Source organism: Rutidosis leptorrhynchoides, chromosome 1, assembly GCF_046630445.1.
Source record: "Rutidosis leptorrhynchoides isolate AG116_Rl617_1_P2 chromosome 1, CSIRO_AGI_Rlap_v1, whole genome shotgun sequence".
Classification (NCBI taxonomy): Eukaryota; Viridiplantae; Streptophyta; class Magnoliopsida; order Asterales; family Asteraceae; genus Rutidosis; species Rutidosis leptorrhynchoides.
The window spans coordinates 695,499,026-695,571,114 of record NC_092333.1 but is presented as its reverse complement, the minus strand read 5'-3'; the positions used below and the strand labels follow the sequence as shown (position 1 = coordinate 695,571,114).

The following is a 72,089-nucleotide window of genomic DNA, read 5'->3' as shown; positions in this document are numbered from 1 at the left end:
GTAAAGAATAAACCTTTTCACACACAATTCCTTGCACAAGCCAGCATTTGAATCATTATATAACTCTCAACTATGTAGAGAAGATTAGCTAACAGATAGGAGTTAGCTGTCTTTATATCATCTGCAAATATTTTGTTGTTGATAAATCATGAGCACCGTTGTTTTTGAAATGCTGTTTATATGCTTCAAAAGTATTCATTCTACTTTGTCAGAAACCGAGTACAGTAAGTGATTAAAGGACCAATAAGAAATTGAAGACTTCAATAGTGTTTATGCTAATAGAAAACGATACCGGAAAAAGTAACAATCAACAACAACAGCAAGAAGAACGATCTAATTACTTCATGAACAACCGCCACTGAACTTTGTGATAACTGATAACAGATATAGAGTTTCATAAAAACCAACAGAAGCCTATTTTCTAAAATTTAAAGAACCTCTAAGATACCAGCCATTCTGATAGTCATTGTTATCGGAACCTGTCAAAGCAACACCAAACGGTCCGTTGCTGGTTTTAATATCTAAAAACGACTCAGTTTGGAACATTCAACAATAACAACAAAAAGACCTTACAATGGGTACACAACAAAACACGAACATCTAATGAGTTCAAACGGCACGGTTTGACATTAAATGCCGAAAGATTTGGGTATCAAATTAGCATTGAAATCACATTAACTAATTAAAATTTCATTTTTGACCAAAATATAAATTTGACATTGACATAATTATAAAATACAAAGATAAATTCAAAAACAGCAAAACCTTCTTGATGTGAATAAATGATAACGCAAAAGATTATTCATCAATTTCTGGTGAACAAGCTCTTCAAGGAACTGCAAGTATCCAAAGTCAATCCTTGAAAAGTACAAACAGTAAACGGAATACCATATTAGATCACAAAAACGTTAACTCAAAATTAATATCAAAGTGGTATAAAGATAAGTTCATATTAAGGAAAGTCATATGACAAATATGACAGCAAAACATAAAGCATTCGATCATCCACACCTGCACCCAATAATCCCTACAAGCAACTGCAAGACAAACTGTATTCAGAATACAGTAGTAGATCACAAAAATATTGACTCCGAATTTATATCAAAGTAGTATCGAGATAAATCTGTACCAAAGAAAACCGCAACGAGTTGAGCAGTTGAATCTGTTGAAACACGGATATTGATTGTTCCATGTGAAATCATATATATGACGGTTGAACACAAAGCACTCGATCATCCACATAATAATCATCTTCATTTGGCATTCTCCAGGTGATACAGATTTAGGTCATATATTAGTCGAACATATTTAATGATAAAAATGATAACCAGTTGTCATTTCAGAAATAGCTCCCTTTAAAACCTGCAAACTCATATACGATAGTAGACTCGTTGAAATCAAAATCAAAATCAAAAATGATATTGAAACTACAAGTTAAAAATGTCACAAACACAGATAGAACATGGAAATGATTATTTATGATTAATAAAGTAAAAAATAAACCTATTTTCACACAATTTCATTAATCAACCCAGCATTTAAATTATTGCATCAACCGTCAACCATGTAGAGAGCATTCGCTGCAACAAATTTGAGCCGTCTTTCGTATATTTCGTATCTGTTGAAACACATATATTGATAGTTCCACGTGTAGTCATATCTTGATAGTAGAACATAAATCACTCGATGATCCGCATCTGAAATAAACATCATCGATTGGCATACTCCAGGTGATTCTGATAAAATAAATCCAACGTAAAGCTGCTACAAATTTAGTTCATATACTAGAATTGGGATGAACAAGGGAACATTTCAAGAGCTAGACAACACACACTGTCTCATTAGTCGAATGGATTTAGTGATACAAATGATAACCATTTTTCATTTCAAAACCAACAAGAACAATAATACCTACAAATGCAATGACGAAAACTACAGAAGCAAATAGAGAACACGATTAGAATGTTCTGTGTATACAGAAACAAAACACAATATATGGCGACTTTTATCTATTTTATTTCTAAAGATCGGAAAAGATATTAATATTAAAAAAAAAAACCCAAAAATTAGAACGTTAAACTTAACTGCTTTAAATATATTAATAACTTCTTTAAGTAATAGAAGTAATAGAACCCTAATTCGGTAAACAAAAGAAACAATATTTTTGTGTAAGAAAGAGAAGAAACCCTGGGTTAAAGTTGGTAAAAAGAAAAACAGATTGACCAAAGACACCACAACGAGTTTGAGCAGCCGTTTGTATCGATTGAGACACAAATAATGATTGTTCCATGTGAAATATATATGACGGTTGAATACAAAGCACTCGATCATGGACATATACAATAATCATCTTCATTTGGCATTCTCGGGTGATTGCTATAATATAAATACAACGTACCTTTTGAGTGAGATTTTGAGAAGAGTTGCTCTTTGGAGAGCACAGTACGATGAATTTAACCACATACATGTTTCTTATAAACAACCACACTAAACTTTGTGATAACATATATAGAGATATAGATTCAAAAAACCAACAGAACCCTAATTAAAGCAACACCAAAATGAGTCAGTACTTGGGGGCTTTAACATTTAAAAACGAGTCAGTTTGGATCAAGGTTGCAAAAAACGTGAGACGGGGTCGAGACGATCGGGTCCGAAAAAGGTCGAGACGTTCGAGACGGGGTCGAGACGGGGGTCGAGACGGACGTTGACCAAAGTTGACTTTTAAATATATAAGTATAAAAATGCATATATGTATACATATTTTAAAGCTAAAAACTTTAATTAATTAATTTGTGCCCATAATTGCTATCATCGTTAATTTAATACAAAAAATTCAAACTAAAATACGATATATTTTACCAATTTTGCCGATTTTCTTTTTTTTCTAATTTTTGACCGACTTTGACCCGATTTTTTCAACTTTGACCCGAATTTTGACCGTTGACTGTCATATTAGACGGTTTTCTTCAAGACGGGACGGACTAGTCACCAAAACGTCGAGACGGGCGTCGAGACGGCCCGAGACGGGGTGTTTTGCAACAGTGGTTTGGATCATTCTACACAAGTAACCTAGAAATGGTATTTTCTCTCTCCTAAAAGGGCGATCCGGCCACTGTTCACCGTCGAATATTTAGTTTTTTCTTTTGATTTTTGTATCTCACCACCCCCGCCAATCGATTCAGACATACTCGAATTGCAAAACCTGAAATTTTCATTCAGTTCCGACCACCACTGCCATCCCACGCGCCACCTTGTTCCGCTGCCGGTATTCCACGCGCCGGCGCGTGAGCCTCTGTTCCACCGCCGTTCGCTGCAGTTTTCTTCCAGTTCGACTGTCTTGGATCTCCGACCAAAACCCTGGTGAGTATTGGTCTGATTTGTTGCTTTCAAATTTGAGTTATAGTTCGATCCTGCTATCTCTGCTATTGCTATCTGCTGTGTATCATGGTGTCCAAGAAGAAGAAAAAGTACCAAGATTTAACGGCGACTGCTACTAGGGTTTTTCGAAACCGATCGGTTAGTCGTGGAATAGCGGATGCGGCTTCTAAAAGTGGAGAAGTGTCTTCATCTAATTCTGATGGGGATCGTTCATCTCAGATTATGGATGATGTCGTACGTTCCAATCTGATGGGAGATGAAGTTGATCAGCCAAATAAGAACGAGGGAGATGTGCCAATTGATCAACCTGGGAAGGATAATCGTGATTCAGAGGGGATGATTCTGAAAACCTATAGTTCTAGAAAGAGGAAGGGTAAAGTGAACCAGCTGATTGATGTTGGGGATGGTCCGTCTAAAGAAAAGAAGAGTGCTCAATTTGTTCCTTATGCTGGTGATTCTTCTATTCCTGCTAATGAAAAAATACTCCTTGAAGTAATTAAAAAACTCAAGGGTAACAGGAAGAAAGATGGGTATGGTAAGAATTCTGCTGTAACTGATCATTCTATTGATGATATTGTAGCTAGTAACGATGATATTATTGCTAAATCTATTGGTGAAACAATTGCTGTTGCTAAATCGACTGTTTCTGCTAGTCCTGTTGTATTCTTTAAGAGTTCAAAAGATGGTAGTTATAATGAGGTTGATGTAAACCTAGTGGCTGTTGCTGAGAATGCTGTTAAGTTATTTAAGAATGATGGTATTAGAGAGTCAATTGTTGTTCCTGATGATTTCTCCCAATTTACATTGGGTGGCAATGTAACTTTAATAAATACGCAGGATAATAATAGTGGTGATAAAGATAATGTTGTTTCTGGGATTAAATCTACAACAATGGAAGGGGTTGAGACTAGTGAAGGGCAAGGCAATACAAATACTAAATTCCCAAGAGCATGGGTAAATCCAAACATCACTTTTGCTGACTTCTTAAAACAAAACAAAGATGAAGAAGAATTAAAAATGGAGTTCATTCCTCCTGTTTTAATGTCTAATGGTCAAAAGAGAGTAGTTTTCTCCGCTGAGGAGGTTAAGAAGGGCGGTAGTGCATTTTCTCTTCAATTATATGGGTATTTTATTGGAACTTCTATGGATTATAGGGTTGTTAATGCCCATCTAAGGAGAATGTGGCGGAGGTATGACCTTAAAGAAATCGTCAAAACAGCTGCAGGATTTTATTTATGCAAATTTAATAATGAAAAGGGTATGAAGGAGGTTCTTGAGAGTGGTCAATGGTTAGTTAATAATGTTCCTTTTTTCGTGAATCAGTGGGAACCTGGGGTTTGGCTTGAAAAAATTGAACCTGAAAAAGTTCCAATTTGGATTTGCATTCACAATATACCCATTGAACTATGGAGTGGCAGAAGTATAGGTAAACTTGTTAGTGGTATTGGTAGGCCTATGTTGATGGACAAAGTTACTTCAGAGAGATGTTTAAGTAAAAGTGGAAGACTAGGTTTTGCTAGATCTTGACTGAAGTCAATGCAGCTGATGACCTTCCTAGCTTTGTCGAATTTTCCTATCCTGTGATTGGTTCTTTTCCAGCCAAAGTGGGTAAACTTGAGGTGACTTATCAATGGAAACCGCCTTTATGCACTCATTGCAAAGTGTTTGGCCACTCTTTTAATACTTGTAAAATTAGGCCTAAAACAGAAGATGAAGTATCTGCACAAGTGTTAAAAGACGCTTTGAAAATCAACAATGATGGTGAAACAGTTGATTTAAATAACCAGTGTGTTGAGGACGGCTCTAAAGTTGTTGGTAAGAAAGGAAGGGTATTTCATAAGTTGAATTTTGATAATAATAAAAGTCAATGGAAGTCAACAGAAGCAAAAGGTATCAAACAAAATGCAGTAAGAATAATTATGGTATTAAATACAATATTGCTGTGGAGGAAACAAATTGGAATGTGGAGTCCCAGAAAAATCGAAATCATAATGTTTTAAGGAAAAGAGATAAAGGGAAGGGCATTGATGGTGAATGTAATAATTAGACATATTCCAAAGATAGAATTGAAACAAACAATCCTTTTTATGTATTAGTAGATGATGAGGGTAATGGTGATTGATGTTAAGTTTGATAATACTGCTCCGAAATCAGGGTATACTACATCTTGTTAGTCTCTTACTTTATATCTAGTATAGGTCCTCGAGTTTCGCTCAAATTAGTGTTACTCATGTTGTAATCCTCGTTGTATCATTTCCTTATCAATAAAATTATCTTGCTTTTCAAAAAAAAAAAAAAAAAAAAAAACATATTACATTTAGGGATGGCAATGGATGTTCCATCCATGGACATCCACCCGATCCGATCCATTTGTAATGGATATGGATGATGTAAATGGACGATTAACGGATATGGATATGGATATGGATGATCTAAATATTTCATGGATCGGATATGGATGATAATTTACCATCCACGGATATATCCATAATCACCCGAAATACATCTATATATACATATATACGTACTAAAATATAGGCATATACATCTACATATCAATATACATATACATATAACCTAAGAATTCTTAAATTATTAACGAAAATAAGGGTTGTGATAGTCACAATTATTAAATTGTTACTAACAATATTACAAGTTACATATTTAGATTAGTTTAAACGTATATTTACTTATATTATAACGTAATTTGCTCAATTAAATTTTAATCGGCAATAAATTTCAATCAAAACATGTGTAACGACTCAAAAACATAAAGATTAAATATTTACATTTGTTATAATCTATACTAAATTGATAAAATCATCGTTAGATTAACATTTCATTTGATATCCAATGAATATCTATTAACCCGCTTAATCCATCGGATATGGATATGGACGGATGAACTATAATTAAATGGATATGGATATGGATATGGATGAGCAAAAATTAAATGGATATGGATGTGGATATGGCATCATTCGATCCATATCCGATCCATTGCCATCCCTAATTACATTAACTTGAGTATATAACATAACATGAATATCAAATGTGTTCAGACAGACACAGTTTGACATTAAATGTCTGAAAGGAAAGGTTTGGGTATCTAATTGGCATGAAAAAACACATCAACTTACTTAACTTTTTTTTACAGAACAATCTTTTCCAAAGAATTTTAAATATACAAAGATCAAGATTAGAGAACAAGATTAGGATGTTCTGTGTATACAAAAACTAAACACAATATATAGCGACTTTTATCTATTCTATTTCTAGAGATCTTAAAAGATATAAATATAAACAAACCCCAATAATCTGATACGAGTTCAAGTGTGCAAAGCACGTGCAGTCAGTCAATGGAGTTCAGTCAGCTGCACGTGCTCAATCAACCAAATAACAGAATTAGTTGTTAGAGTGTAGTGATGTTGTAACTGTAAGATTGTTAGCTGTTAAGTAGCGATTAGCGATATAATAGAAGACATCAAAATTCAGTTGTAAGTTTCTTCTTCCCCAATTAAATTGTAATAACCCTAAATCAATAAAATAGTCGATTACACTCCAAAGCTTGTTCTTAATTCGTGGGCTTTCAGGTTAATCGATAGTTAACTCCGATCATAGATCCAGGTTAACGTATCAAGTGGTATCAGAGCGGACGATTCTGCGAACAATTTCAGTCTTGAACCAAGAAAAATGGTGGCTTCAACACGTTCTAATGCCGGAGGAGACGACGGAATGCCGGAATCCGTCAAAGCAGCAATTGCAGACTTAACGAGAGTAATTTCAGAGATGAGTTCTCAGTTCAACAACCGATTGGAAGGAGTTGCGCATTCAGACAATCGTAAGATTGATGATGTGATTATTCAACAACAATATTTGTCTTCAGAGGTCAATAAATTCAAGAATGGTGAAACCAGGGGAACAACTCAGTTGACTCGATTGACAAAATTGGACTTTCCATGTTTTGAAGGAGAAGATGTTAAAGGATGGCTGTATCGTTGCAATCAATACTTTGCAGTCGATCACGTTGAAGATGAAGAAAAGATTAGAATTGTTTCAATACACTTGTTTAAAAAAGCTCTTGTATGGCATCAACAGTACATGAAAAAGCATGGTCCAGATGTTGAATGGACAGATTATGAGGAGGCAATCTTGAAACGATTCGGAACTAGCATTGAGGATCCATTGGGTGAAATCAAAAACTTAAGGCATACAGGATCACTCCAGGCCTACAATGATGAATTCGAGGTGCTCCTAAATAAGGTAGACATAAGTGAGAAACAATCCATCAGTTGGCATCTAGCGGGTTTACAAAAGGAAATTGAAATGCCCGTTCGAATGTTTAAACCTAAATCGCTAGAAGATGCAATGAGTCTTGCAAGAATGCAAGAATGCAAGATGAGACGATTAATGTTTCAAGAAAAAGGTATTTACCACCACTTTTACCAACACCAAAGTCAACAACAAACTATTCTAAAATGAGAAGTGGGTATCCAATGACAAATACGACGAAGGTGACCAATAATTCTGCAAATACCAGCAACTAACTTGCCTTAACACCCTACAGTTCATCAACAAGAAATGGTGATCAAGTGCAAAACAGGAAAAGATTGTCTCAAAAGGAAATAGAGGAGAAAAGAGCCAAGGGTCAATGCTTCTATTGTGATCAACGATATGTTCCGGGTCACAAATGTCCGGGTCAACTTTATTCTTTAGAGGTACTGGCAAGGGAAGAAGATTATGAGCAGGAATCGGTGGTGGATTTGGAACCAAGTTTGGAACTTGAGGAGAACAATATGATTGAATCCACGGAATACGCACCTTACATATCGTTAAATGCTCTAACCGGGACTAACGCTTACCAAACGATGAGTGTCATGGGTCAAGTTAACAAACAAAACGTCCAAATCTTGATTGATTCAGGTAGCACCCACAACTTTTTGGATCAAGAAGTTGCTAAACGATTGGGATGCAAATTTGAAAATGTGCCACCAATGGCCGTATTTGTTCCTGGTGGTAACAACATGTTAAATGCATATGCGTGTGAACAAGTTAAGTGGTCCATTAATGGTGAAGAATTCTCGAGTGATGTCCTTGTATTGCCAATTGGAGGATGTGAGATGGTTTTAGGGATCCAGTGGTTGAAAACGCTTGGTGATATTGTATGGAACTTTGAAAAACTTCGAATGACATTCAAGTATGAAGGTAAAAGGGTAGAACTTCGTGGGAAAAAGTCTACTGCTCAGTGGGTCGATGGGAAAAAATACCAAGTTTGTGGACCAGCAGCAGGCCCAAATGAATGCAATGTTCGTTTGCGTATATCCAGCTCAATTATGGCAACTAGCAGGTCCAACAGAATCTGATCGTGCAGGTATACATAGTGTCCCTAAACTCAGTCAACTAATCAAGGAATTTGAAGATATTTTTGTTGTACCTTCTGGTTTACCACCTCAAAGAAACTTTGACCATCGTATACTATTAAGGGAGGGTACGCAACCAATTAACATACGCCCATATAGACATCCACCTTCACAAAAAGATGCGATCGAAACTATGGTTGCGGAGCTGTTGGAAACTGGGGTAACTCGACCGAGTCAAAGTCCCTTTTCTTCGCCCATTGTAATGGTAAAAAAAGAAGGATGGCATGTGGCGTATGTGTGTGGACTATAGGCAATTGAATAGTCACACAATTAAGGATCGTTGTCCAATTCCTATGATTGAGGAATTACTTGATGAGTTACACTGGTCAAAAGTGTTTTCTAAGTTAGATCTTCAATCCGGGTACCACCAAATTCGTATGTTTAAGACGACATAGCTAAAACCGCCTTTAGAACGCATGAGGGGCATTACGAGTTTTTGGTGATGCCATTTGGGCTAACTAATGCCCCATCCACGTTCCAAGCTTTGATGAACGACGTCTTAAAACTATTTTTGAGACGATTTACTCTCGTATTTTTCGATGATATTTTGGTATATAGTGCAAGTATGGATGAGCATGTGCAACACTTAAGATTGGTTTTGCAAGTTATCAGGCAAAATACTTCATATGCAAAGAAGTCGAAATGCACTTTTGGTACAGGAAGGGTAGAGTACCTTGGGCATGTGATTTCATCTGAGGGTGTCTTCACTGATCTGACTAAAATTGAGGCCATGGTCCAATGGCCCGAACCTAAAAATGTTAAGCAATTACGTGGGTTCCTTGGATTGACGGGATATTAATAGGCGTTTCATAAAGGGTTATGCCATTATTAGTCAACCTCTGACTAAATTGTTACGCAAAGATTCGTTTGATTGGAATGAAGAAGCTTCAAAAGCATTCCAAATTCTTAAACAACATGTGCAACAAGCTTCGGTATTGAGTCTTCCCGATTTTAATAAGGAGTTTATAGTTGAAATGGATGCTTCGGGGGTTGAAATTGGTGCCGTGTTACAACAAGACGGGCACCCTATTGCATTCATGATTAAGGCTCTATCTTTATGACACCAAGCACTTTCTACTTATGAACGAGAATTTTTGGCTATATTGCAAGCCTTAGAGAAATGGAAGGGGTATTTGTTGGACCGACACTTCAAAATTCAGACGGATCATGTGAGTCTCAAATACTTATTGGAGCAACGTTTGACCACACCTATCCAAATGAAATGGTTGCAAAAACTTGTTAGGTTTGATTATGAAATAATCTACAAGAAAGGAAGCGAAAGTGGGGCTGCGGATGCTTTATCACGAGCTCATAACCATGCTGAATTATTTCATATGTACACCCTGCTGATGTTACAGAAAGAGTTCGTGTAAGTGTCTTGAATGACGCTGATTTACAGCATATAGTTAGTAAAATACAAGCTGGTGAAACAGTTAAACATTTTACATTGCAAAATGATCAGCTGTATCGGAAGGGAAAACTAGTGGTTGGATATGATACATTACTTCGTACAGACATTATAAAGGCGTTTCATGATGAACCAAATGGAGGCCATTCTGGGGTAACTTCAACACTACAAAAGATTTCAACTTGTTTTTATTGTAAGCGGCTACAGAAACAAGTCAAGCAATACGTAAGAGAATGCACTATTTGTCAAAAATGTAAGTCGGATTTGAGCAGCTACCCAGGTTTACTACAACCATTACCAATTCCGACCACTGTTTGGACTGAAATTTCGATGGATTTCATTGAGGGGCTTCCTACTTAGAATGGTAAAACAACCATTTTTGTTGTAGTTGATCGGTTGAGCAAGTATGTACCGTTGACCCACCCATTCACTGCTATGAGTGTGCCTCAATGTTTTTTAAACAATGTTTATAAGTTGCACAGGTTACCCAAGGTTATTTTAAGTCACCGAGATCGAATTTTCATAAGTACGTTTTGGAAGGAACTTTTCAAACTGATGAAAGTAAACTTGCACCTTTCCACGGCGTATCACCCTCAAACCGACGGTCAAACCGAGGTGGTGAACAGTTGTTTAGAGTGTTACTTGCGGTGTATGTCTTGTGACAAGCCAAAAGATTGGGTTAAATGGATACCGTTGGCTGAATTTTGGTACAATACGAACTTCCATTCCGCAATCAATACAACCCCTTTCGAGGTTGTATATGGGCAACCACCACCACGTCCTATTGTGTCTACAGCAGGTGACAGCAGGGTGGAAGCTGTATATCGGTCATTGATAGCCCGGGAGAACGCAATTGCAGTTTTAAAGTTCCACCTTAAGCGTGCTCAAGATTGAATGAAAAATTTGGCAGATTCGAGATGCACTGATCGAACACTTACAGTGGGCAGTTGGGCATATGTCAAACTTCAGCCTCATCGACAAGTGACTTTACGTGCAGGGAAATACAACAAATTATCTCCGAAATATTATGGTCCATTTCAAGTTTGTGAACGAGTTGGACAAGTAGCATACAAACTGGTGCTACCAGAAATGGCACAAATACATCCTGTTTTTCACATCTCTCAGTTGAGAGAGCATAAGGGGCCAACACCAGTTACAAGGGGTTCCATCCCTCGGTTAAATGACAGTGGGTTAATTGAACCTGCACCTTTGAAAATTTTGGAACGAAAGCTGAAGAAGTTACATAATAGGTCTGCAGTTTATGGTTTGGTACAATGGCAAATTGGTAACTTGGAGGATGTCACTTGGGAATCTTTGGATGAATTGATGATTCGATTTCCAGATTTTGATGTTTTCGCTACCCATTCTTGAGGGCAAGAATGCTCTTAAGGAGGAAGGATTGATACGAGTTCAAGTGTGCAAAGCACGTGCAGTCAGTCAATGGAGTTCAGTCAGCTGCACGTGTTCAATCAACCAAATAACAGAATTAGTTGTTAGAGTGTAGTGATGTTGTAACTGTAAAATTGTTAGCTGTTAAGTAGCGATTAGCGATATAATAGAAGACATCAAAATTCAGTTGTAAGTTTCTTCTTCCCCAATTCAATTGTAATAACCCTAAATCAATAAAATAGTCGATTACACTCCAAAGCTTGTTCTTAATTCGTGGGCTTTCGGGTTAATCGATAGTTAACTCCGATCATAGATCCAGGTTAACGTATCAAAATCAGAACGTTAAACCTAACTGCTTTAAAAATCTCAATAACAGCTTCATCAAATATTAATAGAAGTAACAGAACCCTAATTCCATAAACAAAAAGAAAAATCTTTTTGTGTAAGAAAGAAAGAAAGAAAGAAAGAAAGAAAGAAGAGAAACCATAGATTAAAGCTGGTAAAAAAATTGACCTTTGTGATCTCTTTTATACTCTGCATCCAGTAATGAATTCCATGTGCAACCATACCTATTCAGTATGAACAACCAATATAATATATGCTATTGGAGTTTCATAAAGACCAATGAACAATCTTTAACAAAGAAAGACAAAAGAAATAAAGAAAGTATAATCCAAATCATTTTGTCAGTGGATATAAAGTTTCATAAAAACAACGGAACCCTAATTCGGATTAATAAACCATCATTGAGAAAGAAAGAGAGAAGAAAGAAAGAGAAAAACAAAAAAGAAATAAAGAAGCGAGAATGAAGAAAAATCTAACCTTTGAGACATAAGAGCAATCGGATTCATCAACGGTTTATTAGGGTTTATTTTGGTGTAAGAAAAACAGATCAAATGAAATAGTGAATTTGGGGGTTTGATTTTGAGTGTGCAGGTGTGCATATCGATCTCTATATATAGGTATGTATGTATGGGTTGGTGGATGAATGTCGGTTCCTGCTTATTCCATTCCCGTATATACTAATTGGCGAACGTTGTTTTATTGTCGTTTGTATTATTCCATTACAAAATACTTTATTTATTATTTTTTTTTGAACGCCGATTTTTTTGGCGATCATTTATTTCAACGACCCTCATCATTTGCACGTATCACACATGTTCGGGCGGAAACCCGAACCCGATCGACAGCTGCATGTAAACTTTGTGTTGCTAAGCAACCAACGACTCCACACCTAACCCGATAGTATCATGCATGACTATACTACGTCAATTGTCTCTATTAATAGTCAGATTCGAGCTTAACCCCCTTCAAACTCAAGGTAATAACACTTTGAGTCTCTAAGGACTCGAACGTGCGCCTTTTTTCTTCATATGTAGCTTCCACTTAGTAGACCCCAATAGCATTTACGGGCACGGTTCCCGTTGAACCAATGGCTCAATGGTTACATCACTATTTTTATTCATCATCATTTAGGTATTGTTTAAATTTAAACTAAAAAAAAAAGGGTAAACCGACCCTCTGGCGGCTCCATACCGACCGGTCTCACGGCACATGGGCAGGGATTGAAACCATGACCATCGCGGTATGCTGCATGTCCCTCAACCACTATGCTACCATCGCGGGGATACCTAGTGTTATTATTCTACTTGGGATGTTAGAATACAGAACCACAATACATATTTCCTGTTTGGGTAAAGATTGACTTGGATCAGAAGGGTTGACCTTCATCATTTCCATATTTAGCAAAGTCACAAGATAACAGTAATAGGATGCTTAACGGTTACTTCACAACAGCCATTTCCATATTTGTAAAAGGTGGTTCCAAAAAGTGTAATGGGGCCTAATCTTAAGTAGAATTAGCTGTTACAAGTGTTGTAGTATAAAAGAACACTCTTATATGTTCTTAGTTTTTAATACAATCTGTATCAATACTTCTATCAATACAAAGATCAAACTCTTACATTTTTAACATATCGAATTCATAGACTTAACATGGTATCAGAGCAGTGTGCTGATCGGGGATCATAGCAACACTTTTATGCCTCAATCATTTACCAAGAATCTAGTTACCATGTCTAAAATTGACGGTAGCTCAGAATCAAACCAAGCTGCCATGTCAATTTTAGACGGCAACTCAACACATAATGGAAAGAGTTACCTGGATGCTCTTTGTCACCATAAACCACCAACCGTTGCCGGAACTGAAAACATCACCCTAAACCACCATCGACCACCACAGGAGCTAAGCTGTGTTTATTGTGGAATGTTACATCACACAATAATCCAATGTTTTAAGCTAATCGGTTATCCCAAATGGTGGAACAAACAGAAACGTGGTAGAATGATAACGACAGTAGCAGAAGCTGCCGACGGCAACCACAAGGTCACCTGCAACGGCAGCTCTACATCCAACAATCAAGCTACTCAAAAAGCAACAAGAGGTAATTCAAACCCCAATTTATTGTTTCAGTCTCATAAACCGATCGAAAGGGTGAGGGAAAAATCCTCAAACCCTAAGATCGCATATAATCAATCGGCCAGAACAAGAAGATCAAAGTTAAAATCGATAGATTATGAAGCAACATGGGTAAACCCTAATCGGTTTCATTGCCTTCAAGATATAATCGAAAAAAAATATTTAAAATCTATGCCTGGATCTTTGCAACTGGCCGATGATAAAGATAAAATTGGGTTGAACTGTAAAGTAAAACTCTTATCCCAAATTGATGTATCAAAAGATCTTTCAAGTATCCATGGGCCAAAAGTAGGGTCAGCTACTTTTCAAGAAAGGAAAAATCAAAAGTGTGTTACGATTTTTCAATACATGGGGAATCAAATTATTACTACGTATTTTGAAAATAAAGGGTTAAATTCTCGGTTGGAACCTTCAAGTTCCATTAATTTACAATGTAAACCCTTTCACAATAAAAACGTTGACTTTTCCTACTATCTCAAAAGTAATAATAAATCAGTTTGTGAAATAAGCCTCATTCTCTTGCAAGAAATGGATCTTCGATCACCCCTAAAATGGCCAAAGCCCAACAACCCCCACCAAAGTCCATTATTTTAAACGAAAAAAAGGAGAATATTATATTATATTATATATTATATTATACCTGTATCTAAAAGACATAGGGTACATGAATAGTACCCAGGGGTACTTTCGACTTTTTTCTTTTTTTTTTCAAATTGAACAACAAAACCCTCACACTTTATCCAAAAAATCAAACTCACCCTCCAAACAGGGGGATAAAGTGTCAAATACCCATTCTCATAAAAATCTTAAACAAACTCCACCCAAATATTCAACGGGGCATATCTTCGCGCTCGCAACGAGTTAAATTTTTCCGCCACCATCGTTAAACTCGAAATAATTTTAGGAACACAATGTCACTAGCTATAAGCAAAACGGACGCTTTTTAAAAAAACACTAAATATTTGGGGTACTTTTCATGCACGTTAATTCTCCGTTAAATTTTTAAAAGTCGACAATTCCATAGCGAAACGCGGAGATGCACATATATTGTTAATTTAAAATAACATTTACATCTTTCACGGGTTTTACCTTTTAGTTCGACTCGAGTTGCGCTTCAGCGACATCATCGTTAACCACAAAATGATTTTACAAACTAAACGCAATAAAATACATTGAAAACCGAACCCCGCCGCGAAGCGAGGGCTCGATCACTAGTTAATACTAAGTTGTTTGGATACCTGGACAAAAATAACAAATCAAAAAAAGTCCAAACAATTAATTTTTTAGAAAATAAATCAACTAATAAAACTAAAAATAAATCTCGTTTTGTTGGAAAAACTAATATAATTTCGAATAACGTAAAAAGTAACGAATGGATTTTTGATTTTGGTGCTACTCACACCATGAGTTTTGAAAAATCCAATTTTTGTTCCGAATCAAATCCTCGGGTAAATAGAATCCAAACTGCAAATGGAGAGGTTGTGCACGTAAAAGGGGGTGGGAAAATTGAAATCACACCGACTATGAAATTACCTAATTGCTTATATATCCTAACCTTGTCTCATAAACTTTTATCCGTTAGCCACGTTACAAAAGAATTAAATTGTTCTGTTTTGCTACACCCCACTTTCTGTATCCTTCAAGACATTAAGACTGGAGTTATTATTGGACGTGGTACCGAACGGGGTGGGTTGTACTATGTGAATGAAGTGACCCAACAAGGTACCGTGACGCTTGCTCATGGAACACCTACGAGGGAAGCTTGACTATGGAATAGGAGATTGGGTCACCCATCAGCCGGATATTTACAAGCTTTATTGCCTAGTCTTTTTCCATCTAATGTAAACTTAAATTGTGAAACTTGTATTTTGGCTAAAAGCCACCGAAGTACGTTTAAACCTAGGAATACTAGAAAAGAAGTACCCTTTGCTTTAATCCATTCAGATGTGTGGGGTCCTGCACCGGTTGTTGGGGGGAGAAATTTTCAGTACTTTGTCTTATTTATTGATGACCATTCACGCATGACCTGGATTTATTTTCTAACCCACAAATCAGAAGTGTTTGAAAAGTTTTCCCACTTTTATAAAATGGTACAAACTCAATTTAACAAAAATATAAAAAAAATTAAGATCCGATAATGGGGGTGAGTTTTTCAATACTTCAATGAAACAATTTTGTGAAGATAAAGGGATTATTCACCAAAAATCTTGTGCTCATACTCCCGAACAAAACGGAGTAGCCGAACGGAAAAATCGTCTACTCTTAGAAATGACAAGAGCTTTATTAATTGAATTCAAGGCATCGAAGAGTTTTTGGCCCGAAGCTCTTGCTTCCGCCACCTATCTTATCAATCGTTTACCCACTAAAATTTTAGGCAAAAAACTCCTAAAGATACTCTTTCCCAATTCCATACCCTTCCGACTTCATTTAGCATTGAACCTCGAATATTTGGATGCTCGGTTTTTGTTCACATTTCTAAACATGAACGTACCAAACTTGATCCTTGTGCGGAAAAATGTGTCATGGTTGGCTATGGAATAAACCAAAAAGGATATCGGGGCTATAGTCCAAGAAGACGTCATGTCTTTACTACAATGAACTGTGACTTTGTCAAAACCGAATATTTTTATGATACCCAACTCACGAGTGAGGGGGAGAAAGAGGACAACGACACTCTCAGTTGGATAACCTGGATACCTAAACCTGGTAACATTCAAACTGATGTGTACAGCGGAGTATACGAAATACTATTATTTTTATTACGAAATACGATACAATTTACACAATGTTTTATTTATTTATATAGATGGGATATACTTAAACCTTGCTACAACACTATAGGCAGTGTACCTAATCGTAGAGTAGTGTAGTTTTTAGTAAGTCCGGTTCGTTTCACAGGGAGACGACTTATTGCGTACACTATATTTTTAAACAATTATATATATATATATATATATATATATATATATATATATATATATATATATATATATATATATATATATATATATATATATATATATATATATATATATATATATATATATAAGTAATATAGTAGTATTATTATTATTATTATAAAAGGGGGGTTTTACCGTTTAATGACCGGTTTGTCGATTTTAAATAAAGCGTAAAGATAAATGACGAAAATATAAATGACAGAATTTAAATTGCGATAAAGTAAATTGCAGTAATTAAAATGACAGTAAATAAAGGTACGATGAAATATGAAATAAAAGTATTATGCTTATTTAAACTTCTCGTTTTGTATAAATGTCTCCATACTCTAACATTTACTTATCTATTTATTATGATGACTAACTAATTACATTACGTAGGAAATTTAAATTTTTTTTTTTTTGAAACGCAAGGAATTTCATTAATTGAAATAAAAGGCCCCATCATTTACAAATGCATGATGAGCCATTACAGAACTACAATATCATCCAGACACCCACGAAAAGCATTACATGAATATATACATACAGAAATAAATAATGAGGCTGCAGAGGCAGCAGCAAAAAAATATATATCCATCCTTTAACTATGCAGGTAGCAATATGGGTTGGAAATCCAAGTATGCCATTCCAATTTGATACCTTTTATCCTTCTCGCAATCCAATCAAAAGACATGATTTGAATTTCATTCACCTCCACGGGAACGGTCCAACTATCACCTTTAAACACTCGAGAGTTTCGGTTTTTCCACAATAAGTAACCACACGTCCATTTTAATGCCTGCCAAATGTATTTCCCACTTTTCGAAGTCCCCAATATGCAGTTTTCTTTGAAAGCATCAGAAAGTGTGTGAGCTGAGACATAGTTAATGTTCCACCACTTGAATACTCGGTTCCAAACGTCCATCGCGAATTTGCAATTTATTAGAGTATGTTCCACCGTTTCTATATCTTCATCGCACATTGGACATCTCACACTATGTAAATCCACTCCCCTTTTGTCGAGTTCGGTTCTCACAGGTAATCTTTGTTTCATGGCTCGCCACACGAATAATTCAACTTTTTTTGGTACAAGTGAGTTTCGCAAAGTACAGTGGCATGTTTTAAAACTTTCAAGTAATTTCGAATCAAGCAACGAAGTGAGTTTTTTAACCGTTAAAATACCTTTGTTATCCAACAGCCACTGCCACTTATCCTTTGATTTCCTATCGAATTGCAGCAGGTTGATGCACGAAATCAGCTCATCCAGCTCCCCTCTTGTACGCCCTCTTGGTTCTCTCATCCACCTCCACGATCCCACGTTATGAGTGCCATTCCAGACTATCCTTTCCTTTACGGTTGCATTCTTTACTTCCTCAATCCTATACAGTCTCGCAAATCTTTCTCTAAGTGCCATGTCGCCCATCCAGGTCTCGTTCAAAAACCCTGTATTCTCGCCATCACCAACCACCTTTTTGAATGATTTGTTGAAAGGGATGTTCAAGGTGTTTATCGAATTTCCTGCAAAAATAATATTAGACCATGGACTAGCCGACGGGCCTAGAGACGAGTCTCCATCCATCGTTAGTCCACCACACAACCCATAAATACTTTTGATGACACGTACCCACAAAGCGTTGGTTTCGGTTTTAAACCTCCACCACCACTTTCCAAGTAATGCTAAGTTTTTGCTTTTAAGAGATTTAATGTTTAGTCCTCCATCTTCGTGAGGAAGAAGGAGGTTTTCCCATTTAACCCAAGTGATTTTAGACTTTGAACCCGACCCGCCCCAAAAGAACGAACGCCTCACACATTCTAATTTTTTAATCACACATGGCGGAGCACGAAAAAGTGAGAAATAATACAAAGGAAGACTATTTAGAACCGATTTCACAAGTGTTAACCAACCACCGTAAGACATCGATCTCGCTCTCCATTCCGAAAGTCTTTTATCGAATTTATCGAATACAGGGTTCCAAGACTTTGACCTCTTAACATTTGCGCCCACGGGTAGTCCTAAATAAATGAAAGGCAAGGACCCGGTTTTGCACCCAAAATTTGATGCCATCAGCTCCACTTCTTCATTATTAATACCAACACCAAATAACTGACTTTTATGATAATTCACTTTTAGACCCGAAGCAATCTCGAAACATTTGAGGATATTCATAAGACTCCTCACATTACCCCTGCTCCAATCACCGAAAAAATGGTATCGTCCGCATATTGAAGATTTGAGATACATACATTATTACTACCAGCATTAGTTCCTCTGAACATATCTCTTTCGACCGCCACCTTCTTTAGCAAGTTTAATCCTTCCGCCGCAATTATGAACAAAAAAGGTGATAACGGATCACCTTGCCTAACACCTCTTTCAAGATGAAATTCGCTCTTGGGGGAGCCATTTATCAAGATTGAGATACTAGCCGACTTAAGACACGCAAGCATCCATTTCCTCCATTTAACACCAAACCCCATGCATTGCATAACTTCCATCAAATATTCCCACCTAATGCTATCAAACGCCTTTTCGAAGTCAACCTTGAAGATCAAACCATGTTGTCACTTATGCTTGAGATATTCCACAATTTCATTTGCAATAAGCACACCATCAAGTATATACCTACCGCTCAAGAACGCACTTTGTTCAACACCAATGATTGAAGGTATAACTTTCCTAAGACGATTTGCAAGGATTTTGGCCACAATTTTATAGTAACTTCCAATAAGACTAATTGGCCAATAATCGCTAAGCCCCAACGGATCAGACTTTTTCGGAATTAAGGTCACGAATGACGCATTACAACCTTTCGAAAATTCACCCTTTGACCAGAACCAATCAACGGCATTGATTAGGTCGTCCTTAATGATATACCAAAACTTTTTGTAGAACCCCAAATTGAAACCGTCTGGACCAGGCGCTTTGGTACTCTCACAGTCGTTTATTGCTTCCCATATCTCGGCTTCATTAAACGGAGCTTCTAATCCATCAACATCTGATTCGGAAATTTTTTGATAATCAAGTCCGGAAAAACTTAGCCGATTTGGGTTTTGATTGGAGAACAAAGCTTTGAAATGCTGATGAGCAGCCTCTTTAATTTTCATTGGATCCTCACACCATACCCCATTAACATTTAAACCTCTGATGTTGCTTTTGTTGCGATTTCGTTTCAAAACCGAGTGAAAATATTTAGAATTTTCGTCGCCATCATTAATCCACCGGGTTCAGCTTTAGTTTAGTTTTAATAATGTATTTGAAATTAGAATACAATTAAATGTATTAATATATTATGTATGGAGTACATATTATAAAGATACTTGCATTAAAAAGTTATTTTTTACACTTTAATTTTACGCGTATAATAAAATTACATATTATTAATTTAACTTACCAATTAATGTCAAAGATAAATAATGATATACTATACTATATTGGTTCCATTCCTTTAGACTTTGTTCCCGAGTTGGGTATATTTTTGAAAGAAAAGAAAATTTTCGGAAAAAACACTTAAATGAAATGGTGTTTCCAAATTTTTATTTCGGAAAAATGCAAATGAAGAGGATGGACAATTTGATCTAATTTTCCCTCCAACTCTCCTTTCATTCTGGAAGGATCGAAGGATCCTCTTCCCTCACCTTTCACTTCCTTTCATCTCATTCTTTTTGTTCCGTAAGCGTTAGTATTTTCATTCTCTTTCCCATTCCGTTATTCGAACCAAACGCATCCTCAGACACTATTTCAAAGGAAATTAACAACCATATAATCATCATTAGTTGAAAAGGTGCTTATCTAACTGACAAACAATAGGCAGAGTTGATGTAGGGATGGCAAAAATACCCGTACTCGATGGATAAACTCGAAACCCGATATTATTGGTCCGGGTTTGGTTCGGGTATACGGGTTTAGGGTCGGGTATGGGTATAGGTCTACTTTTTTTTCGCAGATTCGGGTTCGGGCTTGGTTTCAAATAAAAACTCATATACCCGACCCGTATGCCCGACCCATATACCCGATTAATTTATTCAATATATTACATTGAAAGTTACAAACAAATACCAACCCGGGCTAATATCCTACTAGCCCACTTCATAAGGCCCACCAAAATGGACAAGAAAAACATGCATACATTACATCCGAGTACAGACGTGTAACTGAGATTAATCCCTGAATGCTACTATGAACAAGCTGCACAACAAGATTCTTTAACATTTAATTCTTTAACATTTTAATCTCAGTTAGTAATGTAGTTTGTAAATTCTTTAACATTTAATTTAATTTGATTTGAATTAAATGGTTACTCGATTATCCGTGGGGAAATCCATTACCCGACGGTTAATTAGTTAATGGTTACCCGACGGGTATGGTACCGGGTTTGGGAGTGAGTTTATTAATCGGGTTTGGGTTTGGTATTGCCTATACCCGACCAAACCCGACCCGATGCCATTCCTAAGTTGATGGCACTTATAAGAAACACACCCAGAAATTTTACTATGTGAAGACCTGATAAAACACGAAGTGCGAACACAAAACAAAATATATTAAACAATGCATAATCTTGAATAAGATAACAAAACCCACTCTTTTATTTTCCGTCTATACACAAAAATCGACAAATATTTTTTCGGTCAGACTTGGCCAAATTACTCGGTCAAAGTCGAATTTATTAATTCAAAGTCGGTTTTTTCAGGTCAAAGTCGGTCAAACATAGTAAACGTTGAAATTAGTCAACCTTCGACTAGTCCCCAACTAGCCTCAGACCTGGCCGATTAATCCTTACAAGCCCGACTAGTGACTTCTAAAACCTTGGCGCGCAGCACCCTTGATAATTTTACTTGACCCATAACAAAGTTAGAAAGGAGATTCCTACAGCCGAAGATGATTGTGATTTTATATTTCATATAAAAATGTATGTGCCACTAAAATCCTAAAAATGAAAAAGGACTAATATCTGAAACAATTTCAAGGACCTAAGACAACCAAAAAAGAACTATATTTTCCATGGTTCTACACACCTAGAACATATATCAAACCTCAAAATCCAAAATGGTATAACAGCTCATTAGGAAAATATTAGTCAACTAAATCAGAAAAAAGTCAACATGTTTGGGATCTCAAAATTAGATTTTAACCACATAGATGTTACGGTTAAAAATCTCCATGTCCTCAAATGAACGATGAATCATAATGTCAACATTCATTCTTGGATGCGTATCTTCATCTTCATAACGGCATTAAAAGCTTCTTGTTTATGCTAATAACTTCGATACTTTAGTTCCCCGCTGTGACAATTTACACAACAGAAACAGTTGTAAATTACGCAAATCTTACTGTGGTTTCTTAGAATATTTAAACAAACCTAGGATTCAATTCAAAGTACCATAGCTCCGATAATCAATCTAAGAGACCACATCCTAGCATGCAATGGTGTATGGGTGTCCTTGAGCACGTTGCATATCATATGAGCCCCATAGTGAGGATGAACTACTGCACCAGTTACAACCTGATAATCGTAACACCAGAGAAAAGAAATTAATACCTAAACCGAACTACTACTTTAAAAGAAACTTCTAATGTAAAAATAGATGACAACAAAGCAGAGATAATAATGGTAGTTAACAAACTACACTATAAGCAAAGACACTAAACCAAACAACCATGAAACCATTAAAATGCAGAGCTAGGGCCTCATAGAACAACATATTGAGATCATAATGACAATTACATAAGTTCAATTGAGCACGCTATTTAGTTGTTATTTCAACTATCGTTCCCTTTAAATAAGGACTATATAATTCTCAATAAGCATATAGCAACAGCATCAAGAAGAACAAGAGAAAACAAAACATCTTAATTACTAGCCATTCCGTCATCATTGTTATCTGAACCTCTCTAAAACAAACACCAAACAGTCTGTTATTGGGCTTTATTGAACATCTAAAAAGGAACCAGTTTGGAATTTTGGATCATTAAGCAGCTGAAACAAAATAATAACATTAACATTACAAGTAGATAACAAAACTAATAATGTGTTCAAACAAGCACAGTTTAACTGTAAATGTCTGAGAAGGAAAGGTTTGGGTATCAAATTAGCATGATATAACCATTAATGATTAAAATTTATTTAGTTTTATTAATAGTTTAATAGCTTTTGAAAGAGTTTTGAGATTTAAAGATCAACTCACAAATAGCTAAACCTTCTTGAAGTGACTAAATGATTTCGAAAAAGATTACTTATCCACATCGAATGACCAATCCATTCAAGCAACTGCGAGAATCACGACGAATATATCCAAAACAAGTAAGTGTAGAGTAAAATGTGTCACCACTTACCAACGCATAAAGACGATAGTAATAATTTTAAAATCCTAAGTCAAACCTCTGACTTTAAAAGAAGTAAAAAGGTTGAGCTTAGTGATCTCTATCTTTTATACTCTGCACCCTGGAACGAATTCCGTTAACAAGCATACATATTTTATATGAACAACCACCATGAATTGAACTTTGCGATAACTCGTAGAATTTTTTTTTTTTTAAAAAAAGCTGAACCTTATTTCAAAAAAAATAAACCTTAATTTGAGAAGGTATAAAAGCTTACCGGATGCCATTGTAATCTGATCATCTCAAATGAACACCAAACAAGCATAGTATGACATTAAAACATATATACTTCTTTTATGAAAACATCTTCTAGATGATAGGATACTAAAATACAAAGATCAATTTATAAACAGCTAAACCATCTTGAAATGAACAAATGAAAATTATTAGTTTATTACTCATCAACTTTTGGTGAACAATCCTTTAAAGCAACTGCGAGTATCACATTGGTATCCAAAACAAGTAACTCCGAGATAAAGACGTAAGGTGATTTCAAAAATCCTAAGTCAAACCTCGAAAAATACATAGTAAAAGTGAAGACAAAAATTGTACCCAGAATACCATATTAGATCACAATATATTACAGTAACTCAAAGTTTATATCACATAAATATCAAGATAAGTCCATACCAAAGAAAACAATGAGTTTGAGCAGTTTGTATCTGTCGAAACACAAGTATTAATTGTTCCATGTGAAGTCGTACGAAAGTTAAACATAGAACACTTGCTCATCCACATCTGTAGTTATTGAAACACAAATGTTGATTGTTATCCATGTGTAGTCATGTGATAGTAGAACATATAGCACTCGCTCATCCACATCTGCAGTATAATCATCTTCAAATGGCATTCTTTAGGTGATTACGATAAAAAAAAAAAAAAAATCCAACTTGATATTCAGATATAGTTAAATCCGAAGAATAAGGGAATGTTCAAGAGCTAGGAAACCGAAAATCTATTCATTAGTCGAACGGACACGTTTTCAGTTTTGACATCAAATTACCGAAGGAAAGATTTGGGCATCTAATTAGGAATTGAAAAACTTACATCAACTAATAAAAATTTCATTTTTGATGGGAATAATATAAATTTGAAATAATTTTAAAATATAAAGATCAATTAAAAGACAGCTAAACCTTCTTGAGGGGAATAAATGATAACGAAAAAAGATTGCTGACCAACAAGTAACTCCCAGAGTAAGATGTGTCACCATTCACCAATGCATCATAACAATGGGTAAGGTAATGACAAAAATACATAGGTACAATAAAGACAAACAGTATTCAGATTACATACTAAATCTGATCACAAAAATATTAACTCAAAACATATTTTTAAAAAATATGAAGATAAGTTCGTACCAAAGAATACAAACAACGAGTTTGAGCAGAATTTCGTATCTGTCGAAACACAAATATTGATTGTTCTATGTGAAGTCATATGAAAAATATAAATAGAAACTAGAAATGATTATTTATTCATGATAGATAAAGTAAAGAATAAACCTTCTTTCACACAATTTTCATGAATTAACCCAGCAGCATTTGACTCATTGCATAGAGAATAAGCAAGAACAATGATCCAATCACTTCGGTTTCATCTCAACCTTCCGGCCACATCTCCTTGAGTATCTAAGCAAGAATGATTCTAAAATATAAGCTGTGTTGATGTCATTGTTATCTGAACCTCACAAAGCAACACCAAATGGACAAACAGTCCGTTGGGGGCTTTAACAACTACAAACGAGTCCGTTTGGATCATTCCACCTCGGCAACAAAATAACATTACAGTCAGTATTTAATCACAAATTATTTTATCAAAAAGTATCAAGATAAGTTCGTACCAAAGAATATTGATTGTTCCATGTGAAGTCATATGACGGTTTAACACAAAGCACTCGATCTGGTACAAATACAGTAATCATCTTCATTTGGCATTCTCCAAGTGATACAGATTAGAATTAGAATCAGAAGAATAAGGGAATGTTCAAGATCATGCACATATACAGTAACTATGCGTTACCATTTACCAATGCATCATAACAACATGTAAGGCAAACTCAAAGGCCTAAGTCAGACCTCGAGAAATACATAGGTACAGTAAAAACAAGCAGTATTCAGAATATATATTGTATTTGATCACAAATAAAACAACTCAATATATATAAAAAAGTATCAAGATAAGTTTGTCCCATAGAATACCACAACGAGTTTAAGCAGTCTTTCGTATCTGTTAAAACATAGATATTGATTGTTCCATGTGATGTCATATGACAGTAGAACATAAAGCGCACTCGATGATCCACATCTGCAATAAACATCTTCAATTGGCATACTCCAGGTGGTGATTCTGATAAAATAAATCCAACATAAAGGTGATAACAGGTTTAGTTCATATAATAGAATCCGAAGAATAAGGGAATCTTCAAGAGCTAGGCAACAGAAATTGTCACATTAGTCGAACAGATTTAGTGATACAAACAAATGATAAGCAGTTTTCATTTAAACGCCAACAATAACAATGATACCTACAAATGCAATGACGGTAACTACACAAGCAGATAGAGAACAAGATTAGAATGTTCAGTGTATGCAGAATCTAGACACAATATATGGCGACTTTCATCTATTTTATTATTTCTATTGATCTGAAAAGATATGAATATAAACAAACCCCCAAAATTAGAACGTTAAACCTAACTGCTTTAAAAATCTCAATAACAGCTTCTTTAAATAGTTATAGAAGTAACATAACCCTAATTCGGTAACATAGAAATGATCTTTTTTTCCGTCTTTCTTTTTCAAAGAAAAAAATAATAATCTTTGAAAAAGAAAGACGGAAAAAAAGAAATAAAAAACAGAGAAAGAAAACCTGCCTTTGAGATAACACACACGGAGTTTCATAAAAAGCCAACGGAACCCTAATTCAGAACATATAAACATGAAATGTAAAATATTCTTTAAGAAAGATAGAAGGAAAAAAAAAAATATAGGAAGTAAAGAAGCTTACAAACCATCTGATGCCATTGTTATCTAAACCTCTCAAAAAAACACAAAATAGATATACAATCTTTAAGAAAGAAAGACAAAAGAAATAAAGAAAGTATAAACCAAACCATTTTGTCTGTACACAAAAAGTTTCATAAAAAAAATAACGGAACCCTAATTCGGATTTATAAACCATCATTGAGAAATAAAGAGAAAAGAAAGAAAGACTAAAACAAAAAAGAAATAAAGAATGAAAAACCAAGAAAATCTGACCTTTGAGACATAAGAGAAATCTGATTCAGAAGCAGTTTATTAGGGTTTATTTTCTGTAAGAAAAACAGAGCAGGGTGTAAGAGTGATTTTGGGGGTTTTAATTTGCTTATTCCATTCCCATAGGCGAACATTGTGTATATTGCCGTTGAGATTATTCCATTACTAAAATATGGAGTAATTTATTAATGGATAGCCCAACTGTTCCAAGTAATTTGTGTTATGAGATAAGAAAGGTCATGATTTCGATCCTTAGAAATTACATGATTTCTTTTAAAACAATTAAACACCAATAATGGTGGTAAATATTGACCCTATATGGAGGTTTTACCGGATTCGTTCACGGACCTCTACCCAGGAACACTGCCCGAATGGATGTGTTCCCGAGTACCAACGATCAGGTTCGATTTTCCGCCCGAACGTGTGTGTTACGTGCAAATGATGAGGGTCGTTTAAATAAATATTTTTCATGTCAAAAAAATCGCTGTTCCAAAAAAATAATAATTTATTAATGAGAAATGCTTGTAAACTCGTTACGGAGACGCAGAAGTAAGTAACAATCAAAGTTGTAGGTGTTTTCCGTCTCGATTAAGTATTTATTAAGAGTATTATACATCACTATCTTTGTTCATCGACATCTAAGTATTGTTTGAATTTAAATTTAAACTAGCTAGTAACCTAGTATTATTACTCTACTCTGATACATAAATAACAAAGGTAACACATATACGGAGGGAAAAAGCAAAAACTAAAAGCTAATAGAATTAACGTTTGATAAAAAAAAAAAAAACTATTGGTTTTTCGTCAGGTTACTATTTTTATAGTCTCAGCTACTCTGTTAAACATCTAAATACATCTAAAAAAGGACTCATCACTCCGTCTTTATTCAATTGTCAAGTATTTCATTTGCTATTGACTAGTTTTACCAAACATTACTTATATCATCCATATTTTCATCACATTAATTAACTCAATCGAAGCTTTTTTTATGTTTTACTCTTGCAAAACTGTGAATTAATATTTTAACTTGTATGTGATGGAAATGAGTTGAGAAATTAGATTGCAGCTTCATTTCTAGTTCTATGAAAACTGTAGACTTTAATATTTAATATGAAAGTAAAAAGAAAGTAGTAAAATGATTTGGATGAACAATAATATCTCAAAAATAAAATAAAAATAAAAAAAGAAAAGAAAATAAAGATATGGATAAGTCATACCGTGGAGAAGGATTTGAGGAGAAATTGGTGGTGAGAAGCTAAAAAATGAAGATACCTTCGAATTTTGTTGAAAACCGTCAGAGTGTTATAGAGGATTTGTGGAATTTGTTTGTATAAAGTGAAGTTGCAGATGGCAGTAAAGGGGATTTAATCCTAGTTCTTTTCCCGACGACCTTTCCCGACGACATGTCGTTGGGATAGGGCATTTAATGAACTGACTTTCGTTGACCGGCCATCTGGAGGGAACGAAAAATATTCGGAGGGAAACGAAAATTTCTGAACCCTCTATACCGACGACATGTCGTCGGGATACGTTGGTCAACAAAAACTACGAAAAGTCTTAAATGAAGTGATTTTTTTTTTGTCATTTTGCGGTATTAATCCAGACGACACATGTCGTCGGGAAAAGTGTCGTCGGGAATGGTCACGTTTCTTGTAGTGTCTTGGAAGACTTAAGGTAGAAGGTTATAGTTGTAAGTGACTAGTGTTAATAAAAGTGATGAGATGAGTTAAGTAGCGAACAGTTGGTAGATTGATGAATGTTGAGATGTTATTGATTAGGTACTTGCTATATGGAGGAGTACGTTTGCTTTTTTGAATATTGCTTACAATGGCACCTGAAGTGAGTACTACTTGTGTTAGAGATGGAAAACGTGTCTATATGTTTATGACAAATCAATTGTGAGCTAAATGCAATTGGGAATAATCATCATGTGATTGACTTGTGTTATAGTCGGTCTTGTGCTTATGATATGTATAAGGTACATATGCTATCTTATGTAAATGAAGTAACTGCGATAGATAATGGCTAGGTGTGGTTACACACGACTATATATGTGTGATAATGCGTGGCTATGAGCTATTTGTGATTACACACAGCTATGTGTGATGATGTGTGGCTATGTGTGATTACTTGCGGCAATGTGCGATGATGTGTGGCTATGTGGGATTACACGTGGCTAAGTACGAATTAGATGTAGCCTAAGCAAAATTATAGTAGCAAGTTTGTCCATTTTAAGCCTCCAAATACAAATGTTTATTTTCTTTGGTAGACATGAAAGCCACTCCATAGAGTTAAGAATAGGGCCAATACCAAGTGTGTTCTTTGCTAGTAAGGAAGATAAATGCTTAACTGTGAACACACCATATGCAAATAATCGTGGGCAAACAGAAAATAACAATTGTAATTGGAATAAACTCTCAAAAAGCCTCACGACTTGTTTCTTATTCTCATAACAATAATAATAAACTCAAAAACTAAAAACTTCCAAGCACATGCGTGCCTTTTAAAGGCCAAAAACAAAGAATTGATAAAAACAAAATAAAACAAATCAAAATGTGGATAAACATCAAATAAAAGTCTTATCCTTTATCCTTGACCCCTTCTAAATTTTATAAACATGTTGGTTCCAGCTTCACAATTCGTGAAGTATGCATCCCATTGTGTGGCCCGAATAGAAGCTTGGCCCAACTCAACATTAGATACAGGCCCAACAAGAAATCGACCCAAATCTACATCATTCTTCATTTCTTCGAAAAGATTCGTCCTCGAGTCTACAATATGAATGACTGGAACATCTAACCGATCTTCAAGAACTACACAAATATTTTCCAAATCCTTTTTTCATGACATCAACATCTTCATAAAACTTTTTTTTAACATCTTCATTTGACATGTTGATGTCTTTGTTAGTAACTACCTCCAAATCACTTTCATAATCATATTCAAAAAAAGAAAAAGATGCCTTACAATCAGTATCATAGATGGGTTCTGTATCATAGGTGGATTCTCCATCCTCATCATCTGTATCATAGATATGTTCTTCATCCTCATCATAGGTATAAATAGTTTCTGACTCGATTTGTTGGGAATCGTACTGCGCAGGGAATCGTTGTTGGTTCAGTTCCAACTCGGCGATTCGCTTATATAATAGTTCAATTTCTGCGTCTCGAGGATCTTTGTTGCCTCTTTCGGCGTGTCTACGATTATCTCCATCGCTGCCTCGATCGGCGCTTCTACAATAGCCTCCTCGATAACCTCCACGAAACATTGTTTGGGCCAAAACATGAGCTCTGAATACCAAATAATGCAAATAATCGTGGCCAAACAGAAAATAACTATTGTAATTGGAATAAACTCTCAAAAAGCCTCACGACTTGTTTCTTATTCTCATAACAATAATAATAAACTCAAAAACTAAAAACTTCCAAGCACATGCGTGCCTTTTAAAGGCAAAAAACAATGAATTGATAAAAACAAAATAAAACAAATCAAAATGTGGATAAACATCAAATAAAAGTCTTATCCTTTATTCTTGACCCCTTCTAAATTTTATAAACATGTTGGTTCCAGCTTCACAATTCGTGAAGTATGCATCCCATTGTGTGGCCCGAATAGAAGCTTGGCCCAACTCAACATTAGATACAGGCCCAACAAGAAATCGACCCAAATCTACATCACACCATTTGGTCAAAGATTCCATGACCAACAATCTTCTACATCAGATATAACTGGAGCTGATTCTAACAGCTCGGGTAACACGAGCAGATCATCCCTTGCCATGCCACGAATGGTGTTGTTCCATGGCCATCTTCCACTATGACCATGTTCCAAATTATGAACCCTTGATGCAACAGTACAACACTGATCGTATTCCAGAGCAAACAAACCGGGGAAGATGGTTTTTAAATTAGGTGAACAATTAAGTAGCCAAACATCTGTCCAGAAATATGTATACATTCCATTGCCTACTTTTCAGAGTGAATGAAGTGAGGAATGGAATTCCTGTTTTATCTATCTCATGGCTAGACTTTATAATTTTACTCCACACTGATGAGGCCATGAGGGTGCAGCTGATGAACCACCTTCGCATAAACCAGCGTTATTACCATATATAGAACGAGTAATGCTTGCCCACAACGAGTTTTTCAACCTCCACCATTATTTTGCCAGTAGACTAAGATTTTCAACCTCCAATTCCATATTGTGAGTTGGTCTTGATTGTTTGTAATGATGTTGGAGTCATTAATGGTTGGGTGTTGTTGGTTAAATATGCAAAATTTTAAGATTTTTGTGAATGTGTATTTTTGGGTAAATTGTGTGATTTCGGTTCACTCAAATTCGGGCAAGTTGTGACCCACATTCGAAGTTGAGTTATTAATATTGTTCATTTATTTAATATGAAAGAAGTAATTTACATGTTTGCGGTTCAAATAGTCAAGGTTTGTGCTCTCAAAAGCGTGTGGGTGAAAACTGACAAATTGGTTAGTTACGACCCCATTTGAGATCTATTAGATCTCACTTGGTGAAGTACAAAACTTTTGGTCAAAAATCCCTTTAGAATCTGTTAGATCTCATTTGAATAAACTCAATAATTTTAGACAGAGCTCTTGATCCCATTGGAATCTCTTGAACCATTTTTTCTTGTCATTTTCAGATTTGAAGTCAGGTTGATTGATTTTATAACTTTATATTCTTGTTGCTAACTGATTGATAGATAGTATCTATCTATCTATTCTATACATTATATAAAGCACGTGTCAAATATGCTGACGTGTCACCTTCTGGTTAAATTCTGTCACTTGTCACTTCACAAATTTTCACTAATTTTTTATTAAATTATTAATCCTATATCTTTTCTAATTCTTTATACATGGAAAGATATATTTAATATATCTATGTATAAATTATCCTAAATACTGATTAGAAAAATACCTTTATAATAACTATCGTATTTAGTACATTAAAATGTGATCGATATCTAATATTTATATTTTATTATGAGAGGATACACCAAATTCAAATTTAGCTCATGTAGACATATTAATCAATTTTTTTGGCGATTTTCAGGGTAACACTTAAGAATACTTTTGAGATATGCAATACAATAATTCTATATCTATATCTATATATAATTAAAGTATATAAATTAATTTAAGTAAACAATTACGTATCTTCAAATATAAAATATGATATATAAATAAACTTAAATATATCAAACTTTTTGACGTTTACAGTCATGTATTTTAATTAACGGGCTCATAAACGTGTCACTATATATTCTCGGGCTCATAAACGTATCACTATATATTCTATTATTGTTGATGATATCGTATTGGTTATTCAATGTTGCTGCTGTTGTGTTATCTAAAGCACCTAATATTATGCTAAGTTGTGTCAAGTATGTTATGATATTGAAGAGTGTTAGTAGTATCAAACGTCTGAGGAGTCTGCTAGAAATTTGCAAGATATAAATGTTTAAGAAACCGTATGGCATTGAATGGGAATAATTGATTGTTGCATTGTAATTGTATTTGATACTAACGTTTAAGATACTAATGTTTTCAATAGTAATGTTTTCGATACTTACGTTATCGTTAATAAAGTTTTTTCATTGTTATTGTATTATACATTTGATTAATATCAATACTAACATTATCGAAAGTAATTTATATAAGTTCCATGCAACGCACGGGCTCGTAAAACTAGTTTAAATATAGAAATCATCAAGGAGATGATATAGCAGTACATGAATGTGCACAAGGAACAAACCTTGCCACTTGATAGCTCAAAACATTGACCTAAAAACAAACCCAAAGGGACCAAAAGAGTGCACAGAGAGCATTCAAGAAAACAAAATCAAAGCATCCCTACACTGAATAAGGCTAACACCATACAAATTTAACTTCATAACACAGTACTCGCTATCTCCTTAACATAAGCCCTAATTAACTACGCATTCCAATAACTATCAATTAGCCTATATAAAATAATATTAATAGATTTACAAATAAAATACTATTTTAATAACCGCCAAGAACTTCAAGACGTCATAACACACACAAAAACACACCCCCAATATAACAACAATAAGAGAGAAGACATCGGGAGTGGGTTCGGAATTCGAAATGGGTTTAGCATCGATCTTTTTGAGCTTCAGCGGGTACACCCTAGGCATGTTGATCACTGTTGATGGTGCTGATTCATTGAGCGTGCAAAAATTAATACAAAGCTGCCCCTTTCCATCAATAGTGGCTTCAACCTTGTCATGAAGATAAGGAATGCTTGGAATTGTAACCAACAGTTTGGGGGTTGGCTCGGCAGAACGCTCATCTTTCGCGATCCCGGATACTACTACGAGATCACCGACGACAAATACACTGATGTGGTCCTTTTCGATACGACCTAAGTCAGCACTAACGCACACCCTTGTAGGGTGAAGGCTCACTGTCATGCCTTGATTGAGTATGTTCTGATATTTAGCCTCAAACACGTCAGCAGTCATACCTGATCACGCGTATATATATTATAAAATAACGCATTCATGTAATATTCTCCAACAATTATACTATCTCACAAACATAGAAGTAAAGAAATTAAGTAGCTACCTTGAATTAAGGGGATGACATTTTTAGGAAGGTCATCAAGGAAATCTTTGAATCTGTAACCCCAAAGTATCAGAAAATTCGGTGTGTAACCTCCTACAGTAGAAACTTCATGTAATACCTTAACCATGCTTTCATCAGGCAACTTATGAAGCAGTTCTGTTCATATAAAAATCATATTACTTAAATTTCATCTGTTAGGTTCACCATTTTAGTATTGATACTTGATAACTTAATATAATTCGTGGTAGATCGATTTTGCTATCAAACTGAAAATAAATTAAGAGCAGGGGATGGAAAATAAGAACCAATAGAGGAAGAAGCTGTAATAGTTCATAACAATAATTATTGTTACATGATTTAATTTTCCACAGCTTGCCTAAACTATTCTAACTAACAACAAAAACATAGAATTGGAGTAAGCCATCAATCAAGGGTATATTAGTCAATTTATGTGGATTTATCATTAAGGGTATGTCCAACAATAATCGATGATAGATAAACAAGAAAAATATAATTAACCATGGTACAGCGGCCTGATTTCATCGACGGGAGGATTTTCTTCAGCACAAGACTTCATTTTTTCCACGGCCTCCATGATATTCCCCATCATTACTGATTATGATTTATAACAAGGATAGTCAAGTAAGTTATTACTCCAATTTAGTCGCAAATAAAAAAAATTGATAAAAATAGTAAGAACTGTAAATATACCTTGGCCAGGTGTAGGACTGAATAAATCAGTAAAGAAATCTTTAATGTTTACAATGAAACTTAGCATTAGCATTTTTCAAACTTTATTTTGTGCACAAATACCATACAATACCGATAGAAATTACTATTAAATTTAGTTTTTGGTGGTAACTCCGATTCCTTGTTGGCGTTGTTGTCTGGATTAGCAATGGTGCTATAATTAGCACGCAAACAACGAAAATGATGATGAGGTTTCGACGTTAAGTAACGTTCAAACCCAAACCCTAATTGCTGTTGAGATCTTGACAATCTCATGATTTGATTTCCAGATTTCAACAAATTGTTGTCTGCATTAGCAACGGTGCTATGATGAAGGTGAGCTTTTGATGTTAAGTAACGTTCAAACCCAAGCCCTAATTGTTGCTGAGATGTTGACAATCCAATGATTTGTTTTCCATATTGCAATAAAGCCCTCTTCATTTTTCTGTAGATTATGAAACTTTATCCCGGTAAACACGCATATGCGTATAAGGAGGAAGGCGATCCATTTTTAAAATTCCCAAAAAGTTGGGGTTAGATAGTTTTCTTTTCCCACAAGACTGTACGGCACTGCTGTATTTACTTATTTATTTTATTTATTTATGTTTTAAAAACGAAAAGCATCAAAAACTACGGAGTATTTTAATTTGGCGCATTTTCACGGGACATAGATAAGTTAATCTTAAATTCAATTCAATTAATTTTTAAAGAAAATATATATCAAAAACAACAACAAAATGAAAAAAGTTAAGGCTAGAGACCTTTCGGATGCTGTGGAGGTTGGTTCGACGGGGCTTTCTGATGATGAGGTTGGTTTGACGGATGCTATGTAGGACAGGGCGGGACATCCGCCCGAGCTGGATTTTGGGAAGAAAAAAAATTACACTAAAGAAGATAACTTACGAGCTAAGAGGCCATAAAATTCATATCCAAATCAAAAACAAAAAACAGTGTCATAGAACTCAAAAAAACAAATCGTTCTGACTTTTTACATAATCAGCAGCCAAAAGAGTTAAACCTTGACCGAGTTTTGACCCAAGTTGCCGAGTTTTGGATTGAGTTGTCGAGTTTTAACCCAAGTTGACTTTTTACCCGAGTTGCTGAGTGTTGAACCAAGTTGCCGAGTTTTAGACCGAGTTGCTGAGAAACTCGGTCATTGACCGAGTTAGAGTTCACCTCACGGTGAGCAATTGAAACCGATATCTCTCCGAGAATCTCCCCGAGATATGCCGAGTTTTACAACAATGATTGCAACCTATGATGTACTGAACTCATGTGATCCATGACACCCTTCTTAAAATAACTAGCACCCACTACATAATTGATATCAAACTAAAGTACATCTATAAATGTTAGATATAAAACCAATTTATTTATACATATGTTCTCAATTACAGTAAGTTACAATATCGTGTATTATGGGCGGGTAGCCTATGAGGAAATGTACACTGCTAATGGCTTCCTGAATAAATTAGTAAATAAACCTTTGAAAAACAGAGGAGGTTTTGGTTGTAATTCCGATTCATTGTAGGTGTTATCGAGCCCAAATTCAATTACTAAGAATCAAACCAAGGTCGAGTGGAATGAAGTTGATGCTATTGATTTGTTTTGGAGACCTTACGTTCGTTTTCCATTTGAAAATATCATTTCTAATGGTCAATCACCACGTTCCAGTCTTGAACCTTCGAATTACCTTTAGCCAAGTGTTGAGAATGATTTAAATAACTTGAATACGTGATACAATAACAATATGCTCTCAAAAAGTCCAGGTTTAACAACCTTCAAATGAAAACCAAAGCCCCTATTTATACGTTTTTTAAATATACGCGGACTGCGCATAAACATCAACGAATCCTGCGCATCATTCGCTAACTAATGCGGACACATGTCAATTTGATAGTTCATTTTTGATGGGTATAATTTGGACATAATTTTAAAATACAAAGAACAATTCAAAAACAGCTAAACCTTCTTAAGGGGAATAAATGATGTACTTTTGGTGAACAATCTCTTCAAGGAGATGCGAGTAAGTGTATGAAAAAACAATAGATCAAAACAGCGTGTATGGCAATTTCTAAAAAAATCTAAAGTCAAAACTTGAAAAAATACATAGCTAGAGGAAAGACAAACTGTAACTAGAATACCGTATTAGATCACAAAAACGTTAACTCAGAATTCATATCAAAGTCGTATCGAGATAAGTCTGTAGTAAGGAAAGTCATATGATAAATATGACAGCAGAACATAAAGCACTTGATCATCCACATCTGCGCATAATAATCATCTTCAATTGGCTTTCTGATAAAATAAAGTACAAAGATAACGAAAAAGATTGCCAACCAACAAGTAACTCCCAGGGTAAAGCAATTACAAATATACATAGGTACAATAAGACAAACAGTATTCAGAATACTGAATCTGATCAATAAAACATTAACTCAAAACATATATCAAAAAGTATCAAGATAAGTTCGTACCAAAGAATACAAACAACGAGTTTCATTCGTATCTGTTGAAACACATATATTGATTGTTCCATGTGAAGTCATATGACAAATATTAACAGATACTAGAAATGATTATTTATTTATGATAAATAAAGTAAAGAATAAACCTTCTTTCACACAATTTTCTGGAATTGACCCAGCATTTGACTCACTGCATCAACTGTCAACCAAGTAGAGAGAATTAGCAAGAACAACGATCCAATCACTTTGGTTTTATCTCAACCTGCCGGCCACATAATTTCAAAAAAGATTATTCATCATATCCACGTTGAATGACCAATCCTCTCATCAACGCATCAAAACAGCTACTAATTAAGACAGTTTCAAAATCGTAAGTCAGACCTCGCGAAATACTTCAAAAGAAGTAAAAAGGTTGACCATGGTGATCTCTATCTTTTATACCACACTCGACTGAACTTTGCAATAACAGAACTCTATTTTTCAGAAGAAAAAAAACTTCTCAAATAGGGCATAGTTTGACATTAAAAGTCAGAAAGGAAGGGTTTGGCTATCAAACTAGCATGAAAATGCACATGACTCGATTAAATATTCTTTTTCTTACAAAAATATCTTTAAGATGATAGATTTTTAAAATACAAAGATCAATTTATATTTGTTGAAACACGTATATTGATGATTGTTCCATGTGAAGTCGTACGACAGTTGAACATAAAGCACTCGCTCATCCACATCTGCAAAACTGCAATTAAATCATATCTTCAGATGGCATTCTATAGGTGATTCTGATTAGAAAAAATCCAACATAATATTCAGATAGTAGAATCCGAATAATAAGGGAATGTTCAAGAGCTAGGCAACCGAAAATCTTTTCATAAGTCAAACAATTTAGTGATACAGATGATAACCTGTTGTCATTTCAATTATAACTCCTTTTAGTACCTGCAGACTCAAATACAATACTAGACCCCTCGTTTAACTCAAAAACAATATCGCACCGACAAATTACAAATATCACAATTGTAGATAGACTATGGAAATGATTATTATTATAAATAAAGTAAAGAATAAACCTTTTCACACACAATTCCTTGCACAAGCCAACATTTGAATCATTATATAACTCTCAACTATGTAGAGAAGATTAGCTAACAGATAGGAGTTAGCTGTCTTTATATCATCTGCAAATATTTTGTTGTTGATAAATCATAAGCACCGTTGTTTTTGAAATGCTGTTTATATGCTTCAAAAGTATTCATTCTACTTTGTCAGAAACCGAGTACAGTAAGTGATTAAAGGACCAATAAGAAATTGAAGACTTCAATAGTGTTTATGCTAATAGAAAACGATACCGGAAAAAGTAACAATCAACAACAACAGCAAGAAGAGCGATCTAATTACTTCATGAACAACCGCCACTGAACTTTGTGATAACTGATAACAGATATAGAGTTTCATAAAAACCAACAGAAGCCTATTTTCTAAAATTTAAAGAACCTCTAAGATACCGGCCATTATGATAGTCATTGTTATCGGAACCTGTCAAAGCAACACCAAACGGTCCGTTGCTGGTTTTAATATCTAAAAACGACTCAGTTTGGAAAATTCAACAATAACAACAAAAAGACCTTACAATGGGTACACAACAAAACACGAACATCTAATGAGTTCAAACGGCACGGTTTGACATTAAATACCGAAAGATTTGGGTATCAAATTAGCATTGAAATCACATTAACTAATTAAAATTTCATTTTTGACCAAAATATAAATTTGACATTGACATAATTATAAAATACAAAGATAAATTCAAAAACAGCAAAACCTTCTTGATGTGAATAAATGATAACGCAAAAGATTATTCATCAATTTCTGGTGAACAAGCTCTTCAAGGAACTGCGAGTATCCAAAGTCAATCCTTGAAAAGTACAAACAGTAAACTGAATACCGTATTAGATCACAAAAATGTTAACTCAAAATTAATATCAAAGTGGTATAAAGATAAGTTCATATTAAGGAAAGTCATATGACAAATATGACAGCAGAACATAAAGCATTCGATCATCCACACCTGCGCCCAATAATCCCTACAAGCAACTGCAAGACAAACTGTATTCAGAATACAGTAGTAGATCACAAAAATATTGACTCCGAATTTATATCAAAGTAGTATCGAGATAAATCTGTACCAAATAAAAACGCAACGAGTTGAGCAGTCGAATCTGTTGAAACACGGATATTGATTGTTCCATGTGAAATCATATATATGATGGTTGAACACAAAGCACTCGATCATCCACATAATAATCATCTTCATTTGGCATTCTCCAGGTGATACAGATTTAGGTCATATATTAGTCGAACATATTTAATGATAAAAATGATAACCAGTTGTCATTTCAGAAATAGCTCCCTTTAAAACCTGCAAACTCATATACGATAGTAGACTCGTTGAAATCAAAATCAAAATCAAAAATGATATTGAAACTACAAGTTAAAAATGTCACAAACACAGATAGAACATTGAAATGATTATTTATGATTAATAAAGTAAAAAATAAACCTAATTTCACACAATTTCATTAATCAACCCAGCATTTAAATTATTGCATCAACCGTCAACCATGTAGAGAGCATTCGCTGCAACAAATTTGAGCCGTCTTTCGTATATTTCGTATCTGTTGAAACACATATATTGATAGTTCCACGTGTAGTCATATCTTGACAGTAGAACATAAATCACTCGATGATCCGCATCTGAAATAAACATCATCGATTGGCATACTCCAGGTGATTCTGATAAAATAAATCCAACGTAAAGCTGATACAAATATAGTTCATATACTAGAATTGGGATGAACAAGGGAACATTTCAAGAGCTAGACAACACACACTGTCTCATTAGTCGAATGGATTTAGTGATACAAATGATAACCAGTTTTCATTTCAAAACCAACAAGAACAATAATTCCTACAAATGCAATGACGAAAACTACAGAAGCAAATAGAGAACACGATTAGAATGTTCTGTGTATACAGAAACAAAACACAATATATGGCGAATTTTATCTATTTTATTTCTAAAGATCGGAAAAGATATTAATATAAAAAAAAAACCCAAAAATTAGAACGTTAAACTTAACCGCTTTAAATATATTAATAACTTCTTTAAGTAATAGAAGTAACAGAACCCTAATTCGGTAAACAAAAGAAACAATCTTTTTGTGTAAGAAAGAGAAGAAACCCTGGGTTAAAGTTGGTAAAAAGAAAAACAGATTGACCAAAGACACCACAACGAGTTTGAGCAGTCGTTTGTATCGATTGAGACACAAATAATGATTGTTCCATGTGAAATATATATGACGGTTGAATACAAAGCACTCGATCATGGACATATACAATAATCATCTTCATTTGGCATTCTCGGGTGATTGCTATAATATAAATACAACGTACCTTTTGAGTGAGATTTTGAGAAGAGTTGCTCTTTGGAGAGCACAGTACGATGAATTTAACCACATACATGTTTCTTATAAACAACCACACTAAACTTTGTGATAACATATATAGAGATATAGATTCAAAAAACCAACAGAACCCTAATTAAAGCAACACCAAAATGAGTCAGTACTTGGGGGCTTTAACATTTAAAAACGAGTCAGTTTGGATCATTCTACACAAGTAACCTAGAAATGGTATTTTCTCTCTCCTAAAAGGGCGATCCGGCCACTGTTCACCGTCGAATATTTAGTTTTTTCTTTTGATTTTTGCATCTCACCACCCCCGCCAATCGATTCAGACATACTCGAATTGCAAAACCTGAAATTTTCATTCAGTTCCGACCACCACTGCCATCCCACGCGCCACCTTGTTCCGCTGCCGGTATTCCACGCGCCGGCGCGTGAGCCTCTGTTCCACCGCCGTTCGCTGCAGTTTTCTTCCAGTTCGATTGTCTTGGATCTCCGACCAAAACCCTGGTGAGTATTGGTCTGATTTGTTGCTTTCAAATTTGAGTTATAGTTCGATCCTGCTATCTCTGCTATTGCTATCTGCTGTGTATCATGGTGTCCAAGAAGAAGAAAAAGTACCAAGATTTAACGGCGACTGCTACTAGGGTTTTGCGAAACTGATCGGTTAGTCGTGGAACAGCGGATGCGGCTTCTAAAAGTGGAGAAGTGTCTTCATCTAATTCTGATGGGGATCGTTCATCTCAGATTATGGATGATGTCGTACGTTCCAATCTGATGGGAGATGAAGTTGATCAGCCAAATAAGAACGAGGGAGATGTGCCAATTGATCAACCTGGGAAGGATAATCGTGATTCAGAGGGGATGATTCTGAAAACCTATAGTTCTAGAAAGAGGAAGGGTAAAGTGAACCAGCTGATTGATGTTGGGGATGGTCCGTCTAAAGAAAAGAAGAGTGCTCAATTTGTTCCTTATGCTGGTGATTCTTCTATTCCTGCTAATGAAAAAATACTCCCTGAAGTAATTAAAAAACGCAAGGGTAACAGGAAGAAAGATGGGTATGGTAAGAATTCTGCTGTAACTGATCATTCTATTGATGATATTGTAGCTAGTAACGATGATATTATTGCTAAATCTATTGGTGAAACAATTGCTGTTGCTAAACCGACTGTTTCTGCTAGTCCTGTTGTATTCTTTAAGAGTTCAAAAGATGGTAGTTATAATGAGGTTGATGTAAACCTAGTGGCTGCTGCTGAGAATGCTGTTAAGTTATTTAAGAATGATGGTATTAGAGAGTCACTTGTTGTTCCTGGTGATTTCTCCCAATTTACATTGGGTGGCAATGTAACTTTAATAAATACGCAGGATAATAATAGTGGTGATAAAGATAATGTTGTTTCTGGGATTAAATCTACAACAATGGAAGGGGTTGAGACTAGTGAAGGGCAAGGCAATACAAATACTAAATTCCCAAGAGCATGGGTAAATCCAAACATCACTTTTGCTGACTTCTTAAAACAAAACAAAGATGAAGAAGAATTAAAAATGGAGTTCATTCCTCTGAGGAGGTTAAGAAGGGCGGTAGTGCATTTTCTCTTCAATTATATGGGTATTTTATTGGAACTTCTATGGATTATAGGGTTGTTAATGCCCATCTAAGGAGAATGTGGCGGAGGTATGACCTTAAAGAAATCGTCAAAACAGCTGCAGGATTTTATTTATGCAAATTTAATAATGAAAAGGGTATGAAGGAGGTTCTTGAGAGTGGTCCATGGTTAGTTAATAATGTTCCTTTTTTCGTGAATCAGTGGGAACCTGGGGTTTGGCTTGAAAAAATTGAACCTGAAAAAGTTCCAATTTGGATTTGCATTCACAATATACCCATTGAACTATGGAGTGGCAGAAGTATAGGTAAACTTGTTAGTGGTATTGGTAGGCCTATGTTGATGGACAAAGTTACTTCATAGAGATGTTTAAGTAAAAGTGGAAGACTAGGTTTTGCTAGATCTTGACTGAAGTCAATGCAGCTGATGACCTTCCTAGCTTTGTCGAATTTTCCTATCCTGTGATTGGTTCTTTTTCAGCCAAAGTGGGTAAACTTGAGGTGACTTATCAATGGAAACCGCCTTTATGCACTCATTGCAAAGTGTTTGGCCACTCTTTTAATACTTGTAAAATTAGGCCTAAAACAGAAGATGAAGTATCTGCACAAGTGTTAAAAGACGCTTTGAAAATCAACAATGATGGTGAAACAGTTGATTTAAATAACCAGTGTGTTGAGGACGGCTCTAAAGTTGTTGGTAAGAAAGGAAGGGTATTTCATAAGTTGAATTTTGATAATAATAAAAGTCAATGGCAGTCAACAGAAGCAAAAGGTATCAAACAAAATGCAGTAAGAATAATTATGGTATTAAAGACAATATTGCTGTGGAGGAAACAAATTGGAATGTGGAGTCCCAGAAAAATCGAAATCATAATGTTTTAAGGAAAAGAGATAAAGGGAAGGGCATTGATGGTGAAGGTAATAATAAGACATATTCCAAAGATAGAATTGAAACAAACAATCCTTTTTATGTATTAGTAGATGATGAGGGTAATGGTGATTGATGTTAAGTTTGATAATACTGCTCCGAAATCAGGGTATTCTACATCTTGTTAGTCTCTTACTTTATATCTAGTATAGGTCCTCGAGTTTCGCTCAAATTAGTGTTACTCATGTTGTAATCCTCGTTGTATCATTTCCTTATCAATAAAATTATCTTGCTTTTCAAAAAAAAAAAAAAAAAAAAAACATATTACATTTAGGGATGGCAATGGATGTTCCATCCTTGGACATCCACCCGATCCGATCCATTTGTAATGGATATGGATGATGTAAATGGACGATTAACGGATATGGATATGGATATGGATGATCTAAATATTTCATGGATCGGATATGGATGATAATTTACCATCCACGGATATATCCATAATCACCCGAAATACATCTATATATACATATATACGTACTAAAATATAGGCATATACATCTACATATCAATATACATATACATATAACCTAAGAATTCTTAAATTATTAACGAAAATAAGGGTTGTGATAGTCACAATTATTAAATTGTTACTAACAATATTACAAGTTACATATTTAGATTAGTTTAAACGTATATTTACTTATATTATAACGTAATTTGCTCAATTAAATTTTAATCGGCAATAAATTTCAATCAAAACATGTGTAACGACTCAAAAACATAAAGATTAAATATTTACATTTGTTATAATCTATACTAAATTGATAAAATCATCGTTAGATTAACATTTCATTTGATATCCAATGAATATCCATTAACCCGCTTAATCCATCGGATATGGATATGGACGGATGAACTATAATTAAATGGATATGGATATGGATATGGATGAGCAAAAATTAAATGGATATGGATGTGGATATGGCATCATCCGATCCATATCCAATCCATTGCCATCCCTAATTACATTAACTTGAGTATATAACATAACATGAATATCAAATGTGTTCAGACAGACACAGTTTGACATTAAATGTCTGAAAGGAAAGGTTTGGGTATCTAATTGGCATGAAAAAACACATCAACTTACTTAACTTTTTTTTACAGAACAATCTTTTCCAAAGAATTTTAAATATACAAAGATCAAGATTAGAGAACAAGATTAGGATGTTCTGTGTATACAAAAACTAAACACAATATATAGCGACTTTTATCTATTCTATTTCTAGAGATCTTAAAAGATATAAATATAAACAAACCCCAATAATCTGATACGAGTTCAAGTGTGCAAAGCACGTGCAGTCAGTCAATGGAGTTCAGTCAGCTGCACGTGCTCAATCAACCAAATAACAGAATTAGTTGATAGAGTGTAGTGATGTTGTAACTGTAAGATTGTTAGCTGTTAAGTAGCGATTAGCGATATAATAGAAGACATCAAAATTCAGTTGTAAGTTTCTTCTTCCCCAATTAAATTGTAATAACCCTAAATCAATAAAATAGTCGATTACACTCCAAAGCTTGTTCTTAATTCGTGGGCTTTCAGGTTAATCGATAGTTAACTCCGATCATAGATCCAGGTTAACGTATCAAGTGGTATCAGAGCGGACGATTCTGCGAACAATTTCAGTCTTGAACCAAGAAAAATGGTGGCTTCAACACGTTCTAATGCCGGAGGAGACGACGGAATGCCGGAATCCGTCAAAGCAGCAATTGCAGACTTAACGAGAGTAATTTCAGAGATGAGTTCTCAGTTCAACAACCGATTGGAAGGAGTTGCGCATTCAGACAATCGTAAGATTGATGATGTGATTATTCAACAACAATATTTGTCTTCAGAGGTCAATAAATTCAAGAATGGTGAAACCAGGGGAACAACTCAGTTGACTCGATTGACAAAATTGGACTTTCCATGTTTTGAAGGAGAAGATGTTAAAGGATGGTTGTATCGTTGCAATCAATACTTTGCAGTCGATCACGTTGAAGATGAAGAAAAGATTAGAATTGTTTCAATACACTTGTTTAAAAAAGCTCTTGTATGGCATCAACAGTACATGAAAAAGCATGGTCCAGATGTTGAATGGACGGATTATGAGGAGGCAATCTTGAAACGATTCGGAACTAGCATTGAGGATCCATTGGGTGAAATCAAAAACTTAAGGCATACAGGATCACTCCAGGCCTACAATGATGAATTCGAGGTGCTCCTAAATAAGGTAGACATAAGTGAGAAACAATCCATCAGTTGGCATCTAGCGGGTTTACAAAAGGAAATTGAAATGCCCGTTCGAATGTTTAAACCTAAATCGCTAGAAGATGCAATGAGTCTTGCAAGAATGCAAGAATGCAAGATGAGACGATTAATGTTTCAAGAAAAAGGTATTTACCACCACTTTTACCAACACCAAAGTCAACAACAAACTATTCTAAAATGAGAAGTGGGTATCCAATGACTAATACGACGAAGGTGACCAATAATTCTGCAAATACCAGCAACTAACTTGCCTTAACACCCTACAGTTCATCAACAAGAAATGGTGATCAAGTGCAAAACAGGAAAAGATTGTCTCAAAAGGAAATAGAGGAGAAAAGAGCCAAGGGTCAATGCTTCTATTGTGATCAACGATATGTTCCGGGTCACAAATGTCCGGGTCAACTTTATTCTTTAGAGGTACTGGCAAGGGAAGAAGATTATGAGCAGGAATCGGTGGTGGATTTGGAACCAAGTTTGGAACTTGAGGAGAACAATATGATTGAATCCACGGAATACGCACCTTACATATCGTTAAATGCTCTAACCGGGACTAACGCTTACCAAACGATGAGTGTCATGGGTCAAGTGAACAAACAAAACGTCCAAATCTTGATTGATTCAGGTAGCACCCACAACTTTTTGGATCAAGAAGTTGCTAAACGATTGGGATGCAAATTTGAAAATGTGCCACCAATGGCCGTATTTGTTCCTGGTGGTAACAACATGTTAAATGCATATGCGTGTGAACAAGTTAAGTGGTCCATTAATGGTGAAGAATTCTCGAGTGATGTCCTTGTATTGCCAATTGGAGGATGTGAGATGGTTTTAGGGATCCAGTGGTTGAAAACGCTTGGTGATATTGTATGGAACTTTGAAAAACTTCGAATGACATTCAAGTATGAAGGTAAAAGGGTAGAACTTCGTGGGAAAAAGTCTACTGCTCAGTGGGTCGATGGGAAAAAATACCAAGTTTGTGGACCAGCAGCAGGCCCAAATGAATGCAATGTTCGTTTGCGTATATCCAGCTCAATTATGGCAACTAGCAGGTCCAACAGAATCTGATCGTGCAGGTATACATAGTGTCCCTAAACTCAGTCAACTAATCAAGGAATTTGAAGATATTTTTGTTGTACCTTCTGGTTTACCACCTCAAAGAAACTTTGACCATCGTATACTATTAAGGGAGGGTACGCAACCAATTAACATACGCCCATATAGACACCCACCTTCACAAAAAGATGCGATCGAAACTATGGTTGCTGAGCTGTTGGAAACTGGGGTAACTCGACCGAGTCAAAGTCCCTTTTCTTCGCCCATTGTAATGGTAAAAAAAGAAGGATGGCATGTGGCGTATGTGTGTGGACTATAGGCAATTGAATAGTCACACAATTAAGGATCGTTGTCCAATTCCTATGATTGAGGAATTACTTGATGAGTTACACTGGTCAAAAGTGTTTTCTAAGTTAGATCTTCAATCCGGGTACCACCAAATTCGTATGTTTAAGACGACATAGCTAAAAGCGCCTTTAGAACTCATGAGGGGCATTACGAGTTTTTGGTGATGCCATTTGGGCTAACTAATGCCCCATCCACGTTCCAAGCTTTGATGAACGACGTCTTAAAACTATTTTTGAGACGATTTACTCTCGTATTTTTCGATGATATTTTGGTATATAGTGCAAGTATGGATGAGCATGTGCAACACTTAAGATTGGTTTTGCAAGTTATCAGGCAAAATACTTCATATGCAAAGAAGTCGAAATGCACTTTTGGTACAGGAAGGGTAGAGTACCTTGGGCATGTGATTTCATCTGAGGGTGTCTCCACTGATCTGACTAAAATTGAGGCCATGGTCCAATGGCCCGAACCTAAAAATGTTAAGCAATTACGTGGGTTCCTTGGATTGACGGGATATTAATAGGCATTTCATAAAGGGTTATGCCATTATTAGTCAACCTCTGACTAAATTGTTACGCAAAGATTCGTTTGATTGGAATGAAGAAGCTTCAAAAGCATTCCAAATTCTTAAACAACATGTGCAACAAGCTTCGGTATTGAGTCTTCCCGATTTTAATAAGGAGTTTATAGTTGAAATGGATGCTTCGGGGGTTGAAATTGGTGTCGTGTTACAACAAGACGGGCACCCTATTGCATTCATGATTAAGGCTCTATCTTTATGACACCAAGCACTTTCTACTTATGAACGAGAATTTTTGGCTATATTGCAAGCCTTAGAGAAATGGAAGGGGTATTTGTTGGACCGACACTTCAAAATTCAGACGGATCATGTGAGTCTCAAATACTTATTGGAGCAACGTTTGACCACACCTATCCAAATGAAATGGTTGCAAAAACTTGTTAGGTTTGATTATGAAATAATCTACAAGAAAGGAAGCGAAAGTGGGGCTGCGGATGCTTTATCACGAGCTCATAACCATGCTGAATTATTTCATATGTACACCCTGCTGATGTTACAGAAAGAGTTCGTGTAAGTGTCTTGAATGACGCTGATTTACAGCATATAGTTAGTAAAATACAAGCTGGTGAAACAGTTAAACATTTTACATTGCAAAATGATCAGCTGTATCGGAAGGGAAAACTAATGGTTGGATATGATACATTACTTCGTACAGACATTATAAAGGCGTTTCATGATGAACCAAATGGAGGCCATTCTGGGGTAACTTCAACACTACAAAAGATTTCAACTTGTTTTTATTGTAAGCGGCTACGGAAACAAGTCAAGCAATACGTAAGAGAATGCACTATTTGTCAAAAATGTAAGTCGGATTTGAGCAGCTACCCAGGTTTACTACAACCATTACCAATTCCGACCACTGTTTGGACTGAAATTTCGATGGATTTCATTGAGGGGCTTCCTACTTAGAATGGTAAAACAACCATTTTTGTTGTAGTTGATCGGTTGAGCAAGTATGTACCGTTGACCCACCCATTCACTGCTATGAGTGTGCCTCAATGTTTTTTAGACAATGTTTATAAGTTGCACAGGTTACCCAAGGTTATTTTAAGTCACCGAGATCGAATTTTCATAAGTACGTTTTGGAAGGAACTTTTCAAACTGATGAAAGTAAACTTGCACCTTTCCACGGCGTATCACCCTCAAACCGACGGTCAAACCGAGGTGGTGAACAGTTGTTTAGAGTGTTACTTGCGGTGTATGTCTTGTGACAAGCCAAAAGATTGGGTTAAATGGATACCGTTGGCTGAATTTTGGTACAATACGAACTTCCATTCCGCAATCAATACAACCCCTTTCGAGGTTGTATATGGGCAACCACCACCACGTCCTATTGTGTCTACAGCAGGTGACAGCAGGGTGGAAGCTGTATATCGGTCATTGATAGCCCGGGAGAACGCAATTGCAGTTTTAAAGTTCCACCTTAAGCGTGCTCAAGATTGAATGAAAAATTTGGCAGATTCGAGATGCACTGATCGAACACTTACAGTGGGCAGTTGGGCATATGTCAAACTTCAGCCTCATCGACAAGTGACTTTACGTGCAGGGAAATACAACAAATTATCTCCGAAATATTATGGTCCATTTCAAGTTTGTGAACGAGTTGGACAAGTAGCATACAAACTGGTGCTACCAGAAATGGCACAAATACATCCTGTTTTTCACATCTCTCAGTTGAGAGAGCATAAGGGGCCAACACCAGTTACAAGGGGTTCCATCCCTCGGTTAAATGACAGTGGGTTAATTGAACCTGCACCTTTGAAAATTTTGGAACGAAAGCTGAAGAAGTTACATAATAGGTCTGCAGTTTATGGTTTGGTACAATGGCAAATTGGTAACTTGGAGGATGTCACTTGGGAATCTTTGGATGAATTGATGATTCGATTTCCAGATTTTGATGTTTTCGCTACCCATTCTTGAGGGCAAGAATGCTCTTAAGGAGGAAGGATTGATACGAGTTCAAGTGTGCAAAGCACGTGCAGTCAGTCAATGGAGTTCAGTCAGCTGCACGTGTTCAATCAACCAAATAACAGAATTAGTTGTTAGAGTGTAGTGATGTTGTAACTGTAAAATTGTTAGCTGTTAAGTAGCGATTAGCGATATAATAGAAGACATCAAAATTCAGTTGTAAGTTTCTTCTTCCCCAATTCAATTGTAATAACCCTAAATCAATAAAATAGTCGATTACACTCCAAAGCTTGTTCTTAATTCGTGGGCTTTCAGGTTAATCGATAGTTAACTCCGATCATAGATCCAGGTTAACGTATCAAAATCAGAACGTTAAACCTAACTGCTTTAAAAATCTCAATAACAGCTTCATCAAATATTAATAGAAGTAACAGAACCCTAATTCCATAAACAAAAAGAAAAATCTTTTTGTGTAAGAAAGAAAGAAAGAAAGAAAGAAAGAAAGAAGAGAAACCATAGATTAAAGCTGGTAAAAAAATTGACCTTTGTGATCTCTTTTATACTCTGCATCCAGTAATGAATTCCATGTGCAACCATACCTATTCAGTATGAACAACCAATATAATATATGCTATTGGAGTTTCATAAAGACCAATGAACAATCTTTAACAAAGAAAGACAAAAGAAATAAAGAAAGTATAATCCAAATCATTTTGTCAGTGGATATAAAGTTTCATAAAAACAACGGAACCCTAATTCGGATTAATAAACCATCATTGAGAAAGAAAGAGAGAAGAAAGAAAGAGAAAAACAAAAAAGAAATAAAGAAGCGAGAATGAAGAAAAATCTAACCTTTGAGACATAAGAGCAATCGGATTCATCAACGGTTTATTAGGGTTTATTTTGGTGTAAGAAAAACAGATCAAATGAAATAGTGAATTTGGGGGTTTGATTTTGAGTGTGCAGGTGTGCATATCGATCTCTATATATAGGTATGTATGTATGGGTTGGTGGATGAATGTCGGTTCCTGCTTATTCCATTCCCGTATATACTAATTGGCGAACGTTGTTTTATTGTCGTTTGTATTATTCCATTACAAAATACTTTATTTATTATTTTTTTTTGAACGCCGATTTTTTTGGCGATCATTTATTTCAACGACCCTCATCATTTGCACGTATCACACATGTTCGGGCGGAAACCCGAACCCGATCGACAGCTGCATGTAAACTTTGTGTTGCTAAGCAACCAACGACTCCACACCTAACCCGATAGTATCATGCATGACTATACTACGTCAATTGTCTCTATTAATAGTCAGATTCGAGCTTAACCCCCTTCAAACTCAAGGTAATAACACTTTGAGTCTCTAAGGACTCGAACGTGCGCCTTTTTTCTTCATATGTAGCTTCCACTTAGTAGACCCCAATAGCATTTACGGGCACGGTTCCCGTTGAACCAATGGCTCAATGGTTACATCACTATTTTTATTCATCATCATTTAGGTATTGTTTAAATTTAAACTAAAAAAAAAAGGGTAAACCGACCCTCTGGCGGCTCCATACCGACCGGTCTCACGGCACATGGGCAGGGATTGAAACCATGACCATCGCGGTATGCTGCATGTCCCTCAACCACTATGCTACCATCGCGGGGATACCTAGTGTTATTATTCTACTTGGGATGTTAGAATACAGAACCACAATACATATTTCCTGTTTGGGTAAAGATTGACTTGGATCAGAAGGGTTGACCTTCATCATTTCCATATTTAGCAAAGTCACAAGATAACAGTAATAGGATGCTTAACGGTTACTTCACAACAGCCATTTCCATATTTGTAAAAGGTGGTTCCAAAAAGTGTAATGGGGCCTAATCTTAAGTAGAATTAGCTGTTACAAGTGTTGTAGTATAAAAGAACACTCTTATATGTTCTTAGTTTTTAATACAATCTGTATCAATACTTCTATCAATACAAAGATCAAACTCTTACATTTTTAACATATCGAATTCATAGACTTAACATGGTATCAGAGCAGTGTGCTGATCGGGGATCATAGCAACACTTTTATGCCTCAATCATTTACCAAGAATCTAGTTACCATGTCTAAAATTGACGGTAGCTCAGAATCAAACCAAGCTGCCATGTCAATTTTAGACGGCAACTCAACACATAATGGAAAGAGTTACCTGGATGCTCTTTGTCACCATAAACCACCAACCGTTGCCGGAACTGAAAACATCACCCTAAACCACCATCGACCACCACAGGAGCTAAGCTGTGTTTATTGTGGAATGTTACATCACACAATAATCCAATGTTTTAAGCTAATCGGTTATCCCAAATGGTGGAACAAACAGAAACGTGGTAGAATGATAACGACAGTAGCAGAAGCTGCCGACGGCAACCACAAGGTCACCTGCAACGGCAGCTCTACATCCAACAATCAAGCTACTCAAAAAGCAACAAGAGGTAATTCAAACCCCAATTTATTGTTTCAGTCTCATAAACCGATCGAAAGGGTGAGGGAAAAATCCTCAAACCCTAAGATCGCATATAATCAATCGGCCAGAACAAGAAGATCAAAGTTAAAATCGATAGATTATGAAGCAACATGGGTAAACCCTAATCGGTTTCATTGCCTTCAAGATATAATCGAAAAAAAATATTTAAAATCTATGCCTGGATCTTTGCAACTGGCCGATGATAAAGATAAAATTGGGTTGAACTGTAAAGTAAAACTCTTATCCCAAATTGATGTATCAAAAGATCTTTCAAGTATCCATGGGCCAAAAGTAGGGTCAGCTACTTTTCAAGAAAGGAAAAATCAAAAGTGTGTTACGATTTTTCAATACATGGGGAATCAAATTATTACTACGTATTTTGAAAATAAAGGGTTAAATTCTCGGTTGGAACCTTCAAGTTCCATTAATTTACAATGTAAACCCTTTCACAATAAAAACGTTGACTTTTCCTACTATCTCAAAAGTAATAATAAATCAGTTTGTGAAATAAGCCTCATTCTCTTGCAAGAAATGGATCTTCGATCACCCCTAAAATGGCCAAAGCCCAACAACCCCCACCAAAGTCCATTATTTTAAACGAAAAAAAGGAGAATATTAATACTAAGTTGTTTGGATACCTGGACAAAAATAACAAATCAAAAAAAGTCCAAACAATTAATTTTTTTAGAAAATAAATCAACTAATAAAACTAAAAATAAATCTCGTTTTGTTGGAAAAACTAATATAATTTCGAATAACGTAAAAAGTAACGAATAGATTTTTGATTGTGGTGCTACTCACACCATGAGTTTTGAAAAATCCGACTTTTGTTCCGAATCAAACCCTCGGGTAAATAGAATCCAAACTGCAAATGGAGGGGTTGTGCACGTAAAAGAGGGTGGGAAAATTGAAATCACACCGACTATGAAATTATCTAATTGCTTATATATCTCAACCTTGTCTCATAAACTTTTATCCGTTAGCCACGTTACAAAAGAATTAAATTGTTCTGTTTTGATACACCCCACTTTCTGTATCCTTCACGACATTAAGACTGGAGTTATTATTGGACGTGGTACCGAACGGGGTGGGTTGTACTATGTGGATGAAGTGACCCAACAAGGTACCGTGACGCTTGCTCATGGAACACCTACGAGGGAAGCTTGACTATGGCATAGGAGATTGGGTCACCCATCAGCCGGATATTTACACGCTTTATTGCCTAGTCTTTTTCCATCTAATGTAAACTTAAATTGTGAAACTTGTATTTTGGCTAAAAGCCACCGAAGTACGTTTAAACCTAGGAATACTAGAAAAGAAGTACCCTTTGCTTTAATCCATTCAGATGTGTGGGGTCCTGCACCGGTTGTTGGGGGAGAAATTTTTGGTACTTTGTCTTATTTATTGATGACCATTCACGCATGACCTGGATTTATTTTCTAACCCACAAATCAGAAGTGTTTGAAAAGTTTTCCCACTTTTATAAAATGGTACAAACTCAATTTAACAAAAATATAAAAAATTTAAGATCCGATAATGGGGGTGAGTTTTTCAATACTTCAATGAAACAATTTTGTGAAGATAAAGGGATTATTCACCAAAAATCTTGTGCTCATACTCCCGAACAAAACGGAGTAGCCGAACGGAAAAATCGCCTACTCTTAGAAATGACAAGAGCTTTATTAATTGAATTCAAGGCACCGAAGAGTTTTTGGTCCGAAGCTCTTGCTTCCTCCACCTATCTTATCAATCGTTTACCCAATAAAATTTTGGGCAAAAAACTCCTAAAGATACTCTTTTCCAATTCCATACCCTTCCGACTTCATTTAGCATTGAACCTCGAATATTTGGATGCTCGGTTTTTGTCCACATTTCTAAACATGAACGTACCAAACTTGATCCTTGTGCGGAAAAATGTGTCATGGTTGGCTATGGAATAAACCAAAAAGGATATCGGGGCTATAGTCCAAGAAGACGTCATGTCTTTACTACAATGAACTGTGACTTTGTTGAAACCGAATATTTTTATGATACCCAACTCACGAGTGAGGGGGAGAAAGAGGACAACGACACTCTCAGTTGGATAACCTGGATACCTAAACCTGGTAACATTCAAACTGATGTGTACATCGGAGTATACGAAATACTATTATTTTTATTACGAAATACGATACAATTTACACAATGTTTTATTTATTTATATAGATGGGATATACTTAAACCTTGCTACAACACTATAGGCAGTGTACCTAATCGTAGAGTAGTGTAGTTTTTAGTAAGTCCGGTTCGTTCCACAGGGAGACGGCTTATTGCGTACACTATATTTTTAAACGATTATATTTGTATATATATATATATATATATATATATATATATATATATATATATATATATATATATATATATATATTAGTAATATAGTAGTATTATTATTATAAAAGGGGGGTTTTACCGTTTAATGACCGGTTTGTCGATTTTAAATAAAGCGTAAAGATAAATGACGAAAATATAAATGACAGAATTTAAATTGCGATAAAGTAAATTGTAGTAATTAAAATGACAGTAAATAAAGGTACGATGAAATATGAAATAAAAGTATTATGCTTATTTAAACTTCCGTAATCATGATGTTTGACATTTTAATTTTATTTAATTGTTACCCGGGTTAATTGTCCTTTATCCTGGTTTATTTGATACATATCTGGTTTTTGTCCATAATAGTCCATCAGTCATAATTATAAAATGCTCGTCAAATTAACCTTATTCCTGAAGTCAAATATTCCAACTAATTAGGGATTCAAACTGTAACAAGGTTTTAATACTTTGTTAACAATTACACTCGTTATCCTTGTATGTAATCCACCCATGTTTTAATGAGATATGAATATTAATTTACCCACTTGATCAGAATGAATAATCAATTACCCAACCCGAATAATTAATTAAATGATCGTAAAAGATGTCGTATAAACGTCACTAAATAGGACATACATAATCATTTTAATAATTATTAGATTAACTAATTTGAAGATAGGTTCGATAGGTTCCAATGAGTTGTCATTCAATTATACAATACCCCCTACCTATTAATAGTCAATAGTCCAATGTTCACAAGTGTCGGTCTTTTGTCCAAACCTTAATTATGGTACAAAATCCAATAACCCCATCTTAATATTTAGCCTAACATCACGATTACTTCGGCTCAAATAAGCATAATAATAACTTACTTACGATACATTAATTTAAAAAGGAAGAACATAGCTTACAGTGATTATTTATCGCGTAGCGTTACACGGACAGGATTCCGACTTTAAAACCCGTAAAACATTGCTTACAATAACCCAACTAAACCATAATTTATTATTAATCTTACTTAAACTTAATTATAATTATAAATATTACAGAGGAAAGAAAGAAAATAAGTGTGAAGCGTGTGTGTATTTCGGCCAGAAAATGTTCCAATTTATAGATGTGGCCAGCCTCTAAGGCTCATGCGATCGCATGCTTTTCCTTCTTCCTGGCCATGCGATCGCATGGCCAGCTATGACAGCTCACTTTGAGTTTAAAACGTGGGCGGATTTGATTAAATTAATATATAATATAATATATATAATTTTATATAATTTTAAATATATTATATTATATTCTTGTGCAATGTTGACTTGTAATTTTAGGTCCGTTGTCTCGTGCGTTGATGCTCGGTTTATGTCTCGATTCCGGATTTTCGAACGTCTTTTCGTACGCGTAGATATCTTGTACTTTATGTTTCGCAATTTGTAATTTGCACAAAAAATTATTTTCCTTAACTCCCAAAATCCGCGCAAGTCTTTAACTCACTTTTAGTGGCACTTTTGAGTGTACTATGGCTTTAGTGGTACTTTTCAGGCTTTAGTGGCACTTTTTCTTCAATTCTTTAATCTTCGTGCTTTGTCTTCACATTTATTTATTTAAACGATTACAACTTAAAAATAGAATAATTACAACTAAAAACTTTACATATTGGGATGATATTGCGACTAAATATATGTTCATTTGGAGCACTATCAAATATCCCCACACTTGAACGTTGCTTGTCCTCAAGCAATACAAACTTGAAATTAAATCACACTTCACTCGAATCACTTTTTTTATTCTCACACTTTATACATCAGTGAATTTTATACAGCGGTATAAACAATGATAGTAACGATATGGTTTACAGTCCCACATGACTATAAAAATTTAGATCCTTTAAGGAAATTAGATCTTTATGAAAACATTTGATCTTTTGAAAATTCTAGCTTTTACCCCAGATAAGTTTTCCGGAATAACCCTTCACCGGTGTTTGCAAAATGTTTTTGTGGGTTGTGTGAGTTTCATATTTTAAAATTTTAGCTCAAAACTTGCGGTTTTGTGTCACCCACTTGCTAATCCTTGTATTAGGAAAGCAACACCTCCAGTTTACTTATTCCGTATATTACCTTTCAGTAAACTACCGTCCGGTTGTAAAGGAAAGCGTTGAACAAGTAACTGTTAAGGCAATGTCTAATGACATGCTTTTGATTATGGTCTATATCGTGTCAGATGCAATTACTATCCTTTGTAGGAGCAATAGTAAAGATCACCCTATAGTTTTTCGGTCTGGCACAAGGTCCTGTCTTCGACCATGCTATGCAACCACCATTCTTACGGTTGACACCCGATTTGGTTCAGGTGACCTAATGAATTCCAAGTGAATTCTTAGGATTTTACGTACAATGGTAATGAACGCATTGAAAATAGGTTTTTCAATAGTGTTTAAACAGTTTTTAGTGACACTTTTTTTTTCAGCTTTTGTTTAAATGTCTCCACACCTCAACAAATCTCCCACTTGGAGACTTTTAACAAACTCAATCTTCGTAAACTCGCCTAATCTAACCAAGAACATTAAATACCATTTACACACCGCCAAACGCCATTTGGGTCCTCCAATTACCGTTTAGAACACGCACCTCAACTCATGGATGAGTAGACTTTCTATATAAGGTCTTCAATGCTACTTGTTAGACTTCAAACATTATTATCCCACAATAACAACTTTGACCTACTAATTACACCTCCTTCCGTTGAGCTATAATTTGATCACCATGTTACTTGCTTGGGAAAATAAAACACAAACAACAACAACTCTTTGGATTTGACACATATCTCCTTACACTAGGAGATAACGGGTCGTTTGATTCCGACCCGACTCAATTAACCCCATCGCCCAAGCGATCCACCCGTACACAATAACATCCACCCGATTTATCTTTCCAACATAGAATAAACCACCCGGTAGATCAAACATGTGGACAATGCCATCAAGGCAGCTGTGTGAGAATGCATTCACACCCTTGATCTTCCACATAACCGCCTTTGCTTTCACCATTGGAACACCGACTACATACGCGCACACGTCTTTTGACAAACCCGATTTTCCACCACGAGCCAACTCCCACTGTACAGATGTTTCTTTAACAGTGACTCTCATGAAAATCTCTTGTTCATCTTCTTCGGCCGATTGCAACAAAGTTGCCATTGAAGAAGATCTACCTGAAGTAACGAAAGCTCTAGTATAACCAATTCGTCCTGAATCTTCACTAGCTTCGACTTCCCTTGAGCTCCCACTCAAACAAGATCCCTCAACAAACCCGGAAAGCATTAGCATACTAGGAATTTTAACACCACCAAAATCACCTAGCCCTTCTTCAACCATATACTTGGCTCCCCTCTTATACCCGCGAGCAACCATGATGTCAAAGCTAAGGTATACGAAATAGTTTATATTTTACTAGGAAAAACTATTAAATACGATACAATTTTACACAAGATATTTATTTATTTATAGAATGGATATACTTAAACCTTGCTACAACACTTATAGGCAGTGTACCTAATCGTACAGTAGTGTAGTTTTTAGTAAGTCCGGTTCGTTCCACAGGGAAATCTTTAAACAAAGCGTAACGCTATATTAGTTTACTTTTATAAAAATACAAACATATATATAAGTAATATTATTATTATAAAGGGGGGTTTTTACCATTTAATGACCGGTTTGTCGATTTTAAGACTTTAGTCGCAGTTAAAACCTAATGTAAAATATAAAATAAATACAAGACTTAAATTAAAGCGTAAAGTAAATAACGATAATGAAATTGCAATAAAAGTGCGATAAAATAAAATTGCGATAATTAAAAAATACGATAATTAAAAGTGCGATTAAATAACAATAAATAAAAATGCGATAATTAGAAGTGCAATTAAATATAAAATAAAGGAAATTAAATATGAAATAAAAGAATTATGCTTATTTAAACTTCTGTAATCATGATGTTTGACGTGTTGATTTTAGTTTTATGCCCATGGGTTAATTGTCCTTTGTCCTGGATTATTTAATCTGTACGTCTGGTTTTTGTCCATAACAGTCCATCAGTCATAAATATAAAGTGCGAGTGTCCTCGTCAAATTATTATTATACCCGAAGTTAAATATTCCAACTAATTGGGGATTCGAATTGTAACAAGGTTTTAATACTTTGTTTAATGAATACACCAGGTTATCGACTGCGTGTAAACCAAGGTTTTACTACTTTGTTAACAATTAAACCAATTACCCTTGAATGTAATTCACCCCTGTTTTAATTATTCTAGTGGCTATTAATCCATTCCCGTGTCCGGTTAAATGAACGATTATTCGTACATATAAATACCCCGCCCATCGTGTCCGATTGAGTGTATATGGTAATTTATAGGGACGCCCAATTGTAAATCTTTATATTAACATTAACAAACTATCATTTAGTTAAACAAATATAAAGCTCATGAATAGCCCATAGTCTAATTTCCACAAGTGTCGTTCTTTTGTCCAAACCCCAATTATGGTACAAAGCCCAATTACCCAATTTTAGTAATTAGCCCAACATCATGATTACTTCGTTTTAAATAAGCATAATAATAACTTAGCTACGAGACATTAATGTAAAAAGGTTGAACATAACTTACAATGATTAAAAATAGCGTAGCGTTACACGGACAGAATTTCGACTTACACCCTTACAACATTCGCTAACATACCCTTATTATTAGAATTAAAATTAAAATTAAAATATAAATTATATATATATATATATATATATATATATATATATATATATATATATATATATATATCATTTACGTATGATAAGAAGAAAAAAAGATTTTTAATTGCGATCAGAATTCGGTTGCTTTTATAGGAAAAGTCGAATTTTGGGGCTCCGTGACTCGCGGTGAAAACCTCTTCAAACTCCGCGAGTCACGGAGGTTACTTTTACAGCTCAGAGGAGTTTGGCTCTTTGTTTACCGACGGTTTATAATATATATATAATATATATATAATTAATATAATTAATTATATATTATATTATATTTATATGCATAGTTAACTTGTAATTTTTAGTCCGTTGCGTCAAGCGTTAACAGTTGACTCTGGTCCCGGTTCCGGATTTTCGAACGTCCTTGCGTACAATTTTATATTTTGTACTTTGCGTTTTGAATCTTGTACTCTTGTGATTTCGAGACGTTTCTTATCAATAATTGGAACCTCTTTGATTGTCTTTTGTTCTTTTGAGCTTTTTGGTCGTTTGCGTCTTCAATTCGTCGAATCTGTCTTTTGTCTTCACCTTTTATTATTTAAACGAATATCACTTGTAAATAGAACAATTGCAACTAAAAGCTTGTCTTTCTTGAGGAATAATGCTATGAAATATATGTTCGTTTTTAGCATTATCAAACCACATGACCTCCATTAAACACCTTCCACCTTTGATCTCCAAATAGGACATGACACTTATCATTATCCAACTGCCCAACCGAGATTAACCTACTCTTGAGCTTTGGAATGAACTTCACGTTCTTCAAGATCCAAGTATGTTTAACCATTAGATCACCAATACCCGCAACATCAAGTATACTCCCGTTCGCGACTCGAACCTTACCGGAATACGACTTGAAATTTACCATCTCGTTCATGTATGGGGTAGCATGAAACGAGGCACCCGAATCCAAAACCCAAGATTCTTCAAGAACCTCTTCTTGGCACAACAACGCATCTTCGATCACCGCATTCGTTGAACTCCCACCCGACACTAAACTCGGGCACTTCGACCTATAGTGACCTACTTGTTGACAATTTCAACACAACACACTCTTGCTCCTTGACATACTTCGCGACTTAGCTTTTCCCCGACTAACACTTAGAACCGAACCCGAACTCCTATTCGAATCTTTCCTACGAATACCTTCGCTAAGAATCAAATCACGGATTCCTTAAAAAGTGAGTTTAGTAGTTCCGGATGAACCACTAACCGCCGTCACTAAACTTGACCAACTATCGGGCAATGAAGATAGTAAAAATAACGCTTGTAGCTCATCATCAAATTTAATATCAACCGATTTTAACCGGGTTAAAATCAAATTAAATTCGTTCACATGATCCGCCACCGAGGATCCCTCCATCATTCTAGTGTTCACCAATTGCCTAACTAGGAAAACCTTGTTCAAAGCGGATGGCTTTTCAAACATGTTAGATAAAGCCGTAATCAATCCCTCCGTTGTGGTTTCACCCACAATGTTGTAAGCGACGTTCTTGGCCAGAGAAAGCCGAACAACTCCTAGGGCTCGCCTATCCAACAATTCCCACTCGCCTTGATCCATTCCCTCTGGCTTAACACCCTTTAAGGGTTGGTAAAGCTTATTTTGATAGAGCATATCTTCCATTTGCATCTTCCAAAAACTAAAGTCGGTTCCATCAAACCTATCGATCTTCACATCACTCTTTTCCGTCATTGTTCCCGAATACTCATAAACCCGAGAGCTCTTAATACCACTTGTTAGGAAACCCGATTAGGTGAGCCCAAACAAGACAAGATAACCCAAGTTATCTAACCCACTTCCAACAAACGAAAAATATAGTGATAATCGTAACACAAGAAAGAATGATAAAAACACGGGAATTTAACGTGGTTATATGCAATCGTTTGTGATTGCTTTAGTCCACGGCCAACCAAAGAGTGTTCTTATTGATTAAATTCCGTGGTGGTGAGTTTACAATGAGTTATAATCAGGAACATTTATAGGAGAACAAGAATACATAAGCATGCTTCAAGTAATCATCAACTAGCCATCTTGATCCTCTTTACACCCTTGTATTAGCATGATCACAGCTCTAAAACAAGGTGTAAAGTAGCCCACATGCACCTAAAGTGACAACTTGGACAACCAAATACGGATCCCATGTGCAAAAGTTGATCAACATGCTGACAGCTCGCTGACAGACAACGTGCGCGCCGTGCACACTTAAACGTGCGCGCCGTGCACTCTTGATTCTTCGAGCAAACCTTCTGATCAAGTTTCACCTAGTGCGCGCAGGGTGCGCGCCGCGCACCAGCACCGCGCACCATCATTTTTCTCTGTTTTTGCACTGTTTTGCTCTGTTTCACGCTTACCGAAATCTGCAAAATCCGTGCAAGTGTTTAAACAGTTTTTAGTGACACTTTTTTTCAGCTTTTGTTTAAATGCCTCCACACCTCAACATTTTAAAATACAAAGATCAATTTATATTTGTTGAAACACGTATATTGATGATTGTTCCATGTGAAGTCGTACGACAGTTGAACATAAAGCACTCGCTCATCCACATCTGCAAAACTGCAATTAAATCATATCTTCAGATGGCATTCTTTAGGTGATTCTGATTAGAAAAAAATCCAACATAATATTCAGATAGTAGAATCCGAATAATAAGGGAATGTTCAAGAGCTAGGCAACCAAAATCTTTTCATAAGTCAAAACAATTAAGTGATACAGATGATAACATGTTGTCATTTCAATTATAACTCCTTTTAGTACCTGCAGACTCAAATACAATACTAGACCCCTCGTTTAACTCAAAAGCAATATCGCACTGACAAATTACAAATATCACAATTGTAGATAGACTATGGAACTGATTATTATTATAAATAAAGTAAAGAATAAACCTTTTCACACACAATTCCTTGCACAAGCCAGCATTTGAATCATTATATAACTCTCAACTATGTAGAGAAGATTAGCTAACAAATAGGAGTTAGCTGTCTTTATATCATCTACAAATATTTTGTTGTTGACAAATCATGAGCACCGTTATTTTTGAAATGCTGTTTATATGCTTCAAAAGTATTCATTATACTTTGTCAGAAACCGAGTACAGTAAGTGATTAAAGGACCAATAAGAAATTGAAGACTTCAATAGTGTTTAGGCTAATAGAAAACGATACCGGAAAAAGTAACAATCAACAACAGCAAGAAGAACGATCTAATTACTCCATGAACAACCGCTACTGAACTTTGTGATAACAGATATAGAGTTTCATAAAAACCAACAGAAGCCTATTTTCTAAAATTTAAAGAACCTCTAAGATACCGGCCATTCTGATAGTCACTGTTATCGGAACCTGTCAAAGCAACACCAAACGGTCCATTGCTGGTTTTAATATCTAAAAACGACTCAGTTTGGAACATTCTGATAGTCATTTAATGACTCAGTTTGGAACATTCTGATAGTCATTTAATGACTCAGTTTGGAACATTCAACAATAATAACAAGAAGACCTTACAATGGGTACACAACAAAACACGAACATCTAATGAGTTCAAACGGCACGGTTTGACATTAAATGCCGAAAGATTTGGGTATCAAATTAGCATTGAAATCACATTGACTAATTAAAATTTCATTTTTGACCGAAATATAAATTTGACATTGACATAATTATAAAATACAAAGATAAATTCAAAAACAGTAAAACCTTCTTGATGTGAATAAATGATAACGCAAAAGATTATTCATCAGTTTCTATTCAACGATACTCCCGCCATCTTATATCACCGGTCTCTTTTTCTTTCACTTGTGCTATGTCGCACCGTGCGCTTAGGGGTGCGCCACCACTGCGTCGTTCACCACATCGGGCTATAGCCTAGCTCTGATACCATTTGTAAGATCGCATAGCTCAAACACAATGTCCTGCAATATAAGCCCAAGAGTCCATCCTTTTCTAAAACCAATTGGTATTAGAAGGACTTCCCCTTAGACTTATATACATACATTTGTTTTTGTCTCCCTCCTATGTGGGATAGGTTTGCACCCCAACAGTTCGTACCAAAGAATACAAACAACGAGTTTGAGCAGAATTTCGTATCTGTCGAAACACAAATATTGATTGTTCAATGAGAAGTCATATGACAAAAATAAATAGAAACTAGAAATGATTATTAATTTTATGATAAATAAAGTAAAGCGTAAACCTTCTCTCACACAATTTTCTTGAATTAACCCAGCAGCATTTGACTCATTGCATAGAGAATAAGCAAGAACAACGATCCCGTCACTTTGGTTTTATCCCAACGTGCCAGCCACATCTCCTTAAGTATCTAAGGAAGATTGATTTTAAAATATAAGCTATTTTGATGTCATTGTTATCTGAACCTCACAAAGCAACAGCAAACAGTCCGTTTGGGGCTTTAACAACTACAAACAAGGTAGTTTGTATCATTCCACCTCGGCAACAAAATAACATTACAGTCAGTATTTAATTTAATCAAAAATTATTTTATCAAAATATATATCAAGAAGTATCAAGATAAGTTCGTACCAAAGAATATTGATTCGGTTTAACACAAAGCACTCGTTAATGCACATATACAGTAATCATCTTCATTTGGCATTCTCCAAGTGATAAAGATTAGAACTAGAATCAGAAGAATAAGGGAATGTTCAAGATCATGCACATATACAGTAACTATGTGTTACCATTTACCAATGCATCATAACAACAGGTAAGGCGAACTCAAAGGCCTAAGTCAGACCTCAAGAAATACATAGGTACAGTAAAGACAAACAGTATTCAGATTACTGTATCTGATCACAAATAAAGCAACTCAAAATATATATCAAAAAGTATCAAGATAAGTTTGTACCATAGAATACCACAAAGAGTAAGCAGCGTTCGTATATGTTCAAACATAAATATTGATTGTTGCATGTGATGTCATATGACAGTAGAATATAAAGCGCACTCGATGATCCACATCTGCAATAAATATCTTCAATTGGCATACTCCAGGTGGTGATTCTGATAACATAAATCCAACGTATAGGTGATAGCAGGTTTAGACCATTCTTATTGCAGCGTGATGGCCAAGTTTTTACCTCTATCACGCCTCCATCACGCCACTATGGGGCGTGATGGGAGGAAAATTATGTGAGCGTGATGGGAGCATCACGGAAGTAAAATTGGGGGTGATGGAGATATCAACCAATCACAATTTAGATAAATCTTTTTATAATATAATTAAATCAATAAAAATAATAAAATAACTCCATCACACAACCATCACCCCATACCACTACAAACTTCATCACGCCATCACGCCATCACCTTTGCCAAATCAGCATTATACCCCACAAAAACACTCCATCACGCCCCATCTGTTAGAAATAGGAGGTTATGTATATTATTTGTGGAAGAGAAGATTGATGATTTAGAAGTTTGATTGATATTGAAAGCTTTTCTTTTATTGCTTATCGAATTGCTTAATTACAAATGAGGGGTGAAGCCCTCTATTTATACTACTCAATGGAGTAGTCTAGAACTCTTCATCATCTACTAAAATCTAGATTTTTCCTAAGCATTATCTAGATATTTTCTAAGTATTATCTTTAGATATTTTAAAAGATTTTTCTACACACTTTCAATACTACATATTTCAAGAAGTTTCTACATAATGGACTACAATCTTGATCCAAAATACTTGGATACTTGCAAGCCCAAATCCAAAACCTATAGCCCAAAATCAAGTTTAGTTTCCAACAGCCCCCGTTAAACTTGATTTTGTCCCTCCGAGCATATTCCGTAATCTCTGAAGTGTCTCGTGTTTTAGGGGCTTTGTGAAAATATCAGCAACTTGGTCAAGTGACTTCGCGTACTTTATCTGTACCTCTTTATTTGTAACACACTCCCTTATATAATGGTATTTTATATCGATGTGTTTGCTTCGATCATGGAAGACTGGATTCTTTGATAGAGCAATCGCAGACTTGTTATCCACATATATCTCTGTAGGTTCCTTTTGAAAAAACTTAAGCTCATTTAGTAACTTCCTGAGCCATATTGCATGACAGGTGCACGATGTTGCTGCTACAAACTCGGCTTCACACGTTGACAGAGTCACAATGGGTTGCTTCTTCGAGCTCCATGTGAACGCCGTATCTCCCATATAGAACACGAAACCACTCGTACTCTTACGATCATCTATGTCTCCAGCCCAATCACTATCACTGTATCCAACTAGCTTGAAGTGATCAGAAGGCGAATAAAACAGGCCATAGTCAATCGTACCTTTGATGTAGAGAAGTAACCTCTTGGCCGCCTTCAAATGACTTATTGTAGGTGCTTCCATGTATCGACTTACTAGTCCAACTCCGTAGAGAATATCTGGCCTCGTGCAGGTTAGGTACCTCAGACTTCCAACCAAACTCTTGTATTGTGTTGGGTCCACCAAGTATCCTTCATCATCTTTTGACAACTTGAGATTGCAATCCACCGGTGTGTTCATTGACTTGCAGTCATTCATCTTAAAATTCTTGAGCACCTCATTCGCATAACCTTCTTGGGATATGAATATTCCTTCTTTCTTTTGTTTTACCTCGATCCCAAGATAGTAAGCCATAAGTCTAATCTCGGTCATCTCGAACTCCCGAACCATTGCTTTCTTGAACTCCTCAAACATTTTGGGATTACTACCGGTGAATATCAAGTCATCCACATATAGGCACACAATCATAACATCTCCATCATTGCTAACTTTGGTGTAGAGGGCATGCTCATGGGGGCATTTCGTAAAGTCATTAAGCTAAAAATACTTGTCTATCCTGCTATTCCATGCCCGAGGCACTTGCTTCAACCTGTATAAGGCCTTTTTCAATTTTAGCACCTTATTCTCTTGGCCTTTCACGATGTATCCCAAAGGTTGTTCTATATAGACTTCTTCTTCTAAGTGGCCATTAAGGAACGCGGATTTGAGATCCATTTGATAAATCTTCCAATTATGTTGAGCCGCAAGTGAGATTATCAATCTTATAGTTTCTAGACGAGCGACGGGAGAAAATACCTCGTCATAGTCTATGCCGGCTCGTTGACTATATCCCTTCGCCACCAACCTTGCCTTATATCTTTCAACTTCACCTTTGGAATTCTTCCTAACCTTGTACACCCATTTTACACCAATAGCCTTATGTCCCTTTGGTAGTGTGGCAAGATCCCACGTATTATTCTTCTCGATTTCTTGAATCTCTTCATCCATAGCACGTTTCCACTTTTGACTTTTTGTTGCGTCCTCATAACTTATTGGCTGACAATCGGCAAGAAGGCAGAACAATGATAGATCCTCAATAGGCTGGGTTACCTCGTACAACTCCCTAATGCTCCTTGTGTGATGTTGTAGCCTACTTGATTCTCCTCCTGATGTTGGTGTCACTTCATTAGGTGTAGTGGTTGGAGTACGTAGAGAGTGCGGAGATGGTGTACTAGAAGGTTCTTGAACTTCTAGATATTCTTCGTTCCTTGCAGTACTTTCAAATAGATAAGGGAGAAAGTCGTAGTTCTCCTCTTCGGGAACATTCCAATCCCATGTTGCTTCTTCATCAAACACCACATCTAGACTTGAGATTACTTTACCGGTATTGGGATTGTATAACTTGTAACCCTTCGAACTTGAGTCATAGCCCACGAATATGAGTTTCTCGCTTTTATCATCGAGCTTCGTCCTTTTCTGATCTAGCACATAAGCGTATGCCACACTTCCGAACACTCGAAGGTGTGAGATGTCGGGCTTCCTTTCACTCCAAGCTTCAATGGGCGTTTTGTTCTTGACGCTTCTAGTGGGCGAGCGATTTGCAAGATAGATCGCACAGTCTACTGCCTCAGCCCAAAATTTATTAGGCATCCTTTTGCTCTTTAACATACTCCGGGCCATATCAAGAGTGGTCCTATTTTTTCTTTCCGCAACACCATTTTGTTGAGGTGAATACGGAAGAGTTAGAGGACGTCGTAACCCATTGTTGTCGCAAAATTCCTTGAATTCCTTGGATGTGAACTCTCCTCCACGATCGGATCTCATCGCCTTTATGGTGAGACCACTTTGATTCTCCACAAATGCTTTAAACTTCTTGAACATTCCAAAAGCTTCTGACTTCTCTTTTAGAAAATAGACCCATGTCTTTCGACTAAAATCATCAATGAATAGAAAAAATATCTATTTTTACCAAAAGACAGTGGGCTTATGGGTCCACACACATCCGTGTGAATAAGTTCTAGAGGTTTCTTCGCTCTACTAGAAGCTTCTGTTGGAAAACTGTTTCGGAAGTGCTTTCCTAGAAGGCATCCCTCACATATTTGATCCGGATGATTAATTAGAGGCAAACCCTTCACCATTCCTTTACTTGATAATAATTTTAAGCCTCCAAAATTTAAGTGTCCGTATCTCATGTGCCAAAGCCAAGAAATATCTTTGAAACATGCTTTTAAACATCTTGGAATGTCATGTTGAATATTTAGCATGAACATCCTATTCGTTGACATTGTCACCTTGGCAATCAAACCTCCTTTTTGGTCTCTTAAATAAAGGGTACGATTTATCATGTGAATATCATAGCCTTTCTCTAAGAGTTGTCTAATACTCAGTATATTCGTCTTCATATTGGGCACATAATACACGTTAGAGATAAATTGATGCCTTCCATTTTTCAAGCGGATGAGAATCTTACCTTTGCCTTTAACTGGGACTTTAGAGGAATCTCCGAAGGTGATATTTCCACTAATTACCTCGTCTAACTCCATAAACATGTTTTTGTCACCACACATATGGTTGCTTGCACCCGTGTCGAGATATCACAAATTTGATTCTCCGGTATCTTCACCTTTGCATGCTAGTAACAAAGTGTTTTTCACGGCTTCGGTATCTTCTTGCACTAAATTTGCTCTTTCTTGCACGTAATTGATTGACTTCTCGCATTCCGAAGCATAGTGGCCAAATTTATGACAATTATAGCATTTGGTTTGAGAATTGTCATACCTTGGCCTTCTACTTGTGTAGCCTCTCCCGCAACCTCTAGTCGGGTGAAAATTTTGACTTCTTTCTTCATTTTTGTAAGAACTATAACCTCCACGTTTGATATATCCTTGTCCTCGTCCTAGGCCACGTACTTGACCACGACCTCGTTGACTCGTTTGATGAGTCTTTTCACTGCTCTCTTCCTTGAAAGAGAGTTTTGCTTGTAAAGCTTGCTCCAAAGGCTCCTTATTTTTCCTATTGAACCTCTCTTAATGGGCTTGTAGTGAACCCATGAGTTCATCGATAGTCATTAATTCTAGATCTTTAGATTCTTCGATGGCTACGACTATATAGTCGAATTTTGAATCTAATGATCTAAGAATCTTCTCAATGACTCTTACATCACTTAGAGTTTCACCATTCCTCTTTAATTGATTGACAACCGCCAAGACTCTTGTAAAATAATCAGAAATTGATTCTGAGTCTTTCTTATTTAAGGATTCGAACTCACCTCGTAGTGTTTGTAGTCGAACCTTTTTCACCTTATCAACTCCCTTAGAAGAATTCTCCAAGATCTCCCATGCTTTCTTGGCGGTGGTTGCACTTGCAATTTTCTCAAAAGCTCCATCATCTACACTTTGTTGGATGATGGAAAGAGCCTTTTGATCGTTCGTCTTCATTAATTTTTTCTCCTTGCTGAGAGGACCTTTTTCTGCAGGTTCCTCATAGCCTTCCTCCACAATCTCCCATAAGTCTTGTCCACCTAGGAAGGTCTTCATTTGGATGCTCCATCGATCATAATTATCCTTTGTGAGGCGAGGAAACGTGATGACATTGGTGGCCATCATCTTGTCGAACCAAGCTCTGATGCCAATTTGTTAGAAATATGAGGTTATGTATATTATTTGTGGAAGAGAGGAATGATGATTTAGAAGTTTGATTGATATTGAAAGCTTTTCTTTTATTGCTTATTGAATTGCTTGATTACAAATGAGGGGTGAAGCCCTCTATTTATACTACTCAATGGAGTAGTCTAGAACTCTTCATCATCTACTAAAATCTAGATTTTTCCTAAGCATTATCTAGATATTTTCTAAGTATTATCTTTAGATATTTTAAAAGATTTTTCTACACACTTTCAATACTACATATTTCAAGAAGTTTCTACATAATGGACTACAATCTTGATCCAAAATACTTGGATACTTGCAAACCCAAATTCAAAATCCATAGCCCAAAATCAAGTTTAGTTTCCAACACCATGTTAGATAAAGGGTTGTAAATTGATAATCCTGGATTGATTCTTGAATCGTGAAACACTTTCCTAATTAAGTATTTCGACCCTACTTGCCTCGGGTTACACGAAATCTTAATTGGGAAAAGACAAGAACGCAATTTGTCTCTAGGCAAGAAGAGATCAAATTATAGTATTAGTGAGAATGTGATTTTTCTTGTTTGTTCTTCTTATGAAAGCAAAATTCATATCCCATATATATAAGAAATGAAAGGGTGCGATGAAAGGTCGCAACCTTTCAACAAAAAGAGGCAACCTTTCAACGAAAAGACGCAACTTTTCGTTAACACCTAATGAAAAATGATGGAATTTTAAGCCTTTTCAATACCACAATTTCCATGCCAGTATGAAGTTAACTCTTACGGGCGTGTACTCCACACACTCCAAACCCGTTACTAAGTATAACTTGATTACCCTTGCTTTCAAGTAAATCCCAATTAACTAAAATGTTTGTTGATAACACTAAAATCACCAACAATTCCCCCCCATTTCAGTGTAATACTTGATTTACTAAACTTGAACAAACAAAACAAACCAATGCATAAATGAAAATGTTTCAGAAATTAAATTTTCATCTTAGTATATTACATCATCCAGAATTCGAGAATCGGGGTGTTTCAGAAATTAAACCCTTCAACCCATATGAAAACGAGAGAGTAATACACACATCAGTTTCTTACATTCGTCTAATACTAACTTGACACTATTATAAGCCATGTGTCCCAATCCTTCAGTGAACATATCGGTAGCTAAGTCCAAAGCTCCTTTGAAGCGGCAAAACTTATGCTCACATAGGTAGTTCTTTTAGATCTTGCACCCGCATATGCAATTTTTCAAAAGAACTATTAAGAAGATAAACTTCAACCTACCTCAACTTGCAGTCTAAACACATACCTCGGGATCAGAATAATTATGTGTTTCAATCTTCAGAAAGTAAGCTTTCCACATTAAAATTCAGCTTTTAGCGTTTTACTAAAAGGGAATTGGGTGTCTCACTTTGGAAGATTTCGGTGGACTTCAATCCCACTTTAATAGCCAACTTGTGCACTAAGTCTCAGGCTAACCATTTTGTCAAGTGATTCACAAAATTTTGTTGTAACCCAACAAATCCATAGATATCACTTCATTCGTGATCAACTCACGAAACATAGTCCGTCTAAGGCAATAGTGTCTAGACTTTTCCATATATATTTGACTATATGCCTTAGCCATTGTGTATCCCATAATTTGAAATCTAAATGAACATTTCTTTCGACTTCAATTACTTAAATAGTAAACCTTTTATCAAAAGATTACTATACTCTTATCCTATCATAAGAACCGAGCGCGTACTCAAGGTTAATTGATTGATCAGTCATTGCACATGTCCACTTTCCACAACTTACCAATGTAAACTTATAATTGGTACACCCTTGATAATGTATTTTCATTATCCTTATGCACACAATTATTACCATTACATTGGATAATGAGATTATAATTATAAACACTCTTAGTCAAACCTCTTCAAAGACCAAGAAGAAATGACAAGTTTATAGTGTCAATAATCTCAACATTAATCCTTTGATTCAAGATACTTCATCTACACTAAGTGTTAGATCTAACAACTTGTAGATGCATTATCTTTTTGATCAATAGTTGAATCAATACATTCTTAAAATACTCAAGGATTCTCGTTATTAATTATATCATAATTCAAAGCTTTTACAAGTATTAACATACTTAAACTATATACTAGACATCCTTAGTCTCTCCATCACATATGCTATATTGGCCATTCAATGTCTAACATAGACCATACTCTTGATTTCTAAAGCATAATTTCGGTTCAATATCATACCGATATTAGTGAAAATTAAGCATCATAGAGGACTATCTACAAATTAAAGCATATAGTTGTTTCACTTGCATTGAATACCAAGAATCTTTCACTATTTGCCATCACATAATGTTCTACATAATTTTGGATTACTACCAAAAATTGTTGAACAACATGCATGCAAATACACGGGGTGTATTTAATATAAAATAATATATTAAAACACTCTTTTATATTAATACAACCCAGAGTAGCCGAATCATACATGGGTGAACCATGTAAATGATCGCCTTTCCAAATTCTCCCTGGGTTGTGTCAATATCGCTTCAGATCCCAATGCATTAAGCACAACAGAAAACAACTACATGACAAACTTTCAGTGACAATTTGTATCCCACAGTTGAGGGGATTTCATGGCCTATTAATTATTAATTCATAAATACATATCATAGATTCATGGTAGTATTTTATCCAAATCAAGAAAATCTTTAGGATACCATAATAAATTAAAACGACACAACATATGTGCTATGTATGTTCATTAACCGACATAACCATTTTAACTACCATAAACCGTTTTCTTTTACTTTGAAAACATAAACATAAATAATTGACAATTGACATGGAGATTTAAAGATCCTAATGAAACACAAATAAAACATTTTCACTGCACCAACCACCCATTTGGTTTCCTTTTATCCTATTAGTTGAAAACCAAAATTAAATGTTGAACCAAAGTTGGTACAAACCGTTTGACGATAAAAGTCAAAAGCTGTGATCTTGATTTATTTATACGGAGGATATTTTAATCATGTAAGATGAATAAGTTGATGATGTCGGTTACCTACCTTTTACCCAGGCATCATGCAAACCGACACAACCATCAATACATTCAATATCCAATCAACTTTAATATCCATTTCCATATCACTATTAATGACCGCCCCATATCAATAATATTATCCATCTCAAGAATTATACCTAATTGAAGGACCATTATTTTGATAATAAAACAAAGAAAAACTTACATACGCAAGTCAGAATTGACTTGTTAATCCGTTTGTCAAAAGAACATGAGGCATTTTGCTTCGTGTTCCATATATAATTTGTCACTTGATCCAATATTATTGCATGAATTCCTCCAATCACCTGGTGACATTTCTCCACAGATATTTGATCATAATTGTCTTGCATGTGAACAGAAAACCCAAGTAAATTCCTCCACACAAATTTCTTCAAACGATGCTTTTCAAATTGATCCCATTTGATACAATGAAAGAAATCAATTGTTTGCAAAACCATTAATTGAGGCACATGAATAACATAATTATTTATACTATTCAGTCATGACCGTTTGCATCAATTTCTACACATCATTATTATTCTTTTCTTATACAAACAGTATGAGTGATAAGTGTTATTGCATCACTTCAATCAACGCAGTACGGATCATGACTTCGAATAAAATCCCTTAATCCCATCACGTTCCATCAAAGGTTTATCACAACGAAAATACTTAATTAGTTTGTTAGATAAAGAGTTGTAAATTGATAATCCTGGATTGATTCTTGAATCGTGAAACACTTTCCTAATTAAGTATTTCGACCCTACTTGCCTCGGGTTACACGAAATCTTAATTGGGAAAAGACAAGAACGCAATTTGTCTCTAGGCAAGAAGAGATCAAATTATAGTATTAGTGAGAATGTGATTTTTCTTGTTTGTTCTTCTTATGAAAGCAAAATTCATATCC

The 72,089-nt window shown here is 35.5% G+C and overlaps 2 protein-coding genes and 1 long non-coding RNA gene across 3 annotated transcripts; 2 read left to right on the top strand and 1 right to left on the bottom strand.

The window, feature by feature from the left end:
• The first annotated feature begins 9,366 nt into the window (after positions 1-9,366).
• Positions 9,367-9,862, top strand: LOC139852857 (uncharacterized mitochondrial protein AtMg00860-like). The gene is made up of 2 exons (XM_071842197.1): positions 9,367-9,571; positions 9,663-9,862. The coding sequence occupies exons 1-2, from the start codon at positions 9,367-9,369 to the stop codon at positions 9,860-9,862; spliced, it is 405 nt and encodes a 134-aa protein (XP_071698298.1).
• Positions 9,863-11,103: 1,241 nt separating this feature from the next.
• LOC139852848 (uncharacterized) lies at positions 11,104-11,580 on the top strand. Its single transcript, XM_071842187.1, has one exon. It carries the CDS (start codon positions 11,104-11,106, stop codon positions 11,578-11,580), a length of 477 nt encoding a protein of 158 aa, XP_071698288.1.
• Positions 11,581-39,071: 27,491 nt separating this feature from the next.
• LOC139886112 (uncharacterized) lies at positions 39,072-51,332 on the bottom strand. Its single transcript, XR_011772273.1, has 3 exons — positions 50,781-51,332; positions 49,133-49,188; positions 39,072-39,247 (listed from the first exon to the last, which is right to left on the bottom strand). It is a non-coding gene; the product is annotated as an uncharacterized lncRNA (long non-coding RNA).
• Between the last annotated feature and the right edge of the window lie 20,757 nt (positions 51,333-72,089).

Coding starts and splice junctions, on each gene's coding strand:
- LOC139852857 (XM_071842197.1), top strand. CDS start 9,367: ATGGATGAGCATGTGCAACACTTAAGATTGGTTTTGCAAGTTATCAGG. Junction 9,572..9,662: donor TAAAAATGTTAAGCAATTAC/GTGGGTTCCTTG, acceptor TGTTACGCAAAG/ATTCGTTTGATTGGAATGAA.
- LOC139852848 (XM_071842187.1), top strand. CDS start 11,104: ATGAAAAATTTGGCAGATTCGAGATGCACTGATCGAACACTTACAGTG.